This window comes from Sardina pilchardus, chromosome 1 (genome assembly GCF_963854185.1).
Source record: "Sardina pilchardus chromosome 1, fSarPil1.1, whole genome shotgun sequence".
NCBI classification, from domain to species: Eukaryota; Metazoa; Chordata; class Actinopteri; order Clupeiformes; family Clupeidae; genus Sardina; species Sardina pilchardus.
In genome coordinates, this window is record NC_084994.1 from 50,178,072 (window position 1) to 50,249,244 (window position 71,173).

The following is a 71,173-nucleotide window of genomic DNA, read 5'->3' on the forward strand; positions in this document are numbered from 1 at the left end:
CTAGAAGCAAAGAATCAAACCAACAGTTTAATCTAAAACAAATAAATAACTATGGAGCTATATCTGGTCATATCTTGCATTTCTCACAAGTGAACATTGAGCAGTAGCAGGTAGAGCATGCTTTTAAGATATGCTAATTAGTTTCCTCAAATATTTTGAGTTATCTTGACTGTTCCCTAACAGCATGACCTGCTTATGTCAAATGACTTAGTCTCACACTCTCAATGAGTCATAACCTGGATGCAATATGTTTCATTATTATCATAGAAGATTATTTCATTATCATGATTGATTACCTTTAGCGTTTTGGAATGATTAAAAAAGACATTCAATATCTTGAAAATGGTTTAATACAATTGAGCCCACATATAATGTAATTTAGACATACATTTATGTCCATGGTAATCTCATGTTTGAAGAGGTGACTACCGCCATCTAGTGTAGGGTAAAGGATCACATCATGTAAGGCTGTTTTCTGTTTACATTGCATCTAAATAATTAATTCTCACAGTCATGATTTTTATGTATATGTTTCTAGCTATTTGCTATATTGTTATATATGTTGATTTTTAAATGTAGGCCTAGTCTATTTTTTAAATTGTTTTGTAGGTCATATAACTTTTGGTTACTTTTCAGGTCATATGACGTGGTTACTTTTCATGTTGTCATTGTCATTTTCTTTGGACTAAAGCATCTGCTAAGAACTATGAATATAAAGATTAATAGTTGTTTAAATCGTGTCCAATAGTCAAGTTTTAAAAGGTGCAATAGTATCCTATTTGCTCTGTACATATCTAGCCTCTTGCGCCCCCTGTGGGTCGTTCTGTGTGCTTCACAGAAGGGCTCTCCGAGACAGGTGAAATAAGGCTTCACCATCGAGAAAGATGCCAGTGGCATTTGATCTTTCTATGAATGAAATGAAGCGACCTTTACATTCTGAGAAATAATGAAACAATTATCCACAATGAAGCTGAGCGTCTCACCTTCTCTGCTCTTTCAGCATACCAAGGAAAGTTAGTTTGGGATTGTTGTTTGTCCTCATATTACAAACGTCAAACACTGATTCTGAATGCTGAATTATTTGAAATAGCAGTCCAGTCTTCTCTAAACGTGTTTCCTAAAACAAATAATAAGAAAAAGGCTGAGATAATGCACTAAATGTGCACTCTGCTGTAAGCTCAAAAGGAGCTGGTCTGGGCTTCCCTCATTGGGTGAGGCCCTGGGACTGTGCTGAGGTGAAGTCAGGTGATGAGAGCAGGAAGGACAGAACCACAGGCAGGGCCCACAGGGCCTCCAGGACATGCTCCACTGACATTGTTCAAAGTTTAGATTTCAGTGAAGTGAAACTCACATCCTGTGTGTCCTTGTGACCGAAAAAGGACAAAGGGGGACCACATTTCAACTCTATCTCTAACTCGTACTCTAGTCATCATGTAGTCAGTTTAAAATCTTGTTACTCGTACTTCAGCATCATAGTCAGTTTAAAATCTTGTAATCCTCATACTTCAGCATCATGTTCAGTGGTTGGGGTCGCTCGGTTGGCCTTTATGAGTTCTGTGCAGCGGGTTGATGCTGAATGGCTGTCTGGCCTGAACATTTCTAGTCATATCAGCACTGAAAGGGAAAAAACTCCTTTTCACTTCCCAGTGCTATTCACTTTTGCTGTCTAGCTTTGACACTCTGCTGTCTGGTACTACTGTCTAAACAGCCGACGAGCACTCCCTGTCAATATGGAGGCAGCGCATCCACACTATGGTCCTCTGGCTCAAGAGGAGCTCTTTGAAATGGAGCATCAGCAAGACTAAAGAGCATTGGTGAGGGGAAACGCATCTGTCTCCACTCAATTTGGAAATGAGGTGGTATGAGGTTTAAATGTAGGACAAGAATTTGGCTCATTACGTAAAAACTACATCTAAACAACTCACCAAATTCAACAATCCTCGGAATTAGTAATTTTCTTAGGGAAAGTAATCTAATTATTTCACTGAAGTGAAACTCACACTCTGTGTGTACGTTGTGACCAAAAAAGGACACAGGGGGGACCACATTTTAACTCCATCTCTAACTCATACTCATTCATCATGTAGTCAGTGTAAAAATATTGCAATACTCATACTTCAGCATCATGTTCAGTGGTTGTTATTGGGGTCATTGGGCTCTGTAACAACGCTCTGTTTGCCTGTGGAGCAGGCGGATGCTGAATGGCTGTCTGGCCTGAACATCTCTAGTCATATCAGCACTGAAAGAAAAAACGCCATTTTACTTCCCAGTGCTATTTTGCTGTCTAGCTTTAATTGAGCATTGACAAGACAGTGCATTGGTGTGGGGAACAACATCTGTTTCCACTGAATTTGGAAACCAGGTGGTTTGAGGTTTAAATGTATATATAGGACAACTTTTGGGAAGTTCATTTGTGTGCTATTGCTCATATTCAGTGGTTTTGCAGCTTTTGCCTAATTGCTTACGCACTTGAATTTGGCTCATTACGTGAAAACTACGTCTAAACTCATCAAACTCAACAACCCTTTCTAAAAATCAAATTATTGCACCAAAACCATACACATATGTGCCGTTTGAAAGACTCTTTCAAATCAACAACCACACTGATGTTCTATATAAAACACAGCAGTCTTTGTGTTTCTGTTTCATTTCCTCTGACTCAGTCTTCTGTGAAATTCAAAAGTAGAATTTCTGCAGTAATCAACTGACATTTTTCAACAACTATTTACAAAAAACATTTGTTTTTCTTGTATGTGTGTGTGGCTAGGAGTGGGGTGGGGGCTTTATGGATCCTGCCTTTTGTTCAGACCGGGCCACAAGTCCTCCTCGACATCACAGGTGATGTCCTCTCGGGTTGGGCAACGGGGAAAGTATCACCTGTGTGCCATACGCACTTGAACTGACCCCACCTCAGTGTCCTGCAGGCCCCTTCCATTGCTTGCAAAAGAGGCATGCAGGTATGTGGTTGGTCGTCAAATACTTCTCATTGGCCCTCTGAAAATAATTCTTTGATAGGTTTTAGAAATGAGGAGTAATGGGACAAATACAGAATTGTACACTTGAACAGTTGCACAGTAACTTACCTGACGTCTATTTTGTAGTGCCTCAGACTGATTGGTTTCAGTTTTCTCTAAGTGTTTTCGGGTATGTGTGTGGGTTTTACCCACATTTACCATTATGTGCTTGCAGTTTGCCTAGAAGTGCTTCCTCAATGACAACAAGAGATTTCACTTTTGAACGTGTAAGAAATCGTGTGCAGTGTGTTGTAGAATTGCAAACAATGTGCAAAGCAGAGAATGCATTTAAGCTATGGTTACACAGTGTTTAAAGCTACATGAAGTTTAGGTATGGCTTTGGTCTAAGCATTCCATTAGTATGTAAGCAATGGACAACGTCACAGCTCAAGTGTTTTGGTTCAGAATGTTTTCATGAGGACACTGCTGTTATTAATACAAGTCTACCAGTTTTACAGCTTTAGCAGTTTTACTGTGATCTTTGGGCAACCCTGACATGTAACACGTAACAGGCCTAGAGACTTTTCCCAGACACTGAGAGGTGCATTTTCATAGTATGAGGGAGCTAGTGTGTTCTCCTTGATTAATTTAAAATCTCAATAATATGCATTTGTTTTGTTGATCTCAAGAGCAGTCAGCACATCAGTGCTTGGGTGGCATATGACCGGCCTTGTGCCCTGCACTCATGACATACAGTAATATACTGTATGTGTCAACATTAGTGCTTGGGTGGCATATGACTGCCCTTGTGTGCACTGGCACTGCATGACATGATGTGTGTCAACCATTCTGTACACACAGTAGTCTGCAGTTGGAGGAGTGGGCCTACAGCTGCCCTAGAGTCTGCTGTGTGGAAACATCAGATCTCCTTCACATTGGCCTTGACCTTAGCCATAACTGCGCTAAATTGGCACAGCTTCTAAACTAGGTCTAAATTAGGCCTTCCTATAGCTTGGCTGATATCAGACTGATTCTCAAAGGAGAACTGGTCTGAAGACCCTTTCGTTTACTTCCCATTTCCATGGAGGATTACCAGCAGTGAAAATTAAAGGAGAATTACGGTGATTTTTCACACAGATATCGGTTTCTCAAGGTCACAGAGTACTGTCGGTACGACAAAAAAAAACAATTGGTTCTACCCAGCTCAATTTGCTGCAGCCAACAGAGAGCTGCCAGGCAGCTACAGTGCTACACTCTGGGGGCATGAACATGAGGGCTCACGAACATGCCCCCAGGGTGTAGCACTGTAGCTGCCCGGCTTCATTTTACAACCTTCCCTAAAAATTCGATAAAAGTTTAAGGTACCAATATAAGTTTCAGTACTTGTTTTGGCCCTTGGAAATCAGAAGTGACCGAAGGGTCCCAAGACCAGTTCTCTTTTGAGAATCAAAGTCAGCTTAGGGAAATCAAATTGTTTACTTGACAAAGATGGGGATGATTTAGAAGCTGTGTAAATTGTCCAGAAGGCCTCCTTACTCTACTCACCCGCCCCATGCTGGATAAGCGGTGGAGATTGATTTCTGGGTTTTTGGTGATTTTGAAATAAAAAATAAATAAAAATAAAAAACAAATTCAAACACTCATTTATGATGCGTATGTTGTCACCCAGGCTAAAGGGTTTCCCTTCGCAAGTGACATAAAGACTTCACCAGATTTCAACAACAGCAGCCAAAAATGGTGAGTAGCCGAAAAATAAAATAGAAATAGCCTACTATTATGATAATGTACATAGAATTTTGTGGTAGTCTAATCAGAAAAAAAAATAAACAATGATGTTTATTTTTCATTCAGAGGAAAATGTTTGCTGTGTGTGTCCCATGTAACATACTACACTTAGTTTTGAGAGAGAAAACCATTTACTGATGACATGAATGTACTCAAAATACAATTGAGAACAATACATATGGAATTCAACCATTTAAAGTAACATTTTACATATTTACATGTACATGGGCCTACTGTATAGAACCTGTTAATGAAATTAAGACTCAATATAATGAATATTGAACAGAGTTGGACAATAATCAGCATTTATCAAGCAATAGAGCAACACTGCTCACAACCTCCCTCACAAACACACAAGCAAATAAAACAAAAACAAAAACACAAAAACTGCTTGCACCAGCATTCTGAGCATAGATTGTAGATAACAGTCTACCATTCTGAGATGAGAACTAAATATTGCTCGTGTTCATAGAAATTGTGGAGGAATACATGAATAAATGCAGGCTGAAATGAACAACAACTATAACTATTTCCCCCTGCTCATCATGATACACCAGGACCAGGATTTCAACAAGTTGTCCTTTGTACTTTTTACTCGGCAAAGAAAAGCTTATGCGAGCAAACAAACTAGTGGCTAAGAATATACAACAGCAATTTCTGTCCCCTAAAATGTCCTCTATGTACACAGTAAAAAATGGAGTGTCATTATTGCAGAGTAAACCTATTTTACTCTGGATAGAGTAGTTATAACAATACACAGAGTAAAATCGTCCAAACAGTAGTGTCAAAAGTGAGAGTTAAGTCCAACATGCACACAATGACAAAATCTACTCTACATGGTGATGATTCCCCGCGAAAGTTCTAGAATTGAACTGGAGCTTGAGCTGGCCGGGCTGGCACGTTGCTTGGAAATCGTCTCTCCCCCACTAGACCTATCGTCGGTGGTAAGTTTGTTTGAACATTTGTAGGTTTTCACCATCTAGCTAGACATGTTTCCACTGACGACTAACTTTTTGCAATACATTGACGATGGTACTAGGCGTATGAAGTTAATTTAGCCATGCATAGACGTAGTTAGCTAATCGTTAAGTTAGCCATGCATAGATGTAGTTAGCTAACCAATATGCATTGACTTCAAGTTCAGATGGATTCGACTGCAACACCACGTCAAGAACTTAGAAGAAATACCGTTGATGACGAAATTATTTAAAATGACACATTTCAGACTTTATTTACTTAATACCGTGCAATGTATGGGTTAGTGATAATTGAAGTTGTTCGGCCGGGTGGATGACGTTGGGTTAACGTAGCTACCAAAATGTTAGCTGCTAGCAAGTTAGCTTGACAACGTGGTTTCTGCCCAAATTGAAATAATTTGCAAGATGTTATGTTCTCGTGCTTAATTTGTGCCTGTCTGAAACCAGACATTGAGAGTAATTTCAACAAATTATTGCTGAATGGCGTCATTAGAAAGATAGGAGGTTATAATCTCAGCTAACAAGTTTATAGCACTCTGTAAATTAACCTATTGTCATAAGTCTGTGTGTGTTTATTAGACCGTTAGCGATTTCTAATGACTTTGCTCTGATTCTAGAGAATATTTTGATGGATATTTACAGTTATTCAACCTTCCTTAAATTTAAATTTAACAGAAAATGCTGCGTGTGTCCTTTGGAGGAGTGCAGAAGTACATCAAGCTGCCTGAACTAACATTCGGTGATTTGAGAGAAGGTAAGTCGCTAAATTTGGATTGAAAGTAGCCTAGTCAAGTGGTGGCATGTTGCAATTATTTCTCATCAGAACATTTTGTGCTCTGTTTCTTTCTTTTACTCTAGTGAGTCTAAAATTTAACATCGCTGAAGACAGACGGTTGGACATCAAGGTTTATGACCCGTCTAACACAGAGGTGGACTGTGAGGTTTTTGAGGAGATCGTAAAAGGGTTCCATGGACCTTTCCTGGTTTCATTGGCCAATGAAGCACCTGGTAATTGCTGTCTACCTGCATAACACTACACACACATCGTTGAAGTTGAAGTGTTGAACTATGTAATTGTGTTCTTATTTCCCAATGCTCAGGTAACCCTCAGTCCACGTCATCTCCATGCTCTATTGCATCTGACACAGTGATCCTCAACTTCTCGTTGTGTGACCCGGCTGAGGAGCCAGTTGCAGCCGAAGGAAGTCAACCTAAAAGGCCTTGCCGCATCAACTACGAAGCAAAAGCTGTGAGTTGTGTGTGTGTGGGAAGTTTGATTCACATGTTTAATTTGAGGTGCATCGTATTTGTTTTGATATTTCCAAGTATTTTTCAAAATACAATACTGCACATTTTATCTCTTAGCTGATTGAAAAAATCTTGACGACAAAGCCTGGAGGTGACCGTATCATGGCGGAGTATGCGAAAACAAAATCAATTTCAGATTCAACCAGAAGACAGTTCATCAACATACTTACTGCAGAGATGACGGAAACACATGGGTATGTATGGATCAATTATTTTATCATGAGACATTGTTTAAACATTGCAATTATTGTTTAGGTATGTTGTTCAGTGCTGTCTATGAATGTTGATTATTGAATACACCAGGACATCTCCGCCCCGGAGTGTAAAAGTGATGTATGCACAGGGGATTGTCGCTCTGTTTCCATATCTTGAAGACCCATTTTCACAGAATGGCTATGTGAGTAAAGGTTTTAAAATATATTTTCCCTTCGAACTGCTGAGATATACATTTACATTTATGCATTTAATAGATGCCTTTATCCAAAGCTCAGAGATCATATGAATGTATCACACTGTGCATACATTATACATAGGAACATTACTACGATCCAGAAAGTGGTTCAGGCTACCTTGCATGGCGGTTGAAGACAATTCAACGAAAAGCTGCTGAGGAAAGAGGTCCAGCAGTTAGTAAATCTCTTAAAGGTAATATTTATCATGAGGTGGAATTATCAACCTGTGAAATGTGTTTAAAGGATAATATAAAACTGTGTAGTTATAAACAGCAACAACAAAATTGTCTTGTTCTAAAGTGGGTGGGCCAGGCCATGGGCGTACTAGACCCTTTACTGCCGACAAAGTCCTGACTGACGAGGAAGTGGAATGCGCTATCGCTTTGTTGAGACACACTGCTGATGAGGAGACCATCCGTGAAAAGATGAAAGTCACTTTCATATACCGCCACGCCATGGTCAATGATGATGACAAATCAGCAGAGGTCTTCTCAGTATTTCCACGGTTCCTAGACACACCAGGACTGGTATGGCATCTACATTCATTGAATACTGTATAATGTATTGAATTTTGTAAAATGTAGCACAAGGTACTAACTCAGGTTGTCCTCCTTTTCTTTTTGTTTTCTTTTTCAAACTACAGATAGAACAAGATTTTAGACTGATGTTTGGTGAGCAGACTGCCAACAAGTTCCTGGAGAGGTGGCCTACCACTTTCAAAGCAGGAGTCATTAAGGAAAGCCATGGACTGGTCCCCTCTACAGACCTTCTTGATTTGATGCGCAACGCTGAGACAACTACTGAAGTTGAAAATGGTAAGTCTTTGAATGTGGAGAAGCATGTTGCTTAATACAGTATATTGAGGATGGTGGAAAATTAAGGCATAATGTTAACCTGATACTGGTTGGCCACTAGGCTGGGACAGTGACATGTCTACCATCATACTGCTGCTACATCTGCTACCACCATCTGCACAGGGACGAAAGAGGCCAGGGAGGATATCAGCATCTAATGCAGTTGATCACCTCATCAAATTCCTAAAGGTACACTAGACATTTATCAAACCTCATCCCTCCCACCACCACCCACCCCTGCCAACAACACCTCACACTCCAAACACACACCCTCAAACATCACTCCACTACCCACCCACCCCCTGCTAACAACACCACACACCCTCAGACATCATTCCAACCCTCACCACATACCCTCAATCATTCCACTAGCCCCCACCCACACCCAGCCATCAACACCACACCCCCCTCAAACATAATTTTACTATCACACACACACACACACACCCCAACTCTACCCCACCCACACCACTACCCACACTCCACTACCCTACACTCACCCCCCCCCCCCCCCCAAAACACACACACTGCAGCCGTGCATCCCCTCAAACATCATTGTATCATTTTATCTCTCATTTCTGTCATCACTCCACTTTCTACGACACACACACATACCCTCCTACACACCAACGTTATACACCGCATACTACTACAAGCACCTATCCCACACACAGCACTCTTCCATTTGAACCTTTCTCTCTTCTGTAGAACCTTACAATTTCACTGCATGTGTTTTACGCAGGCAATTCTATGCATGTGACATACAATTCTTGAATCCTTAAATTGTTTAGAGATTGGAGTGATCTCATAATATTGATCTAATAAATAGTGTTGCTGAATGTGTTTTGTTATAGACGGGAACAAGCGTGCAGCAGCATCTGGACAACATCGCTCAAAGCAGGCAGCCCTACCTCCTTGCTCAGGGACCCATAAAAAGCAGCATTCACTCTTTCTTCATTGCCATCGACAAGCATGCACTTCCCTGCCAAGCCACCACCTCAGTCGGAGCCCTGGATGAGCTCTTCAAGGCCCACTATGTGTTTGGTACATCTTACAGTCCTGTCTTGAACAACTTTTTCACTTTTCTGCAAACTTCCATTTTCAACATTGACGTGGGGAAAACTAAGGAAACGCCAAGAATTGCAGAGTTGCGAGCAAGAATGGTGCGTTAGGCACTCTTGAAATTAAACAATGAGGTGCTTTCTTTGCAACAATGTCCTTGGTGAAGCAAACAGTCTAGTAAAGCACCTCAAAATAATACATGGACTCTGTACGGGAAGGACTCTTCATCTTCAATGTGGCCTAGTGGGACGCTCACGTTTTTTCAATAGTTTTTATGGTCTTAGGAAGCATCTGAGTAAGTGTTATGTGAATGTTATTGTTGAAGCTGAACCACCACATTGTCAAAGTGTTCTTGATGGTAGTAATGTTAATCCCACAGAAGAGCCATGTGAGGCTGAGCTTGAGTCAGAGCCAGCATTAACGTCAGAACATAGTTGTGCCTCTCATTTCAGATTTAAAGGCAGCAGGTGTAGCCCAGTCTACTGGTAATTCTTTTGTGACCTCTATGGAGGATATTGTGCAGAAAATTCATGAGTATGCAAAAGTCAGTCATCCAAGGTGTATTTCGTGATCTAAGAGAAACTGAAACATGCAAGAATGTGGAGAGAATGACACCACTATGTACGTTGTCCCATATTTTTATCTCTGAGGAGTTATCAGGAAATAAATGGTGCTACAGAACCTGATGGTGTGTGTTGTCTTATATTATAGCAGTTAAAAACATTGCTATTTCATTGCGAATAAAATGAAATAAAGTAAATATACACTATATAGTGTATTTTAAGAATAGCCTATTTAGAGTGGAAACTACTCTATGTAGTGAAATAATTTTACTCTAACAGTGTAAACAGATCACAGTGTTAAATGCTTTTACACATTTCATTGTTAATTTTGACACAAAATAGAGTAAAATTAACTCTGAAAATCTTACACTGGCTACAGAGTAAATTTTACACTAATCTAGGGTGGGACCACATGTTATCTGACACAGAGTTAAATTCAACTCTTTAAGAGTAAAATTTACACTATGTTTTTTACTGTGTATACTTATATACCTACTGTATATACTTCTATAGAAATTAACTTCTGATTCATTCTTTGACATCTTTCCATCCTTCCGTGTGGAGTTGAAAACATGTGACAGCAACAGCAACATGTATGTGAGGGTGTCACATGCTGTGATGTGACACTTTTGTTTTGTAAGTTAGAATGAAGTCATACGTCTGCCGTGATACAAAAAGAGGAATCATTTTTTTTTGCTATTAAAGGCTCAGTCGGGGATTTTGCGTGATTTCTAGCCCATCATTTTTGTCACATTCATCTCACAACACTAGTTTGGTGGCAGCCTGCCCCAAACAAAAACGAAACCCTGCATGGAAATTCTCTGGGAATACTGAAGGTACCGCTCTGGTATGTTTTGTTTAGTCCTTGGTTAAAATATAATGTATGTTTTTTTGCACAAAAGCATCTGCTAATGAATGTAAACATCAACACAAACGCGACTTCCAGCAAAATCTCTCTGACTGTGCCTTTCACAGCTCCACTAACAAACACACTCTGGTATTACACTTGTGAAGATACAGCAAACCGCAAAACATGCATTTCTACCTCTGAGGTATTAAGTGTGATAGGTTTTGTTTGTGAAAGACATTGTGTTGTCTTGAGAGGTGAACTGCCCAGACTCTTCAGGTGAAATGATCGCTCTGAATGAGGAGCTCAGTTGGGTGCAGATTGTTCCGGAGGCCAGGGCCCCTTTAAGGGATGGAGTAGGGGTTCTCACTGCGGACGGGCTTCACATACTCACTCTCCCCAAACTCCCCAGGGTTATAGAAGGCTTTGTTGTTGCCTGACTGCAGGCCTGCCATCTCCTCGTAGATGGGGACGGCTGGCTGTGGTTTGCTGCCGTTGCTCGCCTTGCCCTGTGTGCAGTTGAGAGGAAGTGAGTAATTGGGAGAGGCACACTCTCAAGAGCACATACACCGACAGGCTCGCAAAAACATACAATGCGAGTGGTTTAAGAGGCGGAGATTTGAGAGGTGTTAAACCACATTAAGAGATGCTCATCTTCATGACCCTGATTTGGTACTTACTTCAATCTTTACATCCTTTATGATGGAAACACCGAAAGGGCAAAGCATGGCCATCGGAGAGTGAATGTGTTTGTTGTTGAGATAATCTACTACAAACGGATGTGCAGAACGTTGAGCTCAGTTCATACTCACACAATAGGCTACTGTAAGGCCAATGATGACGAGAAGCAGAAGGCCAACAGCTCCAGCGATGGTGTACAGTATAACTGTATAACTGGAACAGCTGCAAGGCGGTTCATCTGAACCTGAAGAAAGTGCAAAGTGCTGTCAAGCATTGTCCATTTTCTCCATAAACGTGCATGGTTTTCTGTAATACTTGGAATCCTGTTTGTATGAATTCTGTACTAGTATGGCTATACAACTGTCGGTCTCTCTGAGAAACTCAAAATTGGCTTATTTGGAGCGGCCACTTACAAAGCTGTATCTGACTGCGTAAAAGAGGCCCACTAAAAGAGTACCCTACTACACCCTTAGGAAAAAAAGGTGCTATACTGTATAGAACCAAAAATTTGCATGCTTCATATATGGCACCCCTAAATAGTTCGTTAAACCATTTTGAGTTCATCAAAGGAACGCCTAAGGGTTCTTTAAAGCCTGCACGGTTCTACCAAAAAACGTTAAGCTGCAATTTATGTATGATGCATTGGGAGTCAGAATGGCATAGCAGCGTATCCTGATCTGAGCTACGCCTGCCATTCATGGATGTATTATACAAATAAACATTTGTATAAATTAGAAAATTGACCATGTGGTTATTTTTTTGATTATGTAAAGTGCTACTGGAACTGGTATTTGATGCAGGAAGTCATGAAACCCCCTTCCTTCCTACTAGTTTGCGTGTGTGCGTGTGGTGGTGGTGTGTGCGTGTAAACGTTGTGTTAGGGCTGGGGTGGGGTGTGTGTGTGAGGCGGGTGGGGGGTCAGTGTAGTAGTCTACTCTATCTTCCTTCTCTGTTAGTACAAATAAAAAAATAATGAGAAACCATCATCGTCATCCTTTTACCGCTAATCCATAAAATCAAACAAATCAAGCAAGTGTTTGTTGAAATAATTACTCAACTACTGTGAGGCAATATTGCACCATGTACTTCTGAATTTCTGCAAGAAATTGCCTAACATTGCTTAACATAGTGTTACAGGGTCTCTTCTCCCTTCGCAGCAGAAATAGCATGAGAAATTAAATACAATATTATGATTATGATATTAGTACAGACACCAGATACTATTTTGTTATTCCGCGTATGGCAAATTACAGCCATACGCTGAACTGGGAAAACAACTTGATGTTTTGTTGTTGGTCAGAAACAGATTTATATTGATTTATATACATTATACAGATTTATAATGTTGGCACATGTAATTTGGTTTTAAAAGGGGAACCTACAGTGTCAGACTACACTAGAGAAAAGCTACTATTACAAGGTATGAATAATTCAATGTAGTTTTTTTGTTATCCATAGGAACTGACTGTCCCCTCAGTGCTAGAAGGGGCCACAACATAGTTATAAACCATAACACTATAAAACCAGCTTACCATGATCTGCAACATAGAGCAGAAACGTGTCTCTGCCAGGTTCCATGCGGTCATGGGGAACGCCGGAGAATATAAACTCGCAGGTGTAGCGGTCCGTGTCCGAGCCCTGCAGGTGGGAGATGCTCACGTTCACCTGGCCAGCGGGGAGGTCCTCAAACACACGGATGCGACTCCTGCCGGTTTCACCGGGACCAAAAGTGGGATTCTGGCCTTCGTGGATGAACAGAACTTCTTTGATGGGCTCCAGCCACTCGCGTCTCAGATAGAAGGCAAAAGGGTCCCTCGAAGTAGTCGAGCATGCAAACTCAATAGAACCATTGCGTTTCTGGCTGAGGTACACCACTTCCCCATTTACTGTAAAACAAATTTTAAGAATTTTAAGATGCGAAGGTTTGATTAACTTCAGTCAAAACTACAGTACATGAAGATGTCAATACAGCTCTGCTACATTCACGCTGACAAATAACAGTCACATCTGCCACCTAAAAACAAAAGTATCAAGCTACACTGCCAGGTTATGAAATGAGCCATTCAAAATAATGAAAATAAAAATCCACTTGTTTATAGCTCACAGGAAAACACTTTTAAGTGATAAATAAATAAATTACGTACACAAATATATATTCTTAAATACAAGGGAGGACATCCTCCTTATTCAATAGACTTTAATCTGACCGACACAACTGACCCAGATAGCAAAACCACTCTGGCGTGGACCTGGCCCACACCTATCATGCGATCCGGCCCGGATCCGTCTCACGGACACGGTCCAGCGTCCAAACGCACAGCGGGCCGATAGTGGTCAGGATTCGTTTTATGGCTCTGCACCGGAGATGGGTCGGCGCTGGCCCATTCCCGTACCAAAACAGTAAAACTACACTGGGGTGGATCTGGCCCACACCTACCGTTCTATCCGCATCTGATCCGTTCAACGGACACGGCCCAGCGCCCAAACGCACATTGGCCACGAAGTGGTCAGGGTCCGTTGCACGGCTCTGAACTGGAACTGGAACAGCGCTGGCCCAGTCCCGTATAGATGCGGCATGGAACCGCGTACCGGATCGATGCCAGCTATGCCTTATTTTCGGCATTTATAGTTAGGCTAGGCTACATGATGTTTAGTCTATGATGTGTTTGGGCTACCTTATATTTAATTACCCTACAGTCAGAAGCAACAATCATAGGCCTACATCCGCATAAAGTAGCCTACACATTTAACAATCTAACATTCTCGCTTGGTGTCTTTAAAACAAGGCTAAGAAAATTACCCAGCGACTAACATAGTCCAATACCCCAATAACCCTAATCAGAATCGAAGAAAATGTTTACTTTTTTTTTCAAAAAAACTTTATTCAAAACATGATGATCATCAATGAATCTAGCTTGCTCCTTCACACTGGCGTTTGCGACGTCCCCCCTTCTCGGTCATGCGCCAGCACATTGGTGAATGTCGGTATCCGTTGCCTGGGCTGTCACTGGACACTTGCGTACCGCTCCTATGGAAAAAGAAAATACGTTTTATTAGTGTGCTACTAAATTATATGGGCAGGCTCGCACTGATGCACCTGCCGCTGCTCGGGTGGAAGGAGTTTTCCTTGTAGACAATGCATGCAACTTTACCAAACTGTAGCCGTTTTCAGACAGACGTGTATTTCCACAATGTCCACGGTGTGTACGGTAGGGTGGTCTTTGCTGTGATGTCTGAATTCATATATCCGTATACTATCTACTTTCCTGTAGCTGACCTGGTAATTTCGCCGTAATGTTGCCGCCACAACTGTCCTGTGAATCCAGTCACGAAAACATTCAAAGGCTAGTGAAAACGACTCTCTTCCGCGGTCAGGCATTAACGGCGCGGCCGCATTTGACAGAAATTGACAGAACTTCTAAAGAAGACGTGAACAACAGGTGGCCGTATACATTCCGCATATCATGTCTGAATGGCCCGATTTCTCTCGCTCTCTCTCTCTCTCTCTCTCTCTCTCGTGCACACTCAATGGACACCCGCCCCTAGACAAGCACATGCAATCCAGATAAAACATTCAGATCGTGAAAACAATGATGCATAGAAGACGACTAGCTGAATTAGCGTATTATAAAATCCGGTTAGCAAGCGGCGCACATTTGATTAAAACTCTTGCATTCAAGTTGACTGATCATCTCAATACCAATGTTTTCAACTCAAAAGACTCAAAAGCGCCTCTCTCAAGGACACAAGTATTACTCTACTTTTAAACTTAAACACACATGGGGAAACTGAACAGTCCAACCAGTAGACTATGACAAGCTAGCCAACTATGTTACTTTGTTTACAATATTTTGAGGCTTCAATCAGACAGCTGAATTAAAGAGGTGGAGTTGTAATGTGAATATAATCTGCATGAAGTGTGCGGTCATGAATATCAGACATTTCAGCATGTAGAATAAAGAATTGTATATACATATAGGCTATATATATTTTATGTTGAATGTATCTCAATTCATCCTTACCTAGAGACAGCAGTTGCAGAGGCCTGTAGTTATTTCTCTTCTGAAATAAAAAAATATGTGCATTCCATTAGCTTTTGAGGCATAAGGTGGATTTTTATTACAGCAGACAAAGGGATTCATGTATGTTGACATGTACCTTCAATTCATCCTGAACTGGTAACACCACTTACAAAGGCATATCATATGGTTATTTGTATTATTAATGTGTGGACCAAAAGTCAAATAGATCAAATGTAAAACTGTATAGCTTACTTTGTGTGGGTGGCAGGACAGGATGAGCAAGGGTAGACCCCCAAACCAGACTGGAGCCACTTGTGACTTGTGACAATGACCTTTAACACAGATACATGAATATGCATTACTTTCATCATCAGAAAGAAATAGCCAAATATTTATCAATACCAATATTACACCCCATTAGAAAATAGCATTATTTTGGGATCCAGAGAATATTTTAATTTTAGCTTCCCTTCCCATATATTCTAAACATTGAAAACAGTCTGGTCTATGACAAGGCAAAGCGAATATATGCATCAAGTCAACTACTGCCTCTTCTATATTGCCCCTTTTCAGTCAAATCTTAATCCAAGAAACTTTCAACATCATTAAATGAACTTGTAGAAGGCAGTATTTCTGCATAAAACAAATGGCTTCGGGATTTTTGCCCTTACACTTTATAAAAGTTAGGGAGGAATCTCTACTATTCAGTCTAAAAAGTCACTTGGAAACAAGACTTTTTAGATTGAATAGTAGGCCAGTTAGCGGGTTTCTCACTAGCGTGTACAAAATATAAGGGCACGAATCCCGAAGCTTTGATCCTTACCTGGAAACAGCAGTTACAGAGGCCTGTAGTTATTTCTCTTCTGAAAAAAAAAAAAAAAAAAAAAATGTACATTTCATTAGAGAGCTTTTGAGGTATAAGGTGGGTTTTTATTTCAGCAGACAAAGGCAGTCATGTATTTTGACATGTGCCTTCAATTCATCCTGAACTGGTAACACCACTTACAAAGGCATATGGTTATTTGTGTTATTAATGTGTGGACCGAAAGTCAAATAGATCAAATGTAAAACTGTATAGCTTACTTTACTTGGGTGGCAGGACAGGATGAGCAAGGGTAGACCCCCAAACCAGACTGGAGCCACTTGTGAATGACCTGAAATACAGATACATAAATATGCATTACTTTCATAATCAGAAAGAAATAGCCAAATATTTATCAATACCAATATTAGACCCCATTCTTAACATTGAAAACAGTCTGGTCTGTGACAAGGCAAAGCAAGGATATACATCAAGTCAACTAACTGCCTCTTCTAAAATGTCCCTTTTCAGTCAAATCTTACTCCAAGAAACTTTCAACATCATTAAATGAACTTGTAGACAGCGGTATTTCTGCATTAAACAAATGGCTTCGGGATTTGTGCCCTTACACTTTATAAAAGTTAGGGAGGAATCTCTACTATTCAGTCTAAAGAGTCACTTGGAAACAAGACTTTTTAGATTGAATAGTAGGCCCGTTAGCCGGTTTCTCACTAATGTGTACAAAATATAAGTGCACGAATCCCGAAGCTTTGATCCTTACCTGGAAACAGCAGTTGCAGAGGCCTGTGGTTATTTCTCTTCTGGAAAAAAAAAATATATATGTACATTTCTTTAGAGAGCTTTTGAGGTATTAGGTGGATTTTTATTTCAGCAGACAAAGGCAGTCATGTATTTTGACATGTACCTTCAATTCATCCTGAACTGGTAACACCACTTACAAAGGCATATGGTTATTTGTGTTATTAATGTGTGGACCAAAAGTCAAATAGATCAAATGTAAAACTGTATAGCTTACTTTACTTGGGTGGCAGGCCAGGATGAGCAAGGGTAGACCCCCAAACCAGACTTGTGAATGACCTGTAATACAGATACATAAATATGCATTACTCTCATCATCAGAAAGAAATAGCCAAATATTTATCAATACTTAATATTACACCCCATTCTAAACATTGAAAACAGTCTGGTCTGTGACAAGGCAAAGCAAGGATATACATCAAGTCAACTACTGCCTCTTCTATAATTGTCCCTTTTCAGTCAAATCTTACTCTAAGAAACTTTCAACATCATTAAATGAACTCGTAGACGGCAGTATTTCTACATAAAACAAATGGCTTCGGAATTTGTGCCCTTACTTAATAAAAGTTAGGGAGGAATCTCTACTATTTAGATTGACTAGTAGGCCAGTTAGTTGGTTTCTCACTAACGTGTACAAAATATAAGGGCATGAATCCCGAAGCTGTTTTGTTCCTGCCTTCTAAAAGTGTCAACAATGTCTGAGCATGAGGGTGACAGGGCGCATAGCTTCTGCCTAGCAGCTAATTAGTTTACGTTTTGGAACCAGCCGCTAACGTCGTTCATAATTTAAAATCAGCATTTCAAATCAGGACAGGGAAACAATGTGAAATCAGCCTCCCTCCCAGAATGAAATGAGGTTTAAACACATACGAAATGTTTTCTCTCGGGAGAAAAGACTCCCGAGTCCAACATCTAAGCTTTCATAACGTTAACAAAAAACTATTATGTTTGTGTAACAACTTTAAGTTATCGTTGGCCAACAAGCTAGCCTGCTAATGCTAGCTCACGCAAGGCAACTTTTGTTGTTCACGGGCAAACACATAAGGTTACCGTCAAATCAAGTTGCGCTCATTTTAAATTCAGTATTGAGTTAATTATACATTTTTTTAAAAGTTCATAAAGTTGGACAGGAGCTAAATTAGCTTGCGCAAGCTACACGTTAGCGGCTAGCAGCTAGCTGGTATGTAAATGTGAGCTACCATCAGCCGGCCATTACATAGACCTAAGGGCCATTATAACACATTTTCGGATCGATCAGCAAACAAAGCTAGATAAGTAGGTAACTTGTGTTATGGAAGTACGTTTTCACTGGATAGACTAGGTAATTGCATAAATAAAGCATATAGGAGCATACTTACAGTGAGCCTTCAGACGCCACCGTTTTGTCTCACACTCGGCAGCACTTCATCAGCGAGAAAACTGATGAAATAAACCGTTAGGGCGCGTTCGGTGTATGCATCCGTACAGGGTCCGTCGCGGACCCGGTGAATGAAGGCGCGCTGGCGAGGCGGATCGGGTCCGGTGCCCGTAGCCAAAACGGAGGTAGACTGTCAGGCGGATGTGGCCTTATATGGACCTTATATGCTGTATATATTTTTAAGAATGTATTATATTTGTAAAGCAGTTGTAGTTGTCAATAGTCCAGGTAGGCGTGCGATCAGCAAGCAGGTGGCCTTTTCATGGAAAATTGCTGCCCAAACAAACCAACAACAACAACAATAACAACAACAACAATAAAAACTTTACTTGCACCCCCCCAAAATGTTAGCTGGATATGATTTTGAAATCATATCTAGGGTGATTTTTTACCAGATTATCTGGAAATAAGCGAGGATCAGTTATAAGTTTTGTTTGTAAGCTATTTGGCTGTGATTGGCCTCGTTGAATAGTTTGAAGGTGGTCTAGGTCCGTATTACAGATGTGGGCCACATCAGTGAACTGTCTTTGAGGAAGCTTTGGTTCCGATGTGGTAAGTGGATCTGGGCCAGATCTGCTGATCGTAAGAAAAACAGCACTGCAGTTAAAGCTGAAAAGTCTAACCGGCCCAAATCTGGTCCTTAGCCAGAAACCGTGTGTAAGCTACGTCCGGATCTAGAGGCTTTTATGCGGGTCCGGCCCAAAGGGGTTTGCTATCTGGGGAGTCATTCTGCTATTACTCACCTAGAGCTGGGGGTAAAACAATTAGCCAAACGACTAGACACCATTCCATCATATCCATTTGTAGTTCCAGTATCTGTGAAGGTAGAAAAAACTGACAACGACAACAAACTGAATTGGGGTACACACAAGTGCAGACGTTAGTGAGTCTCACAGTCTCATGCACCGACTGACTGTTAAAGCTCCACCTTGGAAAACAGCGGTGGTGGTGGTGGTGGTGGTGAGGCCTCTTTCAGACATCAAGGGGAAAGGAAGCCACCCATTCTTGGTTTCATCACTTGGCGCATGCCTGGCTGCACACACAGCTCTTCCTGTGTAACTACATGTTTTTGTCTTCAGCACGCAAGAAATAAAGAGAAGTGTTTACCAAATCTGCTCCGTGTGGGGCATTTATTAGTATAAACCTCATTCACCGTAAAAGTTAAAGATGCTGTAGAGCTCCTCCCATCTAGGTTGATAGGGACATGTTATGGGTAGCTTCATTATCAGGGGAAACACTTGACATTACCCTCAGTAGCCTACTGTACCTCAACATATTTGGTTATGTTGGATAATTGTATGTTAGAATTAAGGACTAAACTTTGCAGTACCGAGACAATTGAATTAATTCTCATTTTACAAGTAATTAAGGATTTCCCACCTCTCTATAAAAGCTCTCGGGCATGTTCTGTGCTGCAACCCAAAACTACATGTCTAAATCCTGGGCTGTTCAGGTTTGTTTATACGTCATATTGTATATCATGCATCATAATAAATGTGAAAATACACACACACAAAAAAACACACCAAAACTATACCTCTAATAGGGGGCTAACTTTAAAGCTTTAAAGTTGAGGTTCTTGACATTTCAGTCATCTAACTAGATTTTAGATGGCCCAGAATAATAGTGATAATGGTGACTTATCTTCATTTGCATACTATTTTTGTCAGTATTTTCGTTTTCATCACTATGGTGGCACTATACAGTACCGCACAAGTCAAACTTCACTCTAGTTGACTAATTCACTTCTTAAAGATACAGGAAAAAAACTTTACAATCCAAGACTGCTTAGAATAAGTGTGAAATATGTGTAAAAAAGGAAAAAGTTTATAGGGGAGCCCAAAAAATCCCACACGACTCAAAAGAGCTGCACAACAAAAAAGATGCTCACACTACAACAGTAACCGTGACCTAATAGACCTACGCCTAATGAGACATACTTTAGGGTTACAGTTTAAATAGCTCTTCTGTTTTTCAATTGAAGTGAGACACTTGGCAGATGCTATACATGATCATTTTTTTTAGGAATGACTAGCAAGCAACAAAAATATCTGAAACACATCACAAATCCCCCCCTCACTGAATGACTTATTACCATGAGCAATGCTCCAATGTAACAACGATATAGTCAATGTGACTGTTGGATTGGTAGGTCAAGCGTTCTGTTAATTTAAATGAACAAAAAGAAAACAAGTCTGCTTGTCTGATGTTTAAAAAGATCACCTTTACTTTGTACTTTCAAAGGTCTGCACCTTTTGGAAAACCCATGGGAAAAGTTCAGATTTTAAGCTTTCTGCATCAGCTAAGTTTGGCATACCTACTAAACTAATGTGTAGCACCTTTTGGTGTTCTTTTGGTTATAGAATATTTTGGAATGAAGAGTATGCTACAAGAAAACAAATCCTTGTCTTGTTTATCCTTCTATTTGTGCTTAGCTTCAGGCTACATTTTCCTGATGGCAACAATAGCAATAAGCCTGGCTAAAGAGGCAAATATGAGGTTTCTTTTGGGGTTAGATTCCTATCAAACACATGACGGAAACATTATTTTAATAACTGTCAAATAATGAAATTCATTCAGAAATATCCAAGGAGAAGTGAGAATCAGTTGAGGAGCCGCAAGCACAAGAGGAGGCAAAGAGCTGCGTGACACAATTGTGTCAAGTAATGTTTTAGAAACAACACAAACTGTGTTGTCCCTATCTGGACATGGAGACATTTAAAAAAAAAAACCAATATAATCGTTTTAAGAGTGCATCCGGGGTCTGAAGCATTCGATCGAGTCATTTCCAATGTTGATGTATAATGTGGGTCTCATCCATGGTGGCCATTGGGTCCTTGGTTATTTGTCTGACCAACGCCCGTCGACCCCAATTACTCAATTTAGCTGGGTGGGCAGGTTTTTGTTTAAATTATTACTAAATATTATAATAATTAGTCAATTTTAAGAGGCGTCTGAAACATTGGGGAAAACCTGAAGGATCTGAAAACTTTCTGGGTGCACTGTATCTGACTATTAGAGCCTAGAGCAGTGGGGTCACACTTCCACAGAGCAGGCCAAATCCAGACCGTAAAGGTTTCTTACAACCTGTAAGACCTTGGTTTGATCTGTGATTAGAAGATTCCACCACATTTGAGTTTCATTTTAATAAATAAATAAATAAATCAGTTTGCTTAAGAATAGTCAATATTTGACTATTTATGTACTCAACTGAGAGGTTTAAAGGGACACTTCACCGATTAGCATTAAGCTTTGTATCTTTAGAAAACCAGTCATGTTTTTGAATGGTCGTGCATCGTTCCCTCATTTTGCCTTGAGATGGGAGAAATACGGATTTCAATGAAACCCATGAATAGGACTGATGATTTTTACATCATTGAAAGCAGGAAGTCCAACATTGAAATTCGTATTTCTTCCATCTCAAGGCAAACTGAGGGAATGATGCACAACCATTCAAAAACATGACTATACAAAGCTTAATGCTGCAATGCATACATAGACTATGTAGGTCAGCAAAAAAATAAAAAGCCAATAGGAGAGAACCAACAGAACTCTTCTTTGAAAGTATGCGGTAAACACATGACCGTAAACTTCACACCTCTTTGGATCAGGAAATGCTGACCAGAAGCATCAGCAGTTCCAAGAAAAGTAGACAATACGAATTCATTTTTACATTCAATGACAACAACCTGTCTGGTTTGCAGAAGGATTAAAAAAATACACTACATAAAACATGAACTCAAACAATTGGCAGCGTTGTATTTTCTTTTTTTCATAACTCCATAAAATGCCTGGCCCATACAAGTATAAATTCTGGTGCCACCAATGCTTCCCCCCCATTACTCATGAAATGTTTTCTGATTGCTATTTATCAGTTCACTTCACTTACTAATAGTTCTGTTCACCTCAGACTTCACTGCACTGGACCCACTGCAGGGAACAGTCTGAATGCCTCAAACATTTACACTGACTACACCACACGGCATTACGGTACTTGCATACGGTAAGTTGGCTGTGCTCATTAAATCTCTCCTGAAAAAACAAACAAACAAAATGTTTCATCAACCAAATTATAGGGCAGCACTGACTATAATAGTGTGTACAAATCTGTTATTTCCAAAGGCTGTATTTTATTCCAAAACCACTTTCATGTTTTCAAGTCAATAAAACCTGGACCATTACGCTAACAGCACCATTCTCCCAAACCCAGACGCCTAAAACAAACAACCTGGAAACCAAATTAAGCAAATTTTTATTACAATGTATTATCCAAAAAAACAGTACAGAGGTATAGACATTTAACCCTGAATTACTGTATACAGGAGACACAAATGAACCATCAACTGGAAGCCCTCACCAAGCATAATGTTGGGGACCTGCAGTCCAACAGCACTGAAAGGGTGCTGTGAAGGCTTCACCTAAGAGTAAGAGACACATTCCACTGGTAGAACTTGCCTGGATACTGGTGGCACAGTCGAGCTACTCCGGGTGTGTATGGGGGGAGAGGGGGCGCTGCCATACACTATACTTTGCACTACACTGTCTTTAAACAACCTGAAGGAGAGAAGAGAATCCACACATGTGTTAACCTGAAGAGTTCCTCTCTCCCCATTCTCCTGTCCCCCTGCTCCACTGGGGCGTGCCATGGCTGATCCGAGTTCCGTGTGTAGTTTTCCTCTTCGCTGCATTTTTCCCCCTCAAACACAGTTCATTGGTTTGGCTAATTAAAAAAAACAAAACAAAAAAAAAACACTAGAGGGGGAAAACGTTTAAGCTCCAAACCTAGTAAGACAGCTTGCATCAGTATCGTCCACCGGGTGACATGACCGGAGGCCTCATTGCCATTGACCCTGGTGGTCCCCCCTGGTAGGGTGGCACCATGGGCGCTCCCTGTCCATATGGGGGCATCCCACCAGGCATGTAGCCTGGCATACCCTGTGGAGGTGTGCCATACTGACCTGGAGAGAAATCACAAACATTACACTCCTGCATGTCCACTAGGCTTCGCTGATCAAAAGCCTTGGGCTTGAGACACGTATCATTATTATTATTATCATCATCATTACTATAATTATAAGGCCATTTCCAAATACGGCAGTCTCTCTTACCGTGCATGGGGTGCCTCATGCCCGGCTGCTGGGGGGGCATGCCCTGCTGAGGGGGCATCATGCCCGCCACAGCTCCAGCTGGGGCGGCGGCCATGCTAGCTTGGCCGGGACGCGGAATGAGCCGAGAATATCTAGCCAGCTGCGCCCGCCGCTCCTCCTGCGCAGGCACCGGAGAGAAGAGCGGGTCAAGGCCGCGCCACAACACAACCCACGTGCTCCACAACATTCACACAGGGGACAAGGCAACAACCACATCGCATCGGCATTTCAGTAACCTTCAACACACATCTGTTTCATCTGTACTATGAGCTTCCTTTAGTTTACTTCATTAAAACATTCCTCTCCAATTAATTTACTTACTGTCAAAAAAGGGCATACCACAAAACTCAAGAACTTACCAGCGAGATATCCTCATCTGGATGCATCAACTTACTGGTTGCACTCGTGGTGGTGAGAGTGGCGGGCTTACTTGAGACCGTGGCAGGGGGCTTGGCCACGGCGCTGCTAGGGGGGTTGGCGGGCGCGGAGGAGGAGGCGGCTGCCGCCTGGGTGTAGGCAGGGAATGTTGCTTTGGGAGGCTCTGTGGAGGGGGCCGAGGAGGCCGGCCCTGCTGCTGCCTGCTGAGCCTGTGTGGAGAGAACGCACCTGTTAGTCCCAGAGCACCGCAACTCACCACACACATCCAGGGGCATGCGCCTCATGGCTGCACTACACCACATAACCCTAGACAAGTCAAAGGCCATCGCATGGGTTCTTGCGAGTAGTGATCAAATGGGCTCACTAAAGGCGGTTTTCCACCGACAGCGAACCTCAGAACCTGGCGTTAAGAATTCTTTGAACCGTGGTGCTATCTAGTGAACCAGCCCGCACTTCCACCAGTTTTGAACCAAACCAAGGATGAGTCATCAACAAGTGTTGCAACAAAAGACCAGTTGTCCCATAAAACAGCAGAAACTAGCGGTTTAAAATGCTAGTCAACATCTGCAGGGTAATGCTAGTTGAATCGTTTTGTTTACTCATGGCAACAATATGGACGGAAAACTCATGCTTTTAGCCTTCTCCTCTCTGAATTGCGCAATGACACACTGTAACCACTCAGGTTTGCAGGAAACACCTACTATTTTTTGCCACGTTCCGAACCGGCTTTTGTTAGGTGGAAAAGCTCTGAGCGGTTCAAATGGTGGTTCGCGAACGGGAACGGAGCCGGTTCTCTGTCAGTGGAAAAGACCTAGAAGAGCATTTTAAGGGTTCTGGTCCTTTTGGTTGGGCATATCGGACTACAGGAGGCTAGAACAGTGGTCTCAAACTCCCACCCTGCATACCAAATCCAGCCCATAAGACCTGCGGGCACCTTTGTTGATCTGTAAGAAGATTCCAGTCACACACCAATTTTGTTTAATCGTTTTCCAGTCAATATTTTACTGGCTATGTCCTCAACTAACATTAGTCTTGGGACTGCAGACACATCAACCAATGTAATTTGTGTCAGAGTTGTTGTTTCAAAGTATGTGGTAGTGGTCACAGCTAGTGGTAGTGGTCACAGCTACGTTAACACCATTTTGAAGAAGGAAATGTTGAGCAGAAGCCCCCCCCCCCCCATGCCCTATTCCACCTGACCCCCATACAGAATAGGGTCGACCAAACTAGAGCATGTACACACCAGTGGCGGCTGGTGGTTTTAGAATTAACGGAGGAAGGTGCGTGCGCGGGGGGACGGGGGGTGGGTCTTTCAGAGGGGAAGTTGTTAAGCCCATATTATGGTTATGGATATGATTAAATGCCAAAGTAAGTAAATTGGAATTAATAAATACAATTATTTGTACCCCAGCTTGTTTGTATAATTTTAGCATCCTGTACTGTTTTATACCCCTCTACTGCAAGACAATTCATGCACTGAAAATGTGCAAATATTTCTTATAGTTTTCAGCCGATTGGTAACGTGAATTGTGAGCAGCTGGGTAGAAGTGTCAAACTTCTAAAGCAAAGGATTCAGGCTCTACTTTGATCCCCCCAAACCAGTTGTACAATCATGATCTAACCCAAGACGGTAACACAGACAGACATACATTACATTTAGGCTAGGCTAAACAATAGTCAAGTAGCCCTAGACAACAGCCCCTAATATGCTCATGGAGGCTCACGTTTTCATGAAAGCTTGACAGTGTGTAAACAGCAACATGACGTTCAGCTAGTGAAGGCTACAATACAAGAATGGCTAGTTAATCTTGTTAAAATTAGCTTAAATTCGTTTTCAACTAAATTAGACCTAAAAAGTTACAGAAATGTCTTCGTTCAGACATTCATTCATTTACTAGGTATGAGGCAACATATATTTTCTATTTTCATTGCTCTCTCCTTTGCTATGTAAGTTAACTGACAGACTTACCCTAGCTAGCTGCCTGCTACCATTGGAGTTTCTTATACGTCTTTCTGCCGTTCTGACTCTGTAAGTCCAGTGAGTGACACAAAGTTGGATGCTCAATCAAACTTTTGATTTATTAACAACTAAGCAACTGAAATGATTAAGTTAATTTTCGATCCACATGCTCGATTTTCCTGCGGCATGCCAACTTCAACTACAGTTATCCTGCATTTCTGATTGGATATTAGCAGCATGAGCTCCACTGATTGGTTTATTGATGAAGGCACTTCCGCAGAGGATCTTCCTCCCTTTGGCCATTCACTTGAATGGTATTCACGAGCCACGGGGGTCTGGAGAGTGTATAATGGGCGCTAATGGGGGTCTTGAGGAGGAAGATCCTCCATGCAGTAATTTTCAATTGCGATAGGGGTCGCTTTCACAAATCTGACTGATTTCAGTAACATTGCGCTTGAAAAGCAATTCGTTTTATGTTGTTTTAGTTAGGAAGTTGGTTAAATATATGTATATTTAATTAATTTAATTTCCCTGAAAAGTTTAGGGAGGATTGTCCTCCCTTTCCTCAATGGACGAGCCTCCTCTGGTACACACACATGCAGCACTACTTAACCACAACTATTTCAACTTCTTATGAAGAGCAAACTGTTCATCATTAAAACCAGAAAAACAAAACAAGCCAAAACAGTTCTCTACGTAAACTAGGGCTGCACAATTTTGGGAAACTTATCTAATTGTGCTTTTCCTGACAGTTATTTGAAGCATAATTTTTTTAAGTCAAGCTTCAATTCAATATTTGAGATTTGGCTACTACTTCTGACCTGGTGAGTGAGCACGCCAAGTGCATGACTGCCATGCAATGAGGATGTTAATGAGATCATACATTAGATTAATCTTTGAAACAGAGCTGAAAACAGCATGATTATTTGCAGCATGTGAGATTAGGTCGTTGCACGAGTTCAAATGGCAATTTTGATGAAAACTTGATAAATTGTGCAGCCCTATTGCAACCACAGCCCTGGCCATGCTGGCCCACATGCCTGCACAGTGCAGCACAGACGAGCACACAGGCTGGTGCGTACTTGTGCCGAGCTAGGAAACAGGGGCTTAGAGGTGGACCCTGGGTCTGAGCCCGTGGAGGCTGGGCTCGTGCTCGGGACACCCGGCCCCATCTGGAGCACAGGGAGAGAGCACAGTCACACACCAGTCACTCACACCACAGCCACCACACACAGTACGGGGCTGACTGAGACTACAACCCACAGGGAACACTTCACTGGGTGGCACTAATTGAAAAGGGACATTCTGTGATCAGCGCAGTAACATGAACAATTTATTTTTCTGCAAGTATTTACAACGTTTAAATAACTAATCCAGCAGATAGGGATGCCCTGATACCAGGGACGATAAATATAATAAATGTAAACTCTGTAGTGAGAACAAGCAGATGGAGGACAAAACTTCAGAGCGAGAAATCACCGCTTAATTCAACGGACTATGCATAAGTCTCCTTCACTAACTGCTTTGGTAGCAAACTTCTCTTTTCCTCGCTCTATGAGTCATACTCTATGCACTTAAAGGAGTCACTTTTACAAAGATCCTTACAGTCTAGGCCAGGTGACTTGTTTTGTTGTCAGTTTAGGCATTATTATTTATTTTTTCTATTGTGATGCACAGAAGAGTCAGACACTGTGCACCACAATTAAAAAACAGCTAAAACTCAACTCTGCGTTCTTTGACGATCCTTTTCCAGCTCTGTTATTTTGCATTTTCAAAAATGTTAAGTCCAAAAACAATGTAATGGTTGGGTATCAAATAGAATATAGATGCAAAGACTGTTTCTTTATCAATTTAACATATTTTATCATTTCAAATAAAATGTCACAATATGTGCAGTGGCTGTGAACTCTTGTTTGTGTTTATTATCTCCATGACGACAGGAGAAGACCGAGGCAGAAGTCTACTAGGAAGCGCTTGAGACCGTTTCAGTTTGAGAATAAGACGGGGTGCATCAAAGGATCAAAACAGTAGCTGCCAAAGAGAATTGTTGATGACCGAACAAGTGACTGTAAAATAACAAATCTTAACGTGTGATTAAAAAGAAAACTTGACGTGTTGCGCTTATTCCTTAATTGAATAAACGTGCTAACACTAACAGCACTAATTTCCATGCCTAATAGTTATTTTTCTGGTAGAAATCTCAGTACTTGGTATCGGCAAGTGCAGAAATGTAAATTGTACGGTGCGAAAAATTGTGTTAAAATATGGTATCGGTGCATCCCTTCTGGCAGACAGATTCCAGTGTATGAGGAACATAATACAAGTTTCAATTCCAGTTTCTTCATTAGATTTGGGATCCTGAAACTATTCGCTCATTGGGGCTTCTGCATTAAAATTATAATTGTCTATGGAGTTTTTTTAGTACAAACTGGAATTCTCCCTTTAAGGCTTAAAGTAGTTTGAAAGTGGCTCCAATCTTTGACTTCATCAAAGGGAACAATATTCTGCCGATTTGCTACATCATGTGTTCATCTCCAAGTCATTGGGAAGCAATTCCTGTCTGACCTTCATTTGGCAGTGTGGATATCAGCTACTAAGACATAACAGCCAGGCTGAGGTATTGACTACCACAGCTCAGCACACGGCACAGTACCTGAGCAGCGCTGGGGAACAGGGGCTTAGTGACAGCGGATGGGGCGGTGACGGGGGGCACCGCAGGCCTGGCGGGCATTCCAGGGGCTGTGCCCGGGGCAGCCGGACCCATGGGAGGCATTCCGGGACGGACGACATGGGGTGGCATACCTGGAGGAGAGACACCCACAGAGCTCTTAGATTTGCCAACTTCATCCGCCTCGCTCAGAGGGATGGAAATCATGGATTGATGAATGCAAATGTGCCTGAATTGGGCAAGACTACTGCTTTGCTGGCCACAATATGACTATGCCAACAAAGCAGACTGGTGTTCCATCTGAATGAGAGTGCCTCAGAGGAGGTAGAGAAAGAGAGGATCAGAATCACAACAGGGTGGCGGCTCACCTGGAGGCATTCCTGGCATCATGGGCATACCAGGCATCCCAGGACCATGTGGCATCATACCACCATGCATGGGCATCATCCTGCTCACAAACACAACAAAAACATCAAAAGTTAAATGCCCAGTAAGGAAGTAAAGGAGAACCCCAAAAGTTTATACAGAGAAACCAGTCAGAACACTCACCCTGGTGGCATGCCTGGCATCCCTGGTGGCATCCCATGCATCATGGGTGGCATGCCGGGCATCATCGGGGGCATTCCTACAGGGACACAAAACCAAGACACATCAGGAGATTAGATCTCCCCATGTCCCTCTGTCTACCGCACATCTCCCCATGTCTTACCGTACATCTACCTTTAATCTCCCCATGTGTCTCTGTCTACTGTATCCACTTGCGTGGCTCTCAAGAGTACCTGAGTAGCCGGCGGGGGGCATGCCCTGTGGCCTGGCGCCCGGGGGCATGCCGGGCTGAGCCATCGGGGGAACGTATCCAGGCTGCGGCTGGGCGACTGGTTGCTGAAAGGAAGGTCCAGGCTCGTCATCGTCCTCCTCATCAGAGTCATCTTGGTTATTTTTCTTCTTCTGGTTTTCTGGCAAAGTAGATCGTATAAACATGCACGTCAGTCTCAAAAATTAACTTGTCTTTGTTTTAAGCGTAATCAACACCCCACTACTCCAAGGGTAGCTCACATTGCAAGTACGATAACGTTACATCTCAAACCACATCAAGCAATCACGCACATTACAGTGAGCAACCCACTCATCTTGACTTATGCTGTAGGGCAATGAAATAAATCTTGCCCCATGCCCAAATATTTAGTCCTGTGAGAGAGATTCATGATTTCAGCCACAAGCATAAGCAAGCACAACCAAATCTCAAATTATGTGATGCTATGGGCAAAGCAATTGACCAATAAAGCAACACGTACTGATTAAACTTGGCTTTATGTGGTCCACTAAAAATGATACTAATTTGGTCCATCGTCATTACTGATTAATGTGTGCAGACTGTCAGATTAAAAACTACTTCACGTTACGTTACTTTGGCCAGAATTCCTACAGTCATTACGGATTAAGTAGCAATATTAAAAACAATGAGCACACAGCACTGTGTCTGCACTCTGAACACAATGGTGAACAACAATATACCTTGCAGACACCACAGATGCAGTTTCTCTGCTTGGAGTCTGCTTTCAAGGGGGAAATGCTCAACGTGAAAGGTAGGCTATAACATGGCACATTGTTACACAATAGCAATCAGTGGTCATGAAATGGCTCATGAGCATTGGCTTAACCTGTTCCCATAAAATGGAAGTAGGAGCAACGAGTATTGTTCTACACATACGGCTATGCTGTATGGCCCTACAGTCGAGCATCTCTCCCATCTACAGGATCAGCATTGTACTACTCATCCACTGTTGCACAGGCCACACGCCAGATCTGTAAGGACAACATTTGGCTGCAGCTGGAAAGGCTGAATTTTGCATCAGAGCATAGACCACATCTGTAGACGTATACTAGGGCCTTCATGTTACATTATGCATTTCTCTCTCAAATCACAGCACATATGAGGGAAAATACAGCTCTGATGTTATCAAGGGTGTGTACATTTGGTCTGAACATTTGGCTGCAGCTGGAAAAGGTTGAATCTCATCTATTCAGAGCATAGACCACATCCGTAGATGTATACTAGGGCCTTCATATTATATGTGGCATGATTTGAGAGATAAATGCATAATGTGAGAGAAAATACTGTTTTAATGTTATCAAATGTTATGTAAAGGTACATTTTCAATTATAATTTTCCTGTCAAGTGTCAACACAACCCCTGCACCCCCAATAACTTTGCAGTAGAAAACAATAACAATAGGGGCGGTTCTCATCTTTGACCTTTAGACAAGAGTAATGATACCATTACTGCTTGCAATTGCTCTGCAGCAGGCATTGATAAAGGCTTCCTCCTTTGCTTACTGGGGTCTTTCGGTGATCTGATGAAGACTAGCCGTAAAACCCATTCTTACAATGGCACAGGATTTCCAACCTTAAGCTCAAAACTACACAGTTCCAAGTGGAATTGACAGGTGCAATTTTTCAATAATGATATAAAAGCCAGTTACCAACTAAAACAAAAAAACACATGACATGGGTGGTGGGAGTGTACCTTGTGTTTTTTGCTCAAGCACACGCCGTCTGTCTTGCATATCTTTTTCTGGAATGCCTTCCATGCCGTAGATTTCCAGCTCTATGTCCGTTCTACCTGGGATAGCGTTGGGTACCCCATCGATTGTTTCTTTGTGCACCTGAACAGCAGACATTCATTATTAATACAATGGTCAATTGTCATCCAGGCTTAATGGCAAACAATTTGTTAAGAAAGCAAGATGCATATTGGACCTACCTGCATACAATGTATAGCTAAGCCAGGTCCAGTGTACAGCTTTTTATGACAAATGTGGCACTTGAAATGTTTCGCCTTTTGATGCTGAATGAGAATCTTTTCATCATCGAAGTCTCTGTTGCAATACCTTTAAGATTTCAGTTAAGAGAAGAACACTTGGAAATGTGAATGCAAATCAGACTAGAAATGCAATTCCCGAGGAATTACACGAGGGGATGCAATCTGCTGGGTAGACTTTTATTTTGACACATGTAGTTCAGGGAGAGCCAGAGGCAAAAGATTCTATAGTGGAGCTCTGTTCTAGAATCTTTGATTAAAAGTGACAGTTGGATTCACAGGGCAGTGTTCTAACTAGACTGGGAACTGAGAGTTCTGGCCCATTATGACATCACATTCTACATTAAAGTCTATGGGGGAAAAATACACTTTTAATTACAAATATCTCAAAAAGTATAAACTTCTCAAAAATGTCAAATAGATTGTCTAGTAGATATTTGGAAGATCTACGGAACGGTGTTTCAACCAAGTTTGTACGTTAAGCGGTTCGGGCTGAATAGCGCGCACAAAAAGGTAAAAAGAATAATAATAATAATAACTAGAGATGTAATTCCAAGGAAATTACGAGTGCATGAAAATGCAAAAATGGTGAGGACTTTTATTTTGAAACAGTTGTGGGTAGAGTAAACAGTTGAACAGGATATGTACTCTTTAAGAGAGCCAGAAAGCCTGAGACAGAGAGTTGCTGCCAGGTGGCTTTGAACACCTGGCTTAAGATTCTAATTGCTTAACGACTTCATTGTGATGTCATAATCCAATGTTAAGTCTATGGGAGAAAAAATGTTTTTAAAAATTCATATAAAATAAACGATAAAGTTTTCAAAGATGAAATTTACATAGCTGAAGTCACCTAAGTAAGACCTACGCAGCGCAGTTTGAATGAAGTCTCTACGTCGAACGGTTGAAGCTGAATTGAACGCACAAAAAGTGTGGAAGAAGAATAATATCGATAATAAGAATAAACAGTATAACAGTAGAGTGCATTTTCATGCACTCTAATAAGAAGCGACCGGATTTCAATAGAGGGGATGCATCCCCTCTAACTAGTTACACAGCTGCATAAAGTGTTACATGAGGTCGTATGGAACCAAACAGCCGTATAAACAAAAAAGACGAACCGTTAAGCTGGCCGACCCATACATAACAAATCAGATTCATAGGTAGGGAAAGCAGAACAATGTTGAGATGGTAATTAATTACGGATGTATTTACACGTGGTTACAATGTATCAAAGACTGCATTGTTATGCTCTTGTTAGTTAGAGACCGGTTACTTCTGCTTACTACGTCTGCAGCACACGAAGCATGTGAGTGGAACACAAACGCAAGCACACAAAGACCGGACCTAAAACCACTGTTTTGATACCATGTCTTAACTAGGAACACTCGATAACAATGTATCATAGTAGCCCTGTAGCTTTAGCTCTAACGTTACTGTTACAACGAGGTTGGGGAATGGATCACTAGCATGACGGTGCCTAACTAAAGAAGCTAACACAAATGTAGCCTACATACTAGGCTAGGCTGTAAGGCTACCCTATTATGCTAGTGCTAAGTAGAGCCCGAAAACAAGCGATGTGTAATCATTTCAAACAGATCAACATGTTTAAACCGCAACATAGAGACATCTGTTGATGGAATGGATCGTATAGTTTACTCAGAACGCAAATGCCCGACAAACGTTAAGACTACACAATTCACTAACAGGAACTGGTAAGTACAGCTAACGTTAGCAAGCTAATTTCCTTCATAGCTTGCTTAACGTTACAACACAAAACGTGCTGGGTGTTCTCTACCACAAAACATTGGGTTCAGAAACGCTTAGAGTGAAATTCCTTGAAAAGGATACCAGCACCAAGGTTTCATCTGCTTCTTCTTCTTTCGCCCCATTTCTTATCACTATATTTTGGTAAATCAAACAATTTCAAGACTAAAACAGTAACTTCCCAAACAGTGCCTGCAGCCGAAAATGGCGCCGTGTTGAGAGCGACTGTCTTTACCCAGAAGTCCAAGCGGAACCACGTGCATTTGGTTCCTTCAGTTTTTTGTAGGCCTAAAACTTACTGTACGTTACCTGTGAATCCAGGCTTTAGACCAAAAGTTTTATTGAGACATATTGCCTTTTTCATAGCTTTACTTGTACATCTCATGGACATGTGTGTCAGGTAGCCTATTGAGTTCGCCTGTCCTAGAGACTTCTAAATACTTTGTGTGCCCCCATTTCCCCTACAAAATGATAATGAAAAGTTCAGCAAGGTCCACAGTCAGGTGTATTAATCAAGCACCATTCAGTCTCAGTCTGTGTTCATAATTTAGGTGCTTCATTGTATACACCTGTGGACAGGGACTAGTGATTTGTGGGGAAAAAATGAGTTCAGTACAAAATAATGCCTGAGGTTTGCCAATGTTTGGCCAAAGGTAAACTTCCAGCAAAGTTCTGGGAACAATGAGGCCTAGTTTGCAAATGTGTTTGCCAGTGATTTGCCTCTTAATGTAACAGGTTAGATCTACACTTATGAATTACATATAATTACACAAGACATCTAGGCTGTATTACAGTTTTAATCTATTCACTGGTTTCATCAGGTCCCTTTCCACAGGTGGGTTAATCAAGCACCATGCAGTCTGCATTCATAATCTTGGTGCTTGATTTTCTACAGCTGTCGAAAGGGACGATGAAACCCATGAATTCATTTTATTCCATGAGGGTCTCTGGTACCCCCTCTCCCCCTGTCTGAAATATTATTGAGTTTATGTATATTATTTCTTAGTTATTTTTGTGAAATTACTTTTAAAATGCATTGTTTACACATCCTTCTAGCCACATGCCAAAATTCAATAGCTAGGTAGCTGGTATATTAGCACCTACAATAGTTGGCTTGTGTGAACTTTTTCAGGAGCTATCGGTGAAGCGAACTTTTCCATTTGAGAATGATGGAGTACTGCGTTCTTGAGCATGTTCAATGCTACAGAAATGTTTTTGTACCCTTCCCCAGATATGTGTCTTGACCTAATCCTGCATACACCCTCAACCGTGAGACCTTACATAATGTGCCTGTCCTGATGATGTCCAATGAATTAATTTAGGCACAGGTGGTGGACTGTAATGAAGTTGTAAAAGCATCCCTAGAAGTAGGATGCACCACAGCGCAATAGCAAGCATCATAACAAGTCTGAATACTTAAGTAAATGTTATATTTCAGTCTTTTATTTATTGGCGTATTGAGTGTAGATTGATGAAGGGAAAAATATTGAATGCCCTTAAGGATGAGTCTGAAACATAACAAAATGTGGAAAACTTGAAAGGGTCGCACAACATGCATTAACCAGGACTTGAGCCACAACTGAAATAGGGCTCGGCATAGACATATATAAAAATATGCTTGAACATCATCAACAATTCTGAGAAATAGCATGACACACGGCACCGCAGATTCTCACACACATTCTTGTATACTGATTCCACAAAACAGTGTGAAAGACAACACCCTCCAGTCACTGAGGTGAAAACAAGTGGCTTTTTTGATTGATAGCAACACTGTACTTGTTATAAGTGAAAACTTTTCAAACATTTTTGACTTTCAGCCTTTATTAGATATGACAGTTAATAAAATAACTTTGCTAGTTTTAATTAATACGTTTTAATTTACATAAAATGTACAGTGGGGAGAAAATTTATTTGATACCATGCTAAAGTTGCCTAAAAAGAGGAATATAAAATCATCATTTGACATATTGATCTTAATGTCTTAATTAAAAAAAAATGAAATAAAAAAAAAAATGAAATTAAAATAGCCCCACATCATCACATACCCTTCACCATAGCTAGAGATTGGCATGGTGCTTTTTCCAGTATAGGCCTATTAGCCTGTTTGATGCTCATTGAGCTCAATGCAAATCAAACAGGCTAATAGGCCTATACTGGAAAAAGCACCATGCCAATCTCTAGCTATGATGAGGGTATGTGATGATGTTTTTTTATTCTAAAAGCCAAGGGAACTTGATCAGGATGCATAATATGGATCCATCAAATAGCTGGCCTTTAAAAATAAAAATCTGCCTGCCCCTATATGTTAACCCTATGTGTTAAATTCCCATAGGGTTACATAGGGGGTCAAATACTTCCTTCCCTCAGCATTTAAGGAAAACATTTATTTATTTACGATACATTCTTCAATCACAAAGAAAATTGGTGTCCTTGGCGGTTTGATTTCTACTCATTTTTTTAATTAAGGCATTAAGATCAATTGTCAAATGATGACTTTATATTCCTGTTTTAGCATGGTATCAAATACATGTGCTCCCCACTGTATATACATTGTGCACATAATTCTTCAGTTGGATAGCTCACACACTTTTCACTCACCACATGACAAACCAACGCAAATACCATGAGGATACACGTACAGAATCCAATGTATACGTGTGATGTGCTGTATGATGTACAGTACAGTGTGATGTACATGTTCAACTTTGAAATCACAGGAAATCACTGCATTGTTTCCATGAGCTGACAATGACATAATATAATTACAGCCCAAAATAATATATTTGTTCATATCTGTACGCATTACATCCTGGTTCAAGCCTCTCGGGTCATTTCCCGATCCCACCCCATCTCTCTCTTCCACCCGCTTCATGTCAGTCTCTTCCCAATAAGGTCAAAACACCCCAGAATAATTTGTTTGCCTTGCATATGACTCAAATTTCCCTTGGGCCGTATGACATCTGCACACTAGCATATTTTTGTTCAGAAATATTTTACAGTTTTTCACAGTTGCTCAAACACTAAACCTCATTCTCTGAATCAAATTCTCAAATGCCTGAACACATTTATTGAATTATTCCCTTTTTTGGCAAAACCATAGACTACTTTCACCCACTTTCACCCATTTTACCAAACTCATTAACCCTTTTTGCAAAACTGTGAACACATTGTGCATTCTGATGCACTTCTTAATTATATTGATAACCAAACAACACAGAAGTTGAACACAATTAGTGCACAGTTGTCTCCATTTGAACACTACCACTCAAAATTGATAACACTTCTGCTAATGATGTGACAACCAATACAAGTCAGTTCAGAGTTGACAGAGACGCAGGGGACAACAAGTGTGTGTTACAGTAAAAGTGGGGTACAGAGGAGGGTGCAGGTAGTGTTTTGAGGTGATTGTTCAGTTTTGCAACAAGATTGAAGGGTTTCGAGAATGTAGTTTGAGAAATGAGTTTTGTGTTCACAGTTTTGAGAAAAAGGTAAAGAGTTCTGAAAAAGGTGTTCTAGCAATTGTGAAAAACTGTAATGAGATGATCATAATCCACACCTAGTCCAATTATTAAAGTAATAACTTTATTTAAGAATACAAATATTACAAAAGCAATGCTTGATTACAGACTTTCTGTTATGGTTAGCCTAAATGCATTTGGAAAAACAAAACTGATATTCAAGACAATACACAACATGTTATTTATGAGCTATGTCAAAGGAGCAAGAAGCACTTTGGTCATGATACCCTGTCATAAAATATCTTATCATCCCCAGACCAGCAAGGGAAATATATCCAACAGATCCTACATCAGTTTATGTTACAGGAGACAAAAACAATGGATACAAAATAAAATAAAATAAAATAAAAATACTTCTGAGAATATCTGAAATGTACCTTAACATGTTGAGTCATTTACTGTGATTAACATATTGGTGATTACTTTCACAATGAGGTAAAACATTTTTTATACCATATTTATTAACACCCTTAGAACTGAAAATACTTGAGTGCATAATGTGTTGAATATATGTTTTGTTAAATTAGACACTTTAGTTTTTTCAGTGATATAAGATCAAATAAAACAAGTACAATACAAAGATCAGTTTTACTCTTGCAGAGAAAAACAACCAGCCATAAATAATCAAAAGTTTAAACACAAGGCAATGTTTATCCATCACTTAAGGAACCTTAACATTTTAATTTCCACTCAAATGTTATATCAATATTCTAGTCCAGTTTACATATAAACTTGGTTAATCTTTCAGCTTGTTTCAGAAATCTGACCCATAATACAAACATTCAGTACCACAAAATCTTTTAATCTATGGATGCAGAGATAAAATATATGTTGATCTGTTTAGCATAACTATATGCCATGTTGCTCTCAGCAATTTAACATGTGTGAAGTTCAGTGTTGGGATGCAGTCTTGTAAAGAAAGACATGGCTAGAGGCGTGATTTAAACATGACCAACCATTGAATTGTTAACATTCATGTTACCATGAAAACGGTGAGGCTGTGAACTCAAGTTCTGAGTACAGACCTGTTTGTGTAATTCTACATTCTTTGAATCTGTGTTATGGATTTTAGCCTTTTGGAGAGTTTGTTTAATAATACTATCAGTTGTGTTTAAAACATAAGAAGCCTATGATGAATGAGGCCAATATTTACACTTTAAAAAAAGTCTCAATACAAAACGTTAATGTGACTTATGTTTTCTAGCATTTCAAAATAAATGTCTTCTTTTTTTTTTTTTTTACATATTACAAAACAATTGTATAGCCCCGATGGATTCAAGTCTGTTCCAATAGCTATGGCCCTACAAAAATATATAGTCAAATATTTCCATCCATATGACCCAGTTTCAAGTATCAGTTTGGAAGCAAAAAATGGAAATGCATGAACAAATGGCTTAGTGAGCAACTTGCAGGCTAAGAACCACTTTTAATTAACGTGTAGAGATATGAAGCAAAACAATCTAAATTGGTGAAGGTACAGTTAAGGTCTATAAATGGTGATCACCCATACATTTGGCTCCACTGGAACAGCCCCAGCCAGAGATGACTCCAAGTATGATGTATGGAATGTTATTTGTTCGATGGTTGGTTGATTGATTGTTATAACTTCATACAGTGTCGTTTTAAAACTATTATTGTTAAATCAGGTGACAGCTGGTAGTCGCTGCAACACGTACGTCAATTACTGAACGTCCATTGATCTTGTTAGCCAATCATTGTTTAATAGAATGTTTGGGGCATACCCACTGTCCAGCACCTCAGTACGTCAACCGACAGTGACAATTTAACCTGCAAGTTACTCTTCAAAGTACCATGGTAAATGTCAGTATGGTACACCTCCATACTCTCTTAAAATAAAATCAGTTTACTAATCAGTTCCTAGAAACGTTTACTAAGAGCAGAAGCTAAATAACACTGTATTTGACAAAACAAAATAAAAATGTTTCAAACAGGTGATACATTCACTCTGAGTCAGCTACTGTACCAAGCTGCAGGTGGGACCATGTCTAGCATGCATGTCAATATACTTTGCTGTGCACATCTCTGCACTGGAGAAATGTCTCACTAATGAATATCTATTTAAAGCAAGAGGAGCGCTTAAAACCCGCAGACAAACATTGTCTCCTCTTAGGCATGTGTTGCTTAAAATACGTACGTAAAAATACCATAAATCATCAGACAAAACCACAGGTCAAACAGATGCAGTAGCATAACACCAGAAGCCTCTCTTCATCAATACAAACAATAAATAGCAAAGGGGAACATTCCTATGCATTTGTCAATAGCAATAAATTTGCTTAAATAGTGCAAAGTATTTAACAAATGTACTGTAATCTGTGACTGAAATGTTATATTATGTATACGTTGCCTATGAGTGCACACATACACACACATAGTATGGGTGGATTTCACTATGCAAGTTACATGGGTAAAAATATTTTCTATTGTACATAATTGTAAAATTGTAAATAATGTAACTTTGGATTGATTTAAGAGTAAAATGTAATTACTTTCAGATTGCATCGCTAATTTTCAAAAATAATTTGCTGAATTCAAATGATATTTTCATTGCTGCACAGATATTTTGTGTTCTGTTTTCACTATGTAACATTTCTAATGCTTGCTTAGAGCAGCAATAGAGCAGAAGACCACAGATGCAGCACATTGTTAAATGTGCTGAGACACTTGTCACGCCTTCCTGCTTACCGCTGTGCCAATACTGGTGAGGAAACACGTCAGCTGGAGGCCTGCCTGACGCAGTAGCTTGTTTACAAAAGGGTATGATGGTGCAATCTTTCCAAAAAATTAAACTGTAATGTAACGGCATGCATTTATAAATCAGCAATCCGTTACTTTCCAACACTATATGTGTGTGTGTGTGTGTGTGTGTGTGTGTGTGTGTGTGGTCTGTGTGTGTATATGTGTGTCTATGAATGAGGCAGTTTTGTGTGATAACTCCTGGTCTAATGAGCAGTATCACCTTCATGAGTGGACAGTGAAAGAGAGAGAGAGAGAGAGAGAGAGAGAGAGAGAGAGAGAGAGAGAGAGAGAGAGAGAGATGTTACAGAAATCTCCATGGAGCGCTATCTACTCCTCCCTCACCCCACCCCTCCGCGCTGTGCTCCCGTCTTCAGGCCACCTCTGCCTCACCGTGCACTCTGAAGCGGTACACACACGTGTACTCTGGGTGGCCCCAGTTACTCAGGATTCTCAGCTCCACCATCCGGAACGCGTCCTTCGCCGGGGCCTTACGCAGAGGACAAGAAAAAAACAGGGTGAGTGAGACAGAAGAATGGGCACGGAGGACAAGAAAAAAAAGGTGAGACAAGAAGGGGTACGGAGGACAAGAAAAAAAAGAGAGACAGAAGAAGGGGCACGGAGGACAAGAAAGAAAGGGCGAGACAGAAGAAGGGGCACGGAGGACAAGAAGTGCTAAGTGGAAGGAAGTGGGCAAGAGCGGAACTTGCCAGCGATAGACCATTTGATTAACAGAGAAGAGAAACTCGGATGTGGTGGAGCATTAATGTGTGGCATGACTACGCGCCGCACGCACAGGCTCCAATCTCACCGTGAGTCTGAAGGTCTGGATGGGTTCCCCATTCTGATCATATGTGAAGGTCCCCAGAGCCGTGCCCTCCTCGTGCTCATTGGACATCCCCTGGTGACAGGACAGTTGACATGGCACAAGCACATGAGTCACACAGGCAGGCTGCCTTCCTGACAACAACAGAATGTCACATGACTTTTGCGTAGAGCTTTCGGGCGACTCACGTAGACGGCGAAGCTGCGGGGGGCGCTGTCGATGCGGCCGGTGGGGGAGAGGATCCTCGGGAGGTGCTCCAGGGACACGTGAGTGATGCGCACGGGGTAGGACAGCGCGATCACCAGGAAGCCTTCGCCCCCACGGAACGCCCAGCATTTCCCAGGGTACAGTTCAGGCTGCAGCAAATCACACAGTCACAGTCATACAAGATCATGTAATATGGCCATGTCATATATCGTCTTTCCTACTATCTGCCCATACAACACACAATAAGGCCTCCTTCTAGGTTGGAAACCCACAGTACACGGCCAAACTACATATTGAATTTTCATCCTTGCTAGCCATGCTGTTAGTCAGATCTCTTGCCTGTTTAAAAGCAGAACTCGGTACTGCTTCTTTAAGGACCGCCACACAGAAATGACATACCTAGATCTGTATTTCTATAATCCGCAAGTGTATGCGGTAAAATAAGAGCAAGGGTGACTAGTGTGCATCTACGCATGAATAAATAGAGACAGACAGATGGAGCTTGGGAGGGAGAGTAGAGTAGAGTGGAGTGGCGTTGTACCTGAATGACGGTGCGTGGGCTCTCGGAGTGGTACCACAGGGGGAACCCAAACAGGCTCAGACAGGCCGACCTGGTCCTGTACGTCTCAGAGCAGCGCGTGTTGATCACACTCGCACCTATATTTACACAAACCACACACACACACCACACACACGGTCACAACACAGGCAGAGCTACAAGAATGACTCATTAAGGCGAAACGGCAGCACGGCACATTGACTAAGTGCTCTCTCACCTGAAGACTCGAGCGCGTAGTCAGCCATGCCGATCCCATCAGCTCTGTACAAACTCAAGGCTCGGTGCACAATCTGCTCCACGTCCTACTCCACACACACACACACACACACACACACACACACACACACACACACACACACACACACACACACACACACACACACAGTAGGCAGCAAACATATGGGTCATTTCAACTGTTTGCGTCATATCAAGACTGATACATACACAGACTGAGCAGCTGACAAAAATGTACAATTATAATAAAATGAAAGAGACCGGTCAGCATTCACTCAGTATGCATATGCATATCAGAGGTAGCTGCTGAGGGACAGTATTCCCTTACAGATGTGCTTCTCACTGGTGGACCACTGGCGCTCCCTAGTGGTCCGTAAGCAGATGTGGTAAAATATCATACTTTACATCAGTGTTACTGCCTATACATGACTCCAAAGCAAAAGTGTGAGTGTCTATGTGAGTTGTATATGTAAATCCACGCAATATTATTTGAATTGTCTGTCTATGTAGCTATGCCAGTTCACACTTTTGATTTAGATTACAAATTAGTGGTATAATTGATGAAAGTTATGGAATACAATTAGCTTACTAGTAACATAACTATCTACCTGTCAAGACAGGGTTAGTTAAACGAAAATCAATCAAAACCTCTAACACAACAAACAAGGTACAAATGATGAAAAAGCTTAGTGAGTATTGCCCTTGGTCTGAAAAAGTTTGCCACTGCCATAGCCACAGACAGCAAAGCATTATTTACAGTCAATCACTGACAGTCCCCTAAGATAAAGAGGCAGCATTTGATGCCGTTACATTAACTCCTGAACTGTGGTCAAGGCAGGAATGCACTCCATGGTGTCTCCTGCTCACCTGAACAGTGATGGCCCCCACGCCCTCCCTCTGCAGCGTCTCTCCCACCGTCCTCCAGGCGTCGCTCTTCTCGCTCTCCTTCTCCTCCGCCAGGCGCGTCAGCAGACGCTGCTCCAGGGCCTCCAGTGCCCCCTGCAGGTGAGGCTGCAGCACCACGTCCTCGGACAGAGGCTGGGGCTCGCGCTCGGACAGTTTCTCTACGAGCCAGTTGGCCAAGTCCTCCCTCAGCTGAGCGGCAGCCTGGCAGATCAGCAAGGGGCAACAGGGCATTAGCGATGACCAGTGCTACATCATCAACAACATGAGCATCTGGAGGTAAACGTGTCTTTGGTTGGCCAAGGTGCTAACAGCACCAAGCTCTTGGCTCAAAGGCAAAAGCACTGCAGTCAGTGGCTGAGGAACACTAACGTAAATGTATAACTGAATTACAATACCAGTTGCTTTGGACACGAGTGTCTGCGAATGTAATGTCATTTTGGCAAAGAAGTAGAAGACTTCTTTTGTATTGACATACAATTATGCCCAATTAATCTAAATCTCTGGTTTGAGGATAAGGGTCATAAGTGACAACTGACAAGGGTGTCTGTTTCAGACGTACAGAGCACAAAACTACCATGTGGAAACATGTAGTGTGTTTGTGTGTTCAGTGTGTATGACAGGGAGTCTATTTTAAGACTGAACAATGGATGAAGACTTTGAGGGATGCCGTGCATACTTTGGCTTGAGCAGCTTCCTGGGATGTGATCCTGCTCTGGAGTGAATCTGAGGCTGCGCGCAGGTCGGACACTTCGGTTCTCAGCTGCGTGATCTGCTGGTGGACCCCCTCGAGCTCCTGGCCCAGGGAGCCCTGCTGCTCCGCGTGAACACTAGAGGGAGATAGAGAGCCGTCAGACCTCCAGCACAGCAGCGCTAGCACCAGCCTGACGTGGGCGGAACTCAAGAGATTGCTAAGACACACCTAGAAAACAAATAAACAAACATGCTTGTGTGTGCAGTGGAATGTCGGCTGTCTATGTTGGTAGAGTATTGTACATTAACAAACTTATGATGTTTTCAGACATCATACATTTATTAATGTAAAATACTACTTTACATACAGTTGTTAATGTAAAATAAATAAGCCTACTGACACAATATGAATGCTTGTCATATGACAGGATGAGACTTCTCAAACTGATACTTCTTTGGCTTAGTTTACCTGGTAATTTGCACTTTTTCATTTTGAAGATTCTTAATAGCAGTCTGCAGCACCTAAAAAGGGACATCAAGCCACATAAGTCGAAGTAAAAGCTTCCATATTCAAAACCCAACAACTGTATTTCCTGTTTGACTAGGCGACCATGGCAACAACAGATGAAACACAAGAGAGGGGATATTGTGGGTGGGGAGAGGACCGTAAGGAAGGTGCACAGGAGGAGTCTAGCAGGAGAGCTTTCTGTAACTCAATGGTGTCATTGTGGGAGTGTACATGTGTGATTTGTGTCAGCTTATCTTCTGCTTATGGTGACATGTCTCACCTCAGTTGCTTGCTTCTGCTTCTGTTCATCTTGTTTGAGAAGGTCGATCTCTCTCTGGCGAAACCACAACACACATTCCAGTCAACTCAACCATTCAAGCCCCACCTGTGAGTTTTCCCCCATCCTCCATGGTCTTCCCCTGTGTTTTTATTCTGCTCTAAATCCTCCCATACCTTAACACTCTGCAGGTTTTGGGACGCCGTTTCTGACCACCGGGCCTCTTGCTCACGCAGTTGCCTATAGATCTCCTCCTTCAGTAAGGACAGACTGGCGGGAGGGATGCCATCCTATCAGAGAAGGGAAGAGAGAGAGGCAGAAGAACACTATGAACTTGTCTGTGTGGGGGATAGGATGTGGTTTGTAGCATAGCGTGCACACTGTTGAGAAAGCCGCACAGGAAACTGAGGACAAGTGGGGCCCGAGCAACATATCGTCATGACAACCAGGCCTAAATACAACGTCGCGTTTCCGTTTCATATGGATGACTCAAGCGACGAATTACCCTTCTCGGCAATTCTCAATGTACCGGGTGTTTAGCACTAATTTAGCATCCAAATTGTCAATGTTCAATGTAATGATACCCATTTAGCATGAGGGAGGTAGCTAATTGGTCTAACACTGATGACAAGGGTCCTGCTCCAACAACATCATGCAATGCATGAGGCATTTCTTAATGCAATACCAGGCGTTCTGACTGAGTGTACGTCAGCAATGTTAGAGACTCAATTCTCCTTTTTGTGAATCAGTGGGGCATCAAAATGAGCTTGACGCCACAATTTGAGGTTAAAAGGACTTCATCTTCATCTTTCATCGAAACACGATGAATCCTAATTTCCAAAGCACCAAAAAGAGGCTACTCATATACTCCAGTAGAGAACGCTAACACATGCAGGTATTTAACAGCTGTGCGTACGCTGTGAATGCAGTATCGTTGTGTGTGTCACGATGGCGAGTTGAATTGAGTCGTTCACACGTTCTGTGTTGGCAGGAACTCACATTGACTCTGTGCTGGACGGGGGCGGGCGGAGCTGGGCTGGGCTTACTCTTCACAGACATCCGAGACAGACTGCGTGAGAGGTGGGGATACCAGTACCAGATGCCTACATGCCAAAGCAGGGCGAGAAGGAGAGAGAGAGAATACCAGACATTGAACATAGGTGACTATTTTGGTAGGACCGTAGAGTGCACCGTAGAGGTTGAACTCACCAAATATCAGAAGGAGGAAGAGGAGGACGAGCAGAATGGCCTTCCTCACACCTGCAGTGCGTCTAAGGGAGTAATGACAAGTCAGTCACACATACACAAACCAATCAGCAGCAGTCAGTTGCTATGGAATATGTGTATACAGAACGCATAGGAAAACGTTCCCACACGGAGAGGCTGTTACCTGCTGAGTAGGAACACATCCAGGAGGGAGATTCCTGAGGTGAGACTGTACCAGGAGGAGCCCAGCCACCAGTACACCATCACCAGGGACTGAGCTGGCAACACACAAGCACACAAGAATGCACTCTTAACCACCACGCCACAAGCAGCTCATTGTTGAAGGGAGAGTAAGCAGCACGTTCAAATAGGGAACAAACTGACACAGCTCACTCAATGGGAACAATGGGTTGGGCAGCCAAAACCAAAGATTTGTAGCAGGCTTCAGATAGTCATATTTACATTACCAGTCCAGATGGTAAAGAAAATACTGGCCTAATTATTTCATGGATACACACTCCAAACAATAGGATTTGGCACAGTTAGGGATTGTCTCATCTGGGGCACAGACAGGAATTACAATGAGGAGGGGGGAGGTCAGAGGGCAGGGAGGGTTGTGAAGGGGAGGGTGTAGTTTATTACCCACGTCTACTGAAATGCCCTGCTCCCTGTCTACAGGTCATGATGACGTTCATTAGTTACAAGACCTACCATTCATTTGGTGATCTAAGAAGCTCTATATTTCTGAGAGAGCATTCACTCTGGGAAGCAGAGAGTAAATCAGCTGACAATGCACAACACCACTTTTAGTAACACCCGATTCTCTTCTAACAGAGACCTGTGCATTTTTGCAGAAGCAGTCTAATTCAGGAGGTGTGTAAAAAAGACAGTCCTTTACAAAAAGACATTCTACATGCGGTCTCTCTTTGCAGATTATGCTGTGTTTGTTTAGAGTTTGGAGTTTCAGTTTTAATTTGAGTGATTTCCTGAGATGCCATCAGAATGAGATATCTTGGATTGGAGTCCTGACTGCATTTTTGATTTCCCAAGCAATATTTTAAGACATGCAGTTGCACTGTGTTGAACTTTATTCTTCCTAAAGTATCTGATTGTGCAAATAGACTACTATGCCACAGTTGGATTTCTCATGTGTGCAAATAACTTACGAAATCTCAATTTCACATAACTGCATCGCCGACCTGACAGCAGTATACATTTTTTTCCATATCTGTGTAAAGTGCACACTATTCATGTTCCATATCTAAAGTGCACACTGTGCATGTTCCATATCTAAAGTGCACGCTATTAATGTTCCATATCTAAAGTGTACACTATTCATGTTCCATATCTGTGTAAAGTGCACACTATTCATGTCCCATATCTTATCTAAAGTGTACACTATTCGTGTTCCATATCTAAAGTGTACACTATTCATGTTCCATATCTGTGTAAAGTGCACACTATTCATGTTCCATATCTAAAGAGTACACTATTCGTGTTCCATATCTAAAGTGTACACTATTCATGTTCCATATCTGTGTAAAGTGCACACTACTCATGTTCCATATCTAAAGTGCACACTGTGCATGTTCCATATCTAAAGTGTACACTATTTGTGTTCCATATCTAAAGTGTACACTATTCATGTTCCATATCTGTGTAAAGTGCACACTATTCATGTTCCATATCTAAAGAGTACACTATTCGTGTTCCATATCTAAAGTGTACACTATGCATGTTCCATATCTGTGTAAAGTGTACACTATTCATTTTCCATATCTAAAGTGTACACTATTCATGTTCCATATCTGTGTAAAGTGTACACTATTCATGTTCCATATCTAAAGTGTACACTATTTGTGTTCCATATCTAAAGTGTATACTATACATGTTCCATATCTGTGTAAAGTGCACACTATTCGTGTTCCATATCTAAAGTGTACACTCTGCATGTTCCATATCTGTGTAAAGTGCACTCTACTCATGTTCCATATCTGTGTAAAGTGTACACTACTCATGTTCCATACTGTATCTAAAGTGTACACTACTCATGTTCCATATCTGTGTAAAGTGTGAGTTTACCTAGAGATGACAGGAGGGAGAAACAGACAGAGAGTTTGGAGGGCTCACCAGGAGATCTCAGAGCATCTTTCAAGCTAAACTCTGGTTCTGCTGGAGACTGCAGGGAACCTGGGAAACAGGAAACAGGAAGAGGGAGCCAACAGAACTATCAGGGACGGAACAGGCGCCTGTGGTTTGACTGATGGGTGAGACAGAGAGCCTGGCAGCCTGGGACTATTTCTATGACTAGACATATTGCCTGGAGGGGCAGCAAGCGGACAACAACAGCAACAGGACAAACAAATGCTCCTTATCTAAACAGGAGTCTTGCTGGAGATGTGGAGGATATAACAGCTTGTCACTAGGACAGTGAGGAACTACTAACATGACATGGGAGGCTGCTCACTGCAAGCTAAAAATACACGTCCTATCCATTGTCAGGGAGAATGACAGTGTAAACACATCCAAAAAAAAGTGTTTCCTTTTCTCTCTGAATATGGTATGCATGTAAACACACTGAGACTAACGTGCTTTGAAGAGATTATTCCGCTCTGCCGACGCATGCATTGCAAATCAATTGTCCATCCAAGGACAGTACAGTTTTAAACCCACACAGCACAGTGAATGCTGCCCACGGAAGACTCAAGTAACTGAGCTCCGAGTCGGCCCTTCCCAGCCCCTAACACCCCCCCCCTCCCCCGCCCCACACACTCACTGGAGGCGGCGCTGGCACTGACGCTGGCGCTGGGGGTGGCGCTGGGGGTGGGGCTGGGCCTGTAGTAGGCCTCCTCAGAGGACGAGTACCCAGACGAGAAGCCCGGAGCCTCCTGCTGGAAACGGCTGCTGCTGCTGATGGTGGTGGTGGTGCTGGACCTCCCTATGGGCGCACGCAGCACCGCCGCCGGACTACGCACCGAGTTGGACACGCCTGAGAGAGAGAGGGAGAGAGGGAGAGAGAGAGAGAGGGAGAGAGGGAGAGAGAGAGGGAGAGAGGGACAGAGAGAGAGATAGTGAGGGACACACAGAGAGAGTTACAGTATGTGTACATGTAACTGAGCTTTGGCAATAATGTTATTGAAACGTTCATGCCAATAAAGCTTCATTGAATTGAATTGAATTGAATTGAGAGATACAGAGAGTTGCCAAATACGTCAACAAATGTCACAAGGCAAGGGGCAGTGGCTAAATGGTTTTTCGCTTTTGTACGGCACCTATCTGTGAAGCTGCACACACACACACACACACACACACACACACACACACACACACACACACACACACACACACACACACACACACACACACACACACACACACACACACACACACACACACACACACACACACACACACAAGCTTGTTTGCTCATTTTGGATGTATCTCTATTTGCCATGTGCTCCAGGTATTCCAGGTATTCTGTGTCAGAGGTGGGGAAGTCCAGCTTCAGGGAGTAAAAGTCCTACCACATATCTGTGCCAACCACTACTTAAACCAGCTGATTCTAATTAGCACAACTCTTCAGCCAGGTACAGTAAAGCAGCAAATTAATGAGATCATCTGTTAAGTGCACAGGTACAATACATGAACCAATACATGATTGAACTTTTACTTTCTGAAGCCGGAATTTCCACCTCTGCTATGTGTAAATGTATATCTAGATGTTCTGCTTTAGCAATGCAAACATATTGTCATGCTAATAAAGCTCACTTGAACTTGAACTTGAACTTGAGAGAGAGGGAGAGAGAGAGAGAGTGTGTGTGAGAGCGAGAGAGAGAGAGAGAGAGTGAGTAAGACACATGGAGGGAGTTCAGCATGCTACTACTGGACATAACTGGATACAAATGAGAATGGAGAATGCTGACTCACTAGGATATCTGTCTGTTGGGATGGGGTCACTGTTCTGGTTGACCGTCTCGCTGGACACGCTGCTGTCACGGCTGGAGGTTCGCGAGGAGCTCGCCGGTTTACGGCCCCCCGTCTTCCTTTTGAAGATCCTACACACAGAGAGCAGAAATGACCCATCTCACAGACTGGACATAACTGCATGACAATACATGGACTTGAACTAGCCAATCTGTGGGCACTTTCTTACCCTAACTAGTACAGGTGCCACACACACATACACACACACACACACACACACACACACACACACACACACACACACACACACACACACACACACACACACAGGGGTCACCTACGCACCTGACTGGAGTCTCTCTGTAGGACACCTGGCCCGTGGAGCCAGTGGAGCTGGTGCTGGCTGCATCGTCGTCAGGCAGATCCTTGTTCCCCGACCTGGTACTTCTCCTGGACATCTCTGTGGGGGACAGAGAGAACGCCAGAGCGTCAGTGGATGCAGCCGGAGAGAGAGAGAGAGGGGGGAGAGAGAAGGACAGAGAGAGAGAGGGATAGATAGAGAGAGAGAGAGAGAGAGAGGGAGTGTTAACACATTCTGCCAAGTGCCTCCCGCTGACACTTAGAGACATGCCAGGCACATGGGCTTGACTTCTCATCACCCGGCATATTAACACTCTCCTGACAGAGAGCAGCTTAACGCCAACACATTAACAACACGCTGACGGAGAAGCAGGCAGGGAGAGAGAGAGAGACAGAGAGAGAGAGAGAGAGAGAACATGTAAGGACAATAGTTTGAGCCAAACACGGTCATAAAGTTACTTTGATCATGACAGGTTAACAAGCACAACAGACACACATAGAAACAAAAGATAGCAATGTGAGCGCAGATAGAGTGGTGTGCCGTTAGAGCCGAGAGCAGGAGAACTCTACCTGCACAAACACACAGCTGGGGCCTGGGCTTCCTCTGTTGTGTAAGCTACTGTACTGCAGGGAGGGTCCTGCTCTCCTCAGGAGACACGAGTGATTAAGGAAGCAGACAAACACCCAGACCACTCACACCAGTGTCACCACCACTGAGCCATCTCTGACAGATGCCTGTGCTTTAATCCCTAATCTGCTAATCCCAGGCTAATCTAGTGTGTCTGTGTGTGTGTGTGTGTGTGTCCACTAGTGTCCACTTCACCAGATCAGGACGGCGGCACTGAGCGGCACACAGAGGCCACGCGGGACCGTCCTCCACATGGACTGAGCACGTGCACCATCTCCGCCGCTCCAACCCTCCACCAACACAGAACACACCTACACCCTCTCACTACCGCCAGTTAGCTAGGGACGCCCACCCACACAGACCACATCTAAACGCCAACACCACCGCCAGCAAGTTAGCTATGGACGCCCACCAAAAATAGCCACTTGGAGCACTTTCGTCTGGACAATGCATGGCATTGTTGCAACTTCTTGTTCTGATCCTTGGGACACATAATGAGGCTAAATGCTGGATGAATTTAGGCGCTGGTCTTGTGCTGCGCTGCATAACACCTCCTGCATCTCCAGTGCAGACAAACAAACACACAGCATCCCACGTGAGCCTGAAATCCAACCTGATCGGGGGATACACGGCACAATACAAGGTGCAGCACAAGAGACCCATTGATGTCGTCCCATGAAAAGGCCTCTTTCTCTTTACTTCGCTTCCCTGCAAATCCAAAGCCGAGATTTGAACTGATCCCACTCACACGCCCTGGTCTCCGCTCACTAGCTGAGTACGCTGCTGTGGAAGCTGATCTGTTGACCGTTGGCCTGCTCTGCTCTGCTCTGCTCTGCTCAGGAGGAGTCAGCCCCGTGCAGCAGAACGAGGGTAGTGCAGGCCATGTGTGGGTGTGAAAGAGAGAGTGAGAGATCCACACAGAACAAGCAATAGAACCTACAGCGCGGAACACGCCAGTCCCACAAACTGGGAAGGGCCGACTGTTATGCAAATACTGCAAAGAAAATCTAGGCTACTGCCAGATTCAAAGCGGCTTATATCAATAGAACAGACCTGGGTGGGTTCCGCTGGGATGTTTGCAAGACAGCGCACAGAAATGACACTCATTTTAAATGCACGCTTTGCAGAAGCAGGAGGAGACATCTCAAAACCGAAAATAAATGAGGCCGAAATGACAAACGAGGCCCGTCTCTGACTTCCTGTCTGAACAATTTTGTCTAGTTTTTCTTGGCCCAGACCGAGGTCTCTCCGTTTTCCCTGCTGTGGTAAATCAGACATGTTGGGCCTCTGAGTCTGCATGTGGAGGTCTCCTCCATGCCCTTGCCCCTCCTCTCAAGTTGTGCCCTTTCAAATCCAACCAATCATCAGCCACTTTCTGACTTTGTGTTTCCTCTCCACGGCTCCCGCGCCCTCCGCAGCCTTTAACAACACGGAACCGTGTGTTTCTAATCAATACATCCTCTCCTTCCATTCTGATTGAATTCCATTAAGCATTAAACCCAAAGCCAGCATGAACACAGAACACTATGAGGACACATGAATACTCGAGTTTAGTGTGTGCGTTTAGCAGGCCTGTTGTCCTGGGTGCAGATATGCTTCCCAGTGCAGTCTTGGGCACCTGCCAAGTGGGCATGTGATAAGACACGTTCATGCCCCCCCCCACTGCACTGATCCTAATGAACGGATTGGCCAATTAATCCATTTGCTAAGCCACCGTCCCTCACAGTAGTGGGACGAGAGCAGGCGGCTGAACTGATCTGCATTTATCTCCGTTGCTTTTTGGGTGGGTGGGTGTGGGCATGAGGGCGTTGGCAAGGCTGGCAGAGCATGACAAAGCAGCTGGAGCCACAGAGGCCACACTATGAAATGTAGCGTAAGCACAGTGGAAGTGTTGAGTCATGTCCCAGTGCCAATCTGAGAGAAAAAAATGGGGTATCTCTTTGCAGCAATGGTTGAAATGTGTAATTAACTCCCATTCAGCAGAATAGGTCTAAATGTCTACTGCAAAACCACGGCATCAATAGTAACCAATTAAGTATTTGACCTTCAGACAGAAAATGCATGGCACACTATGTGGCATCGACCAGCAGTCATGCAGCAAATGGGGAATGAAAGCAAGCTACACGAGCAAGAGGGCGTCTAGTATAAAAACAGATGTCACACAGATATGTGGCATTCGGAACGCAGTGCCTACACGCACAATATACTACGTCGAAGCCAACTTGGCTTGTCAAGTTGCCAGACTCCTAGGAAATGCACACTTGTGTGTTGCATGTGGTATTTATTCCCATTATATGACAACAAGCCTATCCGCTAAACCGCTAAAATGGAACAGAAACAAAGCCAGGATGCAACACTTAGCAGGGGTCCTCTCTGCTTCGTAGAAGATACAAACATGTTGAGACATGACACAGAGCAGACCAATTTAGGAGTCACTATGTAGCCTGTACTTCTTTGCTCTCGCAAGTTATGTCACTGGCTAACATTATTACTGCCACTAATTTGATAAGGCGTGTTTTTATGAACTAGCTGCAACCAGCCATGACTGTAACTTTCCCCTTCCAGTTCTCACACAGTAAACAGATTTCTCGAGCTAACAAAGAACACAAATAAAGAAAGTGAAATTCTTTACAGGATGAGGGTAGCACTAGTACTGTTTAGCAGAGTGTTAAGAAGACTAGCCTACTTACCCATTTGATTCATGCCACCGTTAGAACTGGTCGCCGAAGACACTTCTTCAAGTCAGATCTGTCAGACGTTAATCTTCTGTTACCATCAACTAGCACTGAGAAGCTAGCCAGCCACACACACACAAAACATTTAATTAGTTACAACATCAGGCAAAAATACTGCCAGGGTCTGACTCACGGAATTAAGCGCCTCGTGTCAGCTAAATGCTCAGGAACTCAGAATAAACAGAACGAAATGAGATGTCCACAGTAAGCTACATGGGCGCTGCCAGCACAGAAGTACACACGTAGGCTAGCTAGATTAAAAAGTGACAACTGCACCAGGAAGAGTCACTTGACAGTTGCTGCTGCAAGACGTCACAGCCCTTGCGTCGCTTTGTTTTCATCGTGCTGGCACATCAACCTGTCCTACATCGCCCCCTAGCAGTGTAGTGGTTACAATCTTTGGTAGACCAACAGTGAAGGATGCCTTCTCAAAAATATTCTGCACTAGGCCTACTTTACATGTCAAAACTGCCGTTTTAAATCGGAGAGACAAAAATGCAGTCTTGAAGGAATTAGTAAGAGTGTGCGCTCGTTTCTCTAAATCATGTGCTCACTATAAATTGTGTTCTCATTTTACAAGAATGTAGGCCTACTACATAGGCTACTATGGTTAGACAATAAGCTTGGTCAATTTCAACACATAGCCTAGGCTATACCAGACATGAGGAATCAAAAGTGCATGTCTCCCTATCCCACGGTGAAGAAGAATGCAGAACAGATAAGACATTTCCTATCACAAGAGTAAAAAAAAGTGCTCAACAGATAAGGACATTTTTCCTAACTCTAAACAATTAAACAGCAACAACAATATCACAAGACAAGATCACAAGGCAAAACACAAGGAAGTTATAGACAGCAAAAATGTCTGAATGCTGATTGTTGTCAGAGTGCAAGTAAATACAAAAACTCCAGCAACTTCAGAGTCCAATTTTGTGCAAAAGATGCTACATACAAAAAACTATTTGTTTCTTGACAATCTGATGGAGAGCTGTTTGCTAGTCTGGTGGAGCGGGGCACTGAGGCTGGTCGCTAGGCTATTCAGGTGAGGCGGATGTTGTATGTGTCTGGCAGAGAGGGGAGTGGAGCCCCAGTGATCTCTCCAGCTGTGTTCACAATCCGCTGCATGGGCTTTGCTGTTGTACTCAGTGCAGCCCCACCCCACACAGTAATGCACCTGGTGATGATGCTCTCTATGGTGCCCCTGTAGAAAGTGCCCATGATGGGTGAGGGGGCTCTTACTCGCGTGAGTGTGCAGAGGAGAGGCGCTGCTGTGCTTTCTGTGCCAGTGGTGCAGTGTTGGTGCTCCAGGAGAAGTGTGACCTCTCCAGAAGTCGACAACAACCTCCTTGGTCTTGTTGATGTCAGCAGAAGATTGTTGTCTCTGCAGTCTGCACCATGTGGTCAGAAGGTCGACCTCCTTCCTGTAGTGAGTCTCATTGTTCCTGGTGATGAGACCCACCAGAGTTGTATCTGCAAACTTCACCATCTGATTGGTGCTGTGGGTTGGTGTGCAGTCGTGTGTCGGTAGAGTGAAGAGCTGGGGACTGAGCACACAGCCATGGAGAGGCCCCTGTGCTCAATGTGATGTTACAAACGCCTCCAGCCCCCTGAATCAAATTTCCATGAAGTTTGATGACACCTTCTTCAGCTTTACCCATTGAACTATATGTCCAAAGAAGAACAATTGAAATCGAAAGGATCTAGGATCTTGTATATTACTGAGAACCAACCAATTCCCTAAAGTTCTGTTACATAACATCTTCCAGCAAATGTTGTCATGCCTAAATACACTGTTGAAAATAATTTGTAATGCTTTCTAAAATGTGTGGAAGCTCGTTGCTTCAAACGAGGTGAACTTTACTGAAACTGGTTTCTTTCCAAGTAATGTTTATTCTGAAATGACCCAAGGGCGAATTTTGGGAGCGATCCGGATCACCGTCTGGCTCCAGGAGGTCTGCGCTTAAATGCTTTTGTGGTAGGCAGGCTATATTTAAAACATTATAAGAGCTTATACGAAATATGGCTTATTAGCCTACTAACACCTATACTGACCTACAATAAACCTGAACCTGTCGCTCCTTCAACCTGGTCTAAAATAGCTTAATCATAGGCCGATTTAGCCAAACATGGTAGTCTAGTCCAAGGAAAAGAGTTGATTTGCGTGAGATGTTGCGTTGATTTGCGATATACAGACATAGCGCAAGAAAGTCGTTACGGGAGGACATGAGATTTTGATCGGAGCAAGTTACTGTTTTAGTAGGCCATGTATGTACGCACGCTGTGCTTAGGCTTAGATGGGAATGCAAAATGGCAACTAACTACACCCAGACCATGCACATCAGTCGTGATTTGAGAAAACATCAGGTCTTATCGGAAGCCTGTCAGTCGTGGTTATTTCCACATAGGCTACAGAATACATCGTCATGTAGGCTACCCAGTATGTGCAAGTCATAGAGATGGCAATTTTGGCCACAATCACGAAACAGTCAAAGTGGACATAATTGGCCCATTTTAGGCTATAAGCGATCCGAATACTCTAGAGAAAAATGTTTTTGAGAGGCCCCTGGAATAATTAATTAATTTATTGATTTCTAGATGCATTAAACAAAGCAAACGTGCTAATATTTGGGATATAGGGCCCAAGGGTGTTTAATGCATTGCAATGTGTGAGGCGCGCAATGACGCATCCACAATTCTAATTGTCTACGTACTTCGATATGATTGCGTCACAATGGCGATCAGCTATAAATAGAGCTGCCAGACTTGTTGTTTGTCACTTCTTCTTGAAGCTATTTGTTGGAGAAACGATGGAACACATCGAAAGCAGTGCTGGTGACAAGTCACCACTTACCCTGACCAAATCGCCCAGCCCCCGGCTTTGTTGGGCTGAGACCCAGGAGATCACCTCCCAGGCCTCCAGTCCCCTTCCTGAACTCAGGTCCGGCGAGGTAACCCCCGTTCTCCTCTTTATCAGTGAGGACACCCTGATGCCAGAGGAGGTTGCCCATCAGGAGGCAGAGCAGGTGGAGGATGAGCCCCCTGCTAACAGCGACTATGAGGTGTCATCCCAGGAAGTCCTGCAGGATGACAACGACAACTTCTTGGTGGCTGATGTCCGTCTTGCACAGGCTCAGACATCAGATCACGCTGTGGCGCAGCGAGCGTCTCCTCAGCATATATCCTCTGAGGCCTCTCTGAAGCAGGCTGTTGAGACCGCTGCCCTTATTCAAGCCACCCAGCGTCTGCTGACCCCGTCACCTGATGTGCAGGACCATTGTGGCCTCACTGTGCAGACAGATGCTACGACAGGTGATCAGTCCCTGTGGTTGATCATAACCTTTAACAACGGCATCCAGATGGTGCATGAGGAGACAATGTCCTTCACCTTTGATGCCCCAGACACACCTGACTCCCTCACTGTGCCTGAGACCCCCACTTCCCTGGGAAGGACCGAGGGAAGCTCCAAGCCATTCTGGAGAAGGGTGTGGAGCAGGTTTAGACGTGCAAAGAGGACATCCACCACCACCACCACCCAGGACTGCCCTGTTGCTCAGGAGTCCACCACCTGCATTCCCCTCAGAAAGATGCTGAGGAGATTTCTTAAAAGAAGCTAAATAAACTCAGCTTTCGCTGAAAACACCCTTAATGGTCAGTGAGTCTTGTGTCTTCATTATAAGGTCTTTAAGATAGTCAGATCAACAAAGTATATAAATATAAAAATGATATGAAAATACATTGATAATCATCATATTGGGAGGTTCTTCCTTCGTTGGAAAGCGCTTTGGGTGCTTTGGTAAAGTGCTATGTGAATGCAAGTTGTTTCGGACCTCCAATTGATTTTCTACAGAAATGTTCTCTTTACACAGATGGGAAAAGCCTCACTCTGTCTTTTTCAGTAGTGTTACTGTATATCCTGACAAACTACCAATGTTAGTAAGTGATGGCATGTAAATGATATGGCAACACAATTAACAAGTTAAGAATTTTCACTCATTGTCTTCAATAATACCGCTTCACATCAGCTACACGAGAACAGGTGTGCTCAACTTCAAAAAAAAGAAATACCTCTAAGGGTGTCTAAAGGCACACCACACTGATAGTCTCTGAGTCTTCTCCATTGTGTCTACCCATTGCTTCTGTGACAAGATGGGTCTTGTGTTCCTGTAACCAGATGGCTCTATGCGTCATTCTAACTGACCAGATGCTTATTGTGTGTGGGCCACATCTGGCCCACAGTCAGATATCGTAGGTCCGTTACATGCGGACCTAAAGGCTTTTATGCGGATCCGGCCCAAAGGAAATTGTTATCTGGGGCTGGAGGTGTTGTTGCTGACTCTTACTGCTTGTGGCCTCTCAGTGAGGAAGTCCAGCAGCCGGTTGCATAGTGAGGTGTTGAGCCCCAGCTGATCTAGTTTGCAGATGAGTTGTTGTGGGATTATGGTGTTGAATGCTGAGTGGAAGTCTATGAACAGCATTCTCAACTATTTCCAGCCTATCGCAATGACACCGACAGGGCTCCATTTATGGGTGTTCCATAGAATCGTAGAATCATCAGTAGGCGGCCTAGTGACAATTATGGCCAACATGGTCAAAACGTGTGGAACTGATGTGTCAACACAAAATGATGTGTCAACGCGTCATTTTACATGTTAATGCATAAATTCGTGTTATTGTGTAGGCTAAATAATGTGTTAACTGTTAACCCTTTGCAGACCACACACATGCTGGACTTCCTCAGTGAGAGGCCACAGGCAGTAAGGCCACAAGCCACAAAACTTCCTCAAAAACATCACATCATAAGCTTTACAGTGATATGATTGGTTAACCTTACAGCCCTGAAGATCAATTACTTTATAAAGCCTCTCAATCCACGGGTCAATATAGAGAAAAAGTTGACTATCTTGACAGAACTTGACACCATTTTCTTTGAAGATTTTGTAGTTGTTTATTACCGTGAAAATCCAGAGTTCTACAATGGGTCTGGATTTTCCAGGCTAGTTTGTTTACACTTTGTAATGAAAGCCCGTTTACATGACTTTGAAGTCAGAATTTGGAGATTACGGTTTTCTCAATTGTTTTGACCTCCTTAAAGAAATTGGGATCCACTTGGTCTTCATGAACTTCTTTGCACAGCAGAAGTCATCTCTTCCAAATGTGTTCCATTGGGTTCACACATTTCTCACACCCTTTTGCAAAACAGATGTCATTCAAAGACCCCAAACTCTATATTTCCCCGTGCTAAACAAAAGGGATAACATATTTTCACAGGTGGTAGAGATTCCGTAAGTCTGAATTTTAGGACATATTAGTTTAAGGCTACTATAGAAACACTTTTGAGGGTAAGGATGTTATACATTTATTACAGAACATCATAGTATACACTAACATAGAATTACTAAATCTTAGTGTTACTTAAGTAGGCCTACTTTTTCATATGGGTGATGCGTGGGCGCCATAGAGCTGTAATAAACAGTTAGTTGTCATCCAGGTGATGGCGCCATTGAGCTATAAGAAGTGGGCCTTTTTTTCAAAGTGACGAAAGGTATTAGAACGCTCAGTCTGACCTGCAGCTAAGACCCTTGTGCTTGACTTGGAAAATGGTAGGCTGTTTTTTTTTTATTTAAGAGAAGATATCTTTAAAACTCTAAATCATACTGTAAGAAAAGTCAAACATGTTGCAGTCCGATTAATGTCCTAATGTCTGTTACCTTTGTGCACAGCATGAGTCACAAGATAAGCAAGTGTCTGATATAAAGGGCACTGGGTTTTTTTGACAGCAGAACTCTCAGACTCGGGGTTATGACAGCTCCTGTTGCGAAGACTAACCGCATTGCAGCATTTGAAGGACATTTCCCCTCAGAGAATTAAGGTCAAGCGCCTCACTCCAAACCACAATTTTAGAGTGCCTCCTCTCAGTCAAGTCTGAAAATAGGGTCTCCCATCTGCAAGGCACAGACCCTGCGGCTCTGGTGAACTCCTCGCCTTCTGCCTTTCGGGATGAGCCAACACGCTGTCAATCCTTCTCATTTGTATTGTCTCCGAGAGCCATCTTTTGTGTGTCCACACAGTGTGTTTCTCCCGCTGGAGGATGTCGGACGGGGCTGGCGAGCACATCCAGGGGCCAGAGGCTGCGTTGTGTTGTGGCTGTGAGCGTGACCCGCCGCTGTTGACCTTGGCTCGGGAGGCCCGGGGCTGGCGTGGACGCGTTCGCAGGTTTTCGTGAGGAGATCAGCACTCGCTGCACTCAGCACTGGGGTGGAAGTGATACCTGGCTGGTGTGAATGTGCCTGGAGGGTTAGCTCTTCTGTTCAGGGCGCCTCTTCTCCTCTCAGGACACAGCAGGGCCCTCAATCATCCTCTGTCCCTGCAATGACAACGGTTAGACAACCACCACTTCAGTAGACAATCTTACCGGCGCTACAATTCATGTCTTTTGCTCAATTTGTGAAAACGTGGCAGCCTCGAGCAACGCACGGTGATGCTTATCACACTAATAGCGCTGCTTAGACCACCTCACACACACACACACACACACACACACACACACACACACACACACACACACACACACCGCACACATTTTCACCGCACCTACACACCAGCTTAAAAAGCGTAATCATACAGCATTCCTATCAGCTTATCTCCTCCATTCTGCTCCTCTGTGCTACTCAGCACTGCAGCTCCTTTCTTTTTTGTCTGAGAAGGAGAGGAGGGAAGAAGAGAAGGAGTGAAGGAGGGAAGAAGAGAGGGAGTGAAGGAGGGAAGGAGGTGAAGAGGGACGAGAGGAGCGGTGGCGGCGGCGGCGGCGGCGTTGTCGGCGGAGTGGAGAAATGCATGAATAGACAAAGAGTGCTGAGGCACCCAGATGGGAAAAGAGCAATTATCAGGCAGCGGATTAGAGCCGGTGGCACTGTGCTGCTGCTGCTGCTGCTGCTGCCCGTGCGGGTGGAGGATGAGTTGGCACTGTGCAGCGGGCATGACGATGCCGCAGCAATTCACCAGCTCACTCGGCTCAGTCTGTCTGGCGTTGACACCGCTGCTCTCCTCTCAGGGTCCAAGACAGCCCCACCACTCCAGACATGGCCCTCTGTATACTGTATGTCCTGAACCCTCCATATGCACCCTTAGGAGTCACTTCCCGCTCTCATCTGAGCTCAAGCTGACACGCTTTGCATATCCATGAGGACTGAGTATAATACATGTGTGTGCATGTTGGAGTTTTGAAATCTACAGTATGTGTGATCGATATCTCAGATGGGAAATTATTTGCTGTGTCTCTTGCTTCACTGTCTCTCTCTCCCTCTCTCTCTCTCTCTGAGTGTGTGTGTGTGTGCTTCACTGTGTCTCTCTCTCTGTGTGTGTGTGTGTGTGTGTGTGTGTGCTTCACTGTGTCTCTGTGTGTGTGTGTGTGTGTGTGTGTGTGCTTCTGTTTAATTGGGTGTGTGGGCTATTTTTACATATTGAAAATTGAAGGTGACGCTGAAGGAGGAGTTGGGACTGAGACTGGACAGTGCGCGGCGTTAACGGCACCCTCCCCGTCTCAGACAGGCACAGAGCTGGACAAAGAGTGGACGCTCCTAGACTGGACGCTCCTAGACAGACACGGTGTCTGCTGGAGAGGAAGGAGGCAGGGGAGAGTCCGTGGGACGGCCAGGGACACAGAGAAGAGAAAATAGAACAATCTGTCTTCATCAGTCATGGCCATTTTACATGATGCGATAATGACCAGACAACAGCTCTTAAAACAGATATCAATTACCAGACTGAGTCATACACACACACACACACACACACACAGAGAGAGAGAGAGAGAGAGAGAGAGAGAGATGATGATATATGTTCTGTCATGGTTTCCTTCTTTCACACACTACTACGACTGTAAAATAAGAAATGCTTTGGCAGTATTTTTGAAATGCCAAAAAACCTCTATTGAATTTAATTGAATTGAGAGAGAGAAAGAGAGAGGGAGGGAGGGAGAGAGAGAGAGAGAGAGAGAGAGAGAGAGATGAAAAAACTCCAGTAGAGTAAACTGTTTGGAAAAAACAATCAGAGTCAGGAACAGCAGCATATACAGAGAGAAAGACAGAAATAAATATGACCCACCTGACGCACAACAAGGCATGCTAGCCCCAACCCTACACCAACACTCTCTCCCTCTCCCTCTCTCTTTCTCTCTCCCTCTCTCCCTCTCCCCCCCCCCCCCCCCCCCCATCTGTCTCCCTCTAAGACCTAATATAAAGAATATAAAGAATCTCTGAGTGCAGTGTTGTCCCTCTGATGGACTTCCCCAAACCCAGCCCTGCTGTCTGGCCTCTGCCCAAATCTCCCCCAGTGGTCCGCTCTCTCAATGGGTGTGTCCCTCTTGTCCTGGCCACTACAGAATAGGCTATTGTTAACCTCAGAAGACACAGAAACCTAAACAAGCCAGAAACAGAAAACACACACACACACACACACACACACACACACACACACACACACACACACTTCAAAGTGTGATACACATACACACACACAGCCCCTCATACACTGTTCTCACAAACACACAGTTAAACAGCTAATAGCCAAATTAACACACACAGTGAAGAACTAGTCATGTACAGGCACACACTTGTGATCCATTGACGTAAGTGTGTGTGTACAGTATGTGTGTGTGTGTGTGATGTGAGGATGGAAAGACTGATCATAGAAAAGTGGTGTGGACGAGGCTCACGTTGCTGTCATGAGCTGCTGGCTAGCTCTCCTTTTAACCGCCTGTCTGTCTGTCTGTCTCCTCTCTCCTCTCCTCGTCACTCTTCTCTCCTCTCCACCAGTCCTCTCCTTGTTACTCCTCTCTCCTCCTTTCCCCTCCCTTCCTCTCCTTTCCCCTCATCTCCTCCTCTCTTCTCCTCTCCTCTCCCACCCTCTCCCCTCCTCTCCCCTTAACTCCCCTCCTCTCCTCTCCTCTCCTCTCCTCCTATCTCCTATCTGCCAGACAGCCCATTGTCTCTCACCTTCACTCCATCAGTGTTTCATCTCCCGGCTATAAATGACTCCTCAGACATCATAAAACACATATACACACACAAGGGCCTGTTCTGCCTGCCAACCCCTGCTTTTTATATGGCTCTCATATTCGAGCAGAGCCACTGTGTTTTAGCTGGTGTAATAGAGCTAAGCAGCTTAACGCTGTGCCACAGAAAACTTTATACCCTCAAATGACACGTAAGGAGCAAATCCAAGGTTATTTGGTTTTGCTCTCTGAATATGTGACACCAGACCCAGAGACTGGAGGAGACCCGGCTGAAACACCACTCAGTCCAGTGTGCTGCCTGGGGGAAGAGGGGACAGAATTGGATTGTGAAATAGAACGTGTGGATGTTTTGAATGGAAGTGTCAAATGATACAAGGTCACAGTCAAGTGATCACATCAGGCAAAAAGATTGATAAATGTGAAGGTGCTTTGGCTCAGTGTCACCTCTCTCTCTCTCTTTCTCTCTGCTCTCTCTCTCTGCTACTTCCTTCTCTCTCTCTCTCGTCATATCTTTCTTCCCCTTCTCCATTCTGTGGGACTGATGTGACGTGTGGAGCCAGGTCTGGCAGGAGCACGAGGCCCTAGTGTTGCTCACATGTGTGCTGTTTTATCCAGTCAGGCTGGCCGAGGGGAACCTGCGCAGGGGACGTGTCCTTTCATCTGAGAGTCATGGCCCTGCATGTGTGTGTGTGTGTGTGTGTGTGTGTGTGTGTGTGTGTGAAGATCAGTGCTGCTGGTGTCAGGGGGTTGGGCTGGGCAGATAGGGAAGGGTCCACATCAGTGGGGTTCATCTCCACATTAGCTGGGGCTGGAGGAGGCTCTTTGTTCTCAAGAGTGTCCATCATTTATGTTCATCAGTTGAGTTTGTCCTCTGTCATCGCCACATAAACATCTATTACACTGAGCCCCACCAACACAAACGTGATTCCCCCAAGTCTCATCCTCTGCTTCATCTACAGAGCACCAATCTGCTCGGGAGCTTGGCGTGCGTGTGAAGTGTGAATCCCTCTAAGACCCGGCTCATCAAAGCTGCTTTTGTTTCATCCTGACCTCCCCAGTGCTCTACAGCTGCAAACAGCTGCCTTTGAAGTCCACGCTGAAGACGCACAGTGCTCTCCCTTCAGCACAGTCATCTGTCTGATGTGGCGCGAGTGACAACTTCAATGACTCCGTGGCACCTGACGGCAACATTTCCTCCTATTCAAAAAAACGACATGGCCCTTCTGGAATGTTCCCCTATACGGCAGAACGTTTTGACCTTTCACACGGCATCTGAGTCCCTCGAAGTCGGCTGACCTTCTGTTGTTAGGTGTGCTAGAGCTCGGAGGGGCAGAGAATAGCCAGGGCAGCAGCCGCGGCCTGACATTTTGGGACGACTCGGACCTCTTTTTAGCGCGGCCCTCCTTCAGGCCCAGACAGAGCTAGCGGCTATTTTTAGCGTGATTACATAAATCCAGTGATCACTGGATATAATAGGAGATGTGATCACAATAGAGAGGGGCAGAGCCGGGTGTGAAATCGCTGGTCAATTAAAAAAGAGGGAAAAAAGAAACATGAATGTGCCGAACAGAGGAGCCCTTGAAAATAACACATTCGGACTTAAATTAGGTCCGTGTTTTTTTTCCTTAACAGGAAATCCATTCAAAAAGCCACAAATAACTCGCATGCTCATAAATTACATTGTTATGGTCTTTAATCAAGCCGTCCCTTTGTACGGATTTAGAGCGAGTCCTTCTCTGTCTAACTGGACCTTGAAATTACACATTAACTAACCAGCTTTTTCACACACCCGAAATATCCCCGGGCAGACTGCTGGAATCTGACGTCAAAGTGCTTTTGGGAGCCAGTGTGCCGATGACTTCTGAAAGTTTCCTGGTATTTCCGGATTGTTCCATATTTGTTAAATAAAGGCCATCAGAGTGTTGGTTATCAGAGGCGGCGGGGCGGGCGGGAGGGGGGCAGTGGGGGGGTCACCCTGCTCCGCTCCGCTGCGCTGACCCCGGCGAGCTAAACTGAGACGGCCCATGTGTGAGCGCTGCCAGGCCTATTGTCTCCCTGCCTGTTATCATTATTCCACAGCTTCCTCCAGACGTGGTGTGTGCAGGCGAAGGGAAAGAGAGAGTGAGTGGGTGAGAGAGAGAGAGAGAGAGAGAGAGAGAGAGAGAGAGAGAGAGAGAGAGAGAGAGAGAGCGCGATGGGTTGAAGGGGGGAGAGATTGAGACAGACAGTAACAAATAAAGATTACAATCATCTATGCATCATATAATCCTAGTGGAAGAAAATACAGCCTACAAAGGGTATTGTTGGCGGTAAGTAATGCACCACTACAAGGCCATTATGTACTTATCTAGAGTATGCTACATTAACACTTTGCATGCACTCAAACGCCCAGTGCCCAGTGTCTTTTCTGACCTTACATGCTATTCTTATGAGTACCGTCCACCAGACAAACAGACAGCAAGCACACAAACACACAGACGTCACTCCCCCAAACACACACACACACACACGTCTCTCCCGCAAACACACACACACACCCTTAGCTCAGGCCAGAGGAATGCTATCAAAAATAGAGTGAGAGTGAGCAGTGGCTGGGAGGGGGGCCATGTTTGTTTTTGAACGTGAAAAAGGCGGCGTGAGTAACAAAGGGGAGAGATGGAGAGGGCCAGTCAGACGTTTACTCTAAAGAGGCCATTTGCTGCACTACACAGACCATAATGACATTACAGTCACACTCTGATTTAGACTCACTCATTTAACAGGGTCTCTTCTACAAAGTGAATTAACCATCTCACACACCCAATCTCTCTCTCTCTCTTTCTCTCACACACACACACACACACACACAGTGGGCATTGGCAGACACACACACACACACACACTCCAGACAGAATGACACAGGGTCAGACACAGTCACTGAGTCACAAAGTGGACACAGTCTCACAGTGGTGTAAATTCCGTCCCAGAAGCCCAACTGACCAATGGAGACTGGAGTCAGGTGTTTTCCTGTAATCCCCCATATACTGTACACTAGACCTCATATGAGTAGGAGTGGGCTTAGTCTGCATGAGCTCATGCAGTTATTACAATGTATTGATTGAGAGACGTCTGTGTGCTAACACTCTGGAGCTGTTCTGAGACCTGTGCGGGTGACTCATGTTTTTACCGGCCGGCTGTGTGGACGCCAGAGGCCACTGCTTCTAGTCTGCTGCCCTGTGACATCATCAGTGTGGGCCTGACTCAGCGGTGGCCCTGAGAGGCAGCGGAGCATTCCGAGACAGACCACTCACCTGCACCACGGCAACGTGGGGGACAACGTGTCAACGCACCAGTGGCTGGGTGTTCTTGTGTTTGTCTGTGCTGTGTCTGTTCTTTTGTCTGTGTGTGTGTTTATGTGCATGTGTGAGAGTGTGTGTGAGAGAGAAAGAGAGAGAGAGTGTGTGTGTGTTTATGTGCATGTGTGTGTGAGAGAGAGAGTGTGTGTGTGTGTGTGTGTGAGAGAGAGAGACAGAGAGAGAGAGAGTGTGTGTGTGTGTGTGTGTGTGTGTATGTGTGTACTAGTACTGTGACATATTAACTCTCTAGTGGGCCGACTTGAGCAAGGCATTCCTTATCAGTGACATCACGGGCAAACAGGTGAACGGAAAGAGGATGTTTTTCCCTCCGACTTCCAGATAAGGACATACAGCCCACTCTGTGCTGCAACACATTGTTGTGACCGTACAATAAGAAAAACATTCTTGTGAGTGATATGAATGTGTGCACTGCTCTGTATGTGAGACATGTATAAGGATACACCCTATTAAATAAAAAAACTAGTGACTGTTTTACAGCAATTTAAACTGTTCTGCTGAAGCTCACGTCAAAGAGTCTGCTAACCTACTTTCAGGGCCGAGGCAGGACAAGACCTGCAGTCTGAATCGTCTGCCCCGAGGGCAGGCACCTAAGAGCCGGTGGTCAGCAGGCGCGTGCGTTAGGGTTAGCGTTAGCGCTGAGGCAGCTCCTCGCCTCACTGCCGCTTGCTGCTCTACTTTAATTCATAAAACGCGTCCGTTCATGCAGAGCTGCCAACACGCGTCACGGCTGGGGATCTGGCTAAGTGATGGCATGAAGGTTAATTGCGCTCATCGCTTGGATGCACTTTAATTACTGTTGTCTGTGGCGCTGGTCTATTTTCGGTGGCATCTCCTCCTCACTGTGATGACTGGAGCCTGGTTTGTGGGAAGGCAGACGACGCTAATTAGCGTTTTGACAGGCTCGCAGACGTGAGGAAGAGGAGCAGGAGGAGGAGGAAGAGGGAGATTGACAATGGGGTCGCCCTGACACATGGAGGGGAGAGATGACACAAAGCACCACACCTGAGGGGAGGTCTCACCTCAACCACCACAAGAGGGGTTACCCCAGTGAGCTCATGTCTGTGTGTGTGTGTGTGTGTGTGTGTGTGTTGGTGTAGGTGTAGGTGTGTGTGTAGGTGTGCTGTGCATGTTGTGACAGAGTGGAAAGATACGAGTAATGGAATCTCACCCCATTTTAATGGTCCTCCTCCACAAAAATTCCCAAACAATAATTGTATTGTTCACAAAGTAAGCGTTGATAAAGACTAAATCTGTGTGTGCTTCTGTGCATGTGCCTTTGAGTCAGTGCGTGTGTCTGTGTGTATAGACATATTATACATACATAAACATGAGCCTAGAGTAGTATATATATATATATATATATATACACAGTATATACTGTATGTGTAGGCCCTATATACTGTATATATATATATATATATATATATATATATATATATATTATACGTACACATACTGTATATTCGCTTTGGACAAAGCTGAGCTAGGCTATGTGTTGAGTGAGGTTTCCATTACAGGTAGTGAACAAATGGAGGCATTGATCATTGAGAGTCATGTGTAGGGCGTTTATGAGGCCCTATCAGACTAATACACACTCACCGTCGAGACGCGTGGAGTCACAGCCCTCAGGACAATATAAAAGGTGCAATAAAAGAATCACTCTCCCCACCAGCACAACTTTGTTTATTATTGCACGTTATATTTATGACTTTGCTCGTTCGCTGTGTCCGATTATCTTGATCTATCTCTCACACAATCTGCCGTTCCCTCCCGTGTGGTTCCGAGCCTGTCAGCACTTCTCTTCACTGCAGCCTCCCTTTGATGGCGTCTTCATACAGCACCTTTCCCTCGGTTACCATGGAAACCCTCCCAGCACAATAGTTTGGGTGTGACCGGGCGGTCAGCGCAGGTGGTGTTTATGTTTTGATGCCGTCGCACGTTTGGAGGGGTGTGCGTTTCACGCGCGGCGCAGAAACACGTCGCCACAGGTGCTGAATGCTGTGTTTGTCTGGCCTGACAGCATGAATGTGCTGCAATCACGGTGACTGGCTGAGGGATAGCGGCTAATAGTGACTAATGTGGCATGATAAGATGTCCACGATGACTTGTACGCCGTGGTGGGGTAATTCTCTCTCTCTCTCTCTCTCTGTGTGTCTGTCTACCTATATGTCTGCTTCCTTGTGCATTACACTCTGCATGTAGTGGGTGCCATCTTGCTGTGCTCTTGTCTACAGTTTCAAAGGGCGCATGTAAAGCACAGACATTGTTTGCTATGTGTGTGTGCATGAGGCAAGGGGGGAAAGTAATCTCGCTGTTGAGAGGGGGGGTGGGGGGGGGGGCAGAAATGGGGAAGAGGAGATATATGAGACATGTGGGAATAGCAAGTTAGCAAGATTGGAGAAGGAAGTCAGAGAGAGGGCAGAGAGTGAATGAGTGAGGGAGTGACAGAGAGTGAGTGAGAGAGAGAGAGAGAGAGAGAGAGAGAGTGAGAGAGCTAGACAGTGAGTGAGAGAGTGACAGATAGTGAGTGAGAGAGAGAGAGAGTGAGTGACTGAGAGAGTGAGTGATAGAGTGAGTGAGGGATTGATAGAGTGATAGAGTGATTGAGTGAGAAAGAGTGAGTGAGCTAGAGAGTGAGAGAGTGAATGTAAGAGAGAGCCCTGAGTCACGGCGGAAGAGCGGTAGATCCTCAGTCTTATTCCAGCGTTGGAACCCCACACTAGAGCAGGAAGACACCTGGGAGCTTTGATTACACACAAATAGCAGGCAGGAAGAGAGAAGTTAATGCCTTAGACATGTCCGGCTCTAGTCGCTGGTATGCTGGCTTGTGTGCGTCTGTCTGGGAGTGTGCGTATCGTGTAATTCTGAGAACTGAGTTAAGTTTTGAGCGGGAGTGAGCCTATGTGTGTGTGTGTGTACGTGTGTGAATAGGCGGAATCTGTAACATCCTTCTTCTTCTGCCCCACAACGGATACAGCTCCCCCGCTATCCGGGATTTCACCAGCCCAGGATACAGTACATGTGCCTTAATGCAGCCTTCTCCTCCCAAACCAGGATACCAGGATACATGTGCTTTAATGCAGCCCTCTCCTCCCAGCTTCCCCTACCAAAACACACTCCACCTCCATGGATATCATTTTTCATAACTTTCCCGAAGTAATCCTCTTCAAATAACCGGATTGCTTCTCAGAAAAGCTCCCACATCAAAGCCCATTTGGTGGTTCAGGCCTAGCCATAGGGCAGCTCTTGTTTTGAATATCCATATCCCTCGCAACCGCTTCAACACGCTGACCTCACAGGATTAAGCGCGCCTAATTGACAGGCATTTCCAGGATGTGACGGCTGACGTCAAGGCGGCGACGGCTGAGGACTGGCGTGTGGTGATCCCTGCGAGACGTGAGAGAGATCCCGGTGAGGCGCGGAGAGACGCAGGGACGAGACGTGTTAATATTTATCCAGTGAGATCCGCTCCGAGCGCCCCGATCCCCCGGCCGCGTTGCGTAAGGGCCCGAGTATGCGCCAGATCAGACAGGCAGACAGGCCAATTAGTCACTCAGTCATCCCCAGGGGCGCTGCGCTGGGCTTAGGCGTGCGTGTGTGAGTGAGTGAGGCGCTCTGTTTGGGTGTGTAAGAAAGAGAAAGGTAGACAGGCTTGCGCAAGACTCATGTGTCATTGGCATTCACTCACCTATACGTCCACGCTGGGGTGAGTGGGTGGGTGGGGGTGGGGGGGTTGCTTTGCACAATCACAAGCACACAAGAATGGTGAAGTGTGAAGACATTCAGTCAGCGCACATACTCCAAGATAAAGTGGCCACAGGTGCGTTTCTGCGTCTATTATGTGCATGTCATGAACATCCTATAATCCACTCAGACACATTCACATACACATTCACTTACACTTAGTTTTGTTTGTTAGTGTCAGTGCTGTATAGTTAACAACAAATATGGTCCATGCCTTTAATTACCCTGCTGACCAGCTTGACCAGCTTAAGGTGGTTTGCTGGTGACCAGCTTGTTAACCAGCTTATGATGGTTGACCAGCTAGACCAGCAAAGCTCTTGTGAAAACATACCTTCAGCTAGTTTACCCAGTTTACGGTGGTAATTCAGCTGGTTTTGCTTGCTGTACCACCTCAAGCTGGTCATTTTAGTTGGCGTTGCTGGTCTAGATTGCTGGTTTTCACTGGCCGTGCCAGCTTATGTTGGTCATTCTAGCAAACCAGCATGACCATCTTACACCAGCTGTATCCCACACGACAGGCTGGTCACACCAGCATGACCAGCTTCCTCAGATGGTCACGCCAGCTTGTCCACCTGGTGGCCTAACCAGCTACACAAGCAAAGACCAGCAATAGCTGGAAGAAAACCAGCAAAGACCAGCTAAAACCAGCTAGCTGGTTTCTTGCTGTTTTTTTTTTTCAGTAGGGCACACAGACCAACGATTTTCTTCCTTCAATATGTGCTTTAGTATAGACCGGTTCTTTAGAGCGACTCCATAAAATAACCCTTTTTAGTGCTTCAAAGAACCATCGAGGCAACAGTTCCCCTGATGTACTGGTTCAACACAGAGTTTTGACTCTTCATGGAACCATCCAGAGATTTAGAGACTCATTCAAGCACCTTCATTTTCTAGCGTGTAGCAATAGCCACATAAAATAAAGCAGACATGTTGGCCCTTCAGTTCTGTTGGCACAGGACATACTGTATCAAACAACACTTGTTCATTACTGTAACTGCCCATGGACTGAACTTCCCCTATCAGTGGATCCATTTCTCACTGTCAGGATTCTACTGTACACACACACACACACACACACACACACACACACACAAATACACTATCACATCCTGTTGCTCCAGTGCTGAGCTGCTTTCAGTAAGCCCAGTCAAAAATCCTCCACACACTGAAGCCAAGATCTCAACACTCTCCCAACAACAATAGGGGATTCAGATGATCAATGTCATTAATGGTGTCACTGCCAGGTCAAAGCCATCTGTGTTGGCTAACGCCCACCATGTCACAGGCACAACTCCATGGGATAGTGTGTGTGTGTGTGTGTGTGTGTGATTGAGAGAAAGAGAAAGAGAGAGTATGTGTGTGTGTGTGTGTGTGTGTGTGCATGAGTGCAGGTTGTGGACGTGCATATGTGTGTGTCAGTGTGCCTGCATGTGTGAATTTATGAGCACGTGTTTGTGTGGCCAGCAAACTCGATGCCCTTTGGTGGTGGTGGTGGTGGTGGTGGTGGTGGTGGGGTGAGCCGGCCTCCCCTCTCTGCTCTCTGGCCACTGGAGTGAGTCAGGCAGCTGTCCATCACTCTCTCACCACAGCTCATCTCCCTCGCCAGGAGCACACACACACACACACACACACACACACACACACACACACACACACACTGACACACACATATGCACGTATGCAACCTGCACTCATGCACACACACCTTCTCTTTCTCTCAATCACACACACGCACAGACACAGATACACACAGACACAGACACAGATACACACAGACACAGACACAGATACACACACAGACACGCGCACACACACCCACACACACACACACACGCTATCAGAGTTTACGACTCTGTCAGTGGAAATATGAAGGAGCGCAGCTCAGAGATCAGCCAAACCCAGTGGTTGCCCCCAGGCTGCTGCCGCTGCTGTCATGTGGTTTGAGTGGGAAGAGCGGATTTTCCCTCCTCTCTCTCTCTCTCTCTCTCTCCCTCCTTCCCTCCCTCTTTTCCTTAGCCTTTGCTCCCCTTCCCTCTTCAAACCTCGAGGCCTGCGGTGGGAGATTTTGTCACCCTGGACACCAAGGCTCCATTGCCCCTGTGTGCCCCTGTGTGTGTGTGTGTGTGTGTGTGTGTGTGTGTGTGTGTGTGTGTGTGTGTGTGTGTGTGTGTGTGTGTGTGTGTGTGTGTGTGTCGCTGGGCACGGCTGGTTGTTCCACACCTCCTGCACGCACGTCTCTCCAAGCTGGCCGGGCTGTGCGATGATGTCAGCAGGATTCCATGGCCCTCATCTTCCATTGTGTCATGAGGCTCTTTACCTCATGCTAACACATTAGCATATTAGCACACTAGCACAGGCTCAGCACTGGGAATGCCACTACATTAGCATCTGGATTTGGCATTCCACACTGTATTTTGTAAGGTTTTTTTTTTCTGTATCTTTTT

General features: G+C 43.8%; 4 protein-coding genes and 2 long non-coding RNA genes across 8 annotated transcripts; 2 read left to right on the forward strand and 4 right to left on the reverse strand.

Moving 5' to 3' along the window:
- Positions 1–6,877: 6,877 nt before the first annotated feature.
- LOC134094993 (uncharacterized) lies at positions 6,878–7,403 on the forward strand. Its single transcript, XR_009940539.1, has 3 exons — positions 6,878–6,965; positions 7,082–7,218; positions 7,328–7,403. It is a non-coding gene; the product is annotated as an uncharacterized LOC134094993 (long non-coding RNA).
- Positions 7,404–7,510: 107 nt separating this feature from the next.
- Positions 7,511–10,063, forward strand: LOC134094977 (uncharacterized). Its single transcript, XM_062548465.1, has 5 exons — positions 7,511–7,669; positions 7,777–8,003; positions 8,120–8,291; positions 8,392–8,519; positions 9,185–10,063. Exons 2-5 carry the CDS (start codon positions 7,902–7,904, stop codon positions 9,500–9,502), a joined length of 720 nt encoding a protein of 239 aa, XP_062404449.1. The 5' UTR covers positions 7,511–7,669; positions 7,777–7,901; the 3' UTR covers positions 9,503–10,063.
- A 372-nt stretch (positions 10,064–10,435) lies between these two features.
- cd7al (cd7 antigen-like) lies at positions 10,436–19,896 on the reverse strand. The gene is made up of 4 exons (XM_062536348.1): positions 19,287–19,896; positions 13,016–13,369; positions 11,615–11,727; positions 10,436–11,311 (listed from the first exon to the last, which is right to left on the reverse strand). The coding sequence occupies exons 1-4, from the start codon at positions 19,342–19,344 to the stop codon at positions 11,147–11,149; spliced, it is 690 nt and encodes a 229-aa protein (XP_062392332.1). The 5' UTR covers positions 19,345–19,896; the 3' UTR covers positions 10,436–11,146.
- On the reverse strand, positions 14,377–18,679 carry LOC134080098 (uncharacterized). The gene is made up of 8 exons (XR_009939165.1): positions 18,485–18,679; positions 17,344–17,405; positions 17,089–17,128; positions 16,589–16,659; positions 16,329–16,368; positions 15,758–15,837; positions 15,506–15,545; positions 14,377–14,511 (listed from the first exon to the last, which is right to left on the reverse strand). It is a non-coding gene; the product is annotated as an uncharacterized LOC134080098 (long non-coding RNA).
- Positions 19,897–22,778: 2,882 nt separating the features above from the next.
- znf207b (zinc finger protein 207, b) lies at positions 22,779–33,726 on the reverse strand. Its single transcript, XM_062548466.1, has 10 exons — positions 33,366–33,726; positions 31,461–31,587; positions 31,224–31,362; positions 29,476–29,652; positions 29,246–29,321; positions 29,065–29,144; positions 28,682–28,830; positions 24,050–24,277; positions 23,652–23,808; positions 22,779–23,501 (listed from the first exon to the last, which is right to left on the reverse strand). The coding sequence occupies exons 1-10, from the start codon at positions 33,404–33,406 to the stop codon at positions 23,344–23,346; spliced, it is 1,332 nt and encodes a 443-aa protein (XP_062404450.1). The 5' UTR covers positions 33,407–33,726; the 3' UTR covers positions 22,779–23,343.
- Positions 33,727–36,844: 3,118 nt separating this feature from the next.
- Positions 36,845–52,884, reverse strand: sun2 (Sad1 and UNC84 domain containing 2). 3 transcript variants are annotated; one of them, XM_062548469.1, is made up of 19 exons: positions 52,753–52,884; positions 52,575–52,632; positions 49,242–49,356; positions 48,900–49,027; positions 47,749–47,961; positions 47,055–47,162; positions 45,157–45,250; positions 44,976–45,037; positions 44,766–44,869; positions 43,943–44,056; positions 43,770–43,823; positions 43,451–43,503; positions 42,968–43,118; positions 42,253–42,492; positions 41,369–41,453; positions 41,134–41,249; positions 40,574–40,741; positions 40,371–40,460; positions 36,845–40,049 (listed from the first exon to the last, which is right to left on the reverse strand). In XM_062548469.1, the coding sequence occupies exons 2-19, from the start codon at positions 52,585–52,587 to the stop codon at positions 39,933–39,935; spliced, it is 2,025 nt and encodes a 674-aa protein (XP_062404453.1). In that variant the 5' UTR covers positions 52,588–52,632; positions 52,753–52,884; the 3' UTR covers positions 36,845–39,932. The 3 variants fall into 3 exon arrangements, with proteins under 3 accessions (XP_062404453.1, XP_062404454.1, XP_062404452.1); XM_062548470.1 differs by having other exon boundaries at positions 47,103–47,162; positions 52,575–52,884; XM_062548468.1 differs by having other exon boundaries at positions 52,575–52,884.
- Between the last annotated feature and the right edge of the window lie 18,289 nt (positions 52,885–71,173).

Excerpts from the sequence above, each read along its gene's own strand:
- LOC134094977 (XM_062548465.1), top strand. The coding sequence starts at position 7,902 with ATGAAAGTCACTTTCATATACCGCCACGCCATGGTCAATGATGATGAC. Across the intron at positions 8,004-8,119 it reads TCCTAGACACACCAGGACTG|ATAGAACAAGATTTTAGACT; the intron begins GTATGGCATCTA and ends TTCAAACTACAG. Across the intron at positions 8,292-8,391 it reads AACTACTGAAGTTGAAAATG|GCTGGGACAGTGACATGTCT; the intron begins GTAAGTCTTTGA and ends GTTGGCCACTAG.
- sun2 (XM_062548469.1), bottom strand. Across the intron at positions 45,038-45,156 it reads GATGTGTTCCTACTCAGCAG|ACGCACTGCAGGTGTGAGGA; the intron begins GTAACAGCCTCT and ends TTACTCCCTTAG. Across the intron at positions 40,050-40,370 it reads TCCAGACCTTCAGACTCACG|GCCCCGGCGAAGGACGCGTT; the intron begins GTGAGATTGGAG and ends CCTCTGCGTAAG.
- znf207b (XM_062548466.1), bottom strand. The coding sequence starts at position 33,406 with ATGGGGCGAAAGAAGAAGAAGCAGATGAAACCTTGGTGCTG. Across the intron at positions 29,653-31,223 it reads GCTTGAGCAAAAAACACAAG|AAAACCAGAAGAAGAAAAAT; the intron begins GTACACTCCCAC and ends CTACTTTGCCAG. Across the intron at positions 28,831-29,064 it reads GATGCCAGGAATGCCTCCAG|GTATGCCACCCCATGTCGTC; the intron begins GTGAGCCGCCAC and ends TCTCTCCTCCAG.
- cd7al (XM_062536348.1), bottom strand. The coding sequence starts at position 19,344 with ATGGATATGATGGAATGGTGTCTAGTCGTTTGGCTAATTGTTTTACCC. Across the intron at positions 13,370-19,286 it reads TGTTTTACCCCCAGCTCTAG|TAAATGGGGAAGTGGTGTAC; the intron begins GTGAGTAATAGC and ends TTTGTTTTACAG. Across the intron at positions 11,312-11,614 it reads GCCTTACAGTAGCCTATTGT|GGCAAGGCGAGCAACGGCAG; the intron begins GTGAGTATGAAC and ends AACTGCACACAG.